Source organism: Nerophis lumbriciformis, linkage group LG02, assembly GCF_033978685.3.
Source record: "Nerophis lumbriciformis linkage group LG02, RoL_Nlum_v2.1, whole genome shotgun sequence".
Lineage (NCBI taxonomy): Eukaryota > Metazoa > Chordata > Actinopteri > Syngnathiformes > Syngnathidae > Nerophis > Nerophis lumbriciformis.
Genome location: NC_084549.2, coordinates 37,636,911 through 37,708,999, shown reverse-complemented (window position 1 = coordinate 37,708,999; position 72,089 = coordinate 37,636,911). Strand labels below are relative to the sequence as shown.

The 72,089-nt window shown below is 40.4% G+C and overlaps 1 protein-coding gene across 1 annotated transcript; it reads right to left on the bottom strand.

The window, feature by feature from the left end:
• Window positions 1-43,396: 43,396 nt before the first annotated feature.
• cdc42ep3 (CDC42 effector protein (Rho GTPase binding) 3) lies at window positions 43,397-59,002 on the bottom strand. Its single transcript, XM_061962289.1, has 2 exons — window positions 58,768-59,002; window positions 43,397-47,117 (listed from the first exon to the last, which is right to left on the bottom strand). The coding sequence occupies exon 2, from the start codon at window positions 46,942-46,944 to the stop codon at window positions 45,148-45,150; it is 1,797 nt and encodes a 598-aa protein (XP_061818273.1). The 5' UTR covers window positions 46,945-47,117; window positions 58,768-59,002; the 3' UTR covers window positions 43,397-45,147.
• Window positions 59,003-72,089: the final 13,087 nt, after the last annotated feature.

Genomic DNA, 72,089 nt, shown 5'->3' with positions numbered 1-72,089 from the left:
GTCCGGATGACATGATGTCGAATATTTCCAAAAAAAATTTGAAATGTGGACTCATCAGACCACAGAACACTTTTCCACTTTGCATGAGTCCATCTTAGATGATCTCGAGCCCAGAGAAGCCGGCGGCGTTTGTGGATGTTGTTGATAAATGGCTTTCGCTTTGCATAGTAGAGCTTTAACTTGCACTTACAGATGTAGCGACGTACTGTATTTAGTGACAGTGGTTTTCTGAAGTGTTCCTGAGTCCATGTGGTGATATCCTTTAGAGATTGATATCGGTTTTTGATACAGTGCCGTCTGAGAGATCGAAGGTCACGGTCATTCAATGTTGGTTTCCGGCCATGCCGCTTACGTGGAGTGATTTCTCCAGATTCTCTGAACCTTTTGATGATATTATTGACCGTAGATGTTGAAATCCCTAAAATTCTTGCAATTGCACTTTGAGAAACGTTGTTCTTAAACTGTTTGACTATTTGCTCACGCAGTTGTGGACAAAGGGGTGTACCTCGCCCCATCCTTTCTTGGGAAAGACTGAGCATTTTTTGGGATGCTGTTTTTATACCGAATCATGGCACCCACCTGTTCCCAATTAGCCTGCACACCTGTGGGATGTTCCAAATAAGCATTCCTCAACTTTATCAGTATTATTGCCACCTTTCCCAACTTCTTTGTTACTTGTTGCTGGCATCAAATTCTAAAGTTAATGATTATTTGCAAAAAAAATAATTTTTTTATCAGTTTGAACATCAAATATGTTGTCTTTGTAGCATATTCAACTGAATATGGGTTGAAAATTATTTGCAAATCATTGTATTCCGTTTCTATTTACATCTAACACAATTTCCCAACTCATATGGAAACGGGGTTTGTACTTGGGTCATATTACTCTAAAGCAATGGTTCTCACTTTGGGGTATATGTACGACTAGTGGTACGCAGGCTTCATCGAGTGATCCATCCATCCATCCATCCATTTCTACCGCTTGTCCCTTTAGAGGTCACGGGGGGTGCTGGAGCCTATCTCAGCTGCATCTAGTAATATGCCATACCATCACTTAATGAAATATTCAAACAGTGTTACTGTTCAAACTGTGTGTAATGTTACTGTGGTCCCAAATATTAAATATACTTCTTAAAAAAAACCTTCTGGCTTGTTTTTAATGAATGTTTAGGCCTACTATGCTACTGTATTTTAGTGTTGGTCATTATGGTGGTATTTGGAGAGTCAAGTGTTTTCTAGGGTTGTACTTGGTGAAAAAAGTTTGAGTGGTATGGAAAATTGCAAAATTACCTAAAGAATACACCTGTTTACCAGCCAAGTCCTTGAGTCCCGCGCCCAGTCTCCAACAGGACATGACGTCACATGCAACAAAGGTATCGGACATTGGTACTGTTTTAATTTGAATTGATACTGACCGAATTCAGTTGATACCTGATTAACTTCCCCCATGGGGCCGAAGCATGAAGTTACCTTATTGGTGCCTTTTTACTGTGCAGACTTTTTTCAGTTCACACCAAACCAAAGGGAACAAAGTCTTGGCAAACGATCGACAAAAAAGGAGTTCATTTGTATACTACTTTATACTATATGTACCAAACACACACACACACACACACACACACACACACACACACACACATTCTTGTATTTGTTACCTTCTTGAGACCTCCGAAAAATGCCTCCCTCTTTAGGACCAAATATATACATACTATGCAAATATAAAAAGTTGGACTTTAACAAGAAAAAGGTCACAATTTCACAAGAAAAACTTAGAATTTTGGCAGTATAATAATAAAAGTCGTAATTTTACTCAACGCAAGTCAAAAATTTACAAGAAAAACTGAACATTTGTGCAATATTATGACAAAGTTGGAAGTTTACTCAATAACAGTTGCAACTTTACAAGAAAAGCTTAACATTTTGGCAAATTAATGAAAAGAGTCGTAATTTTACTCGACAAAAGTCACAAATCTATAGGTAAAGTTAAACATTTTGGCAATATTATAATAATAATTGGAATTTTACTTGGCAAAATTATGACAAAAGTCATAATTTGAGTAAAAAAATGTCACTATTTTACAAGAACAACAAAAATGTTGGCAATATTGTGATAAAAGTTAGAATTTTTTATGACAAATGTCACCTTTTTGCATTAAAAAGTAATAATTTTACATAAAAAAGTAATAATTTTACATAAAAAAGTAATCATTTTACAAGGAAATATTGCAATTTTACAGAAACATAAAGAATATGAGAAATAGTTCCCAAATTTATAAGAAAAAAGTCGACACTGAGAAAAAGACTGCTTTTTGTTAATTTTTATTTTTTGTTTGTTTGTTTGTAATTGGTTTTTAATCTTCATTATTTTCTTCAAGTTATTGAATGTTATTGAATATGTCCCTATATACATATTTATTTTATTTTTTTAATTAATTTTGCGCATTTCAATTTCTTACGCACACTTGTTATTTCATATGTTTACCAGAGGAGGAGCACTTTTAAAACCAACACATCAATTTTAAAAATTCCTCCTTTTTGGGACCACCCTAATTTGGATAGATTTCACCACCAGACATTCTCTATTAGATGCAATGGTTTTCCATATTGGGACCATGATTTATCTCCTAACTTTTTCATATGGAAGGTACTTTTCCTTGTTGATGTCTCAAGATGGGTAGAAATACAAGAACACACACACACACACACACACACACACACACACACACACACACACACACACACACACACACACACACACACACACACACACACACACACACACACACACGTTTCCATATGAGTTGGGAAATTGTGTTAGATATAAATATAAACGGAATACAATGATTTGCAAATCCTTTTCAACCCATATTCATTTGAATATGCTACAAAGACAACATATTTGATGTTCAAACTGATAAAAGTTTTTTTTTTTTTTTGCAAATAATCATTAACTTTAGAATTTGATGCCAGCAACACGGGACAAAGAAGTTGGGAAAGGTGGCAATAAATACTGATAAAGTTGAGGAATGCTCATCAAACACTTATTTGGAACATCCCACAGGTGAACAGGCAAATTGGGAACAGGTGGGTGCCATGATTGGGTATAAAAGTAGATTCCATAAAATGCTCAGTCAATCACAAACAAGGATGGGGCGAGGGTCACCACTTTGTCAACAAATGCGTGAGCAAATTGTTGAACAGTTTAAGAAAACTTTTCTCAACCAGCTATTGCAAGGAATTTCACCATCTACGGTCCGTAATATCATCAAAGGGTTCAGAGAATCTGGAGAAATCACTGCACGTAAGCAGCTAAGCCTGTGACCTTTGATCCCTCAGGCTGTACTGCATCAACAAGTGACATCAGTGTGTAAAGGATATCACCACATGGGCTCAGGAACACTTCAGAAACCCACTGTCAGTAACTACAGTTGGTCTCTACATCTGTAAGTGCAAGTTAAAACTCTCATATGCAAGGCGAAAACCGTTTATCTACAACACCCAGAAACGCCGTCGGTTTCGCTGGGCCTGAGCTCATCTAAGATGGACTGATACAAAGTGGAAAAGTGTTCTGTGGTCTGACGAGTCCACATTTCAAATTGTTTTAGGAAACTGTGGATGTCGTGTCCTCTGGACCAAAGAGGAAAAGAACCATCCGGATTGTTATAGGCGCAAAGTTGAAAAGCCAGCATGTGTGATGGTATGGGGGTGTATTAGTGCCCAAGACATGGGTAACTTACACATCTGTGAAGGCACCATTAATGCTGAAAGGTACATACAGGATTTGGAGCAACATATTTTGCCATCTAAGCAACGTTACCATGGACGCCCCTGCTTATTTCAGCAAGACAATGCCAAGCCACGTGTTACATCAACGTGTCTTCATAGTAAAAGAGTGCGGGTACTAGACTGGCCTGCCTGTAGTCCAGACCTGTCTCCCATTGAAAATGTGTGGCGCATTATGAAGCCTAAAATACCACAACGGAGACCCCGGACTGTTGAACAACTTAAGCTGTACATCAAGCAAGAATGGGAAAGAATTCCACCTGAGAAGCTTAAAAAATGTGTCTCCTCAGTTCCCAAACGTTTACTGAGTGTTGTTAAAAGAAAAGGCCATGTAACACAGTGGTGAACATGCCCTTTCCCAACTACTTTGGCACGTGCTGCAGCCATGAAATTCTAAGTTAATTATTATTTGCAAAAAAAAATAAAGTTTATGAGTTTGAACATCAAATATCTTGTCTTTGTAGTGCATTCAATTAAATATGGGTTGAAAATGATTTGCAAATCATTGTGTTCCGTTTATATTTACATCTAACACAATTTCCCAACTCATATGGAAACAGGGTCTGTACATAGATATCGTCAAAATAAAGTTGCATGGTAGTTGGTTTGTCAAACAATGGAGAGTACATGAGAAAATTAACACATTATTCTATCGTAATCTCATTTTAGCAAATAACCTTATAACATAAAAACAAGGTAATTAATTTTAAATAGCAACCAGGTTAATGTTAAAAATAGAACAGCAGAGGGAGCTGCTCTCCCTTCTGATATTCTGTCCCACTTAAAGCTAAAGTACAGTTACAATATGTGAAACAGCAGCCAAAGCAAACATTTGCTTTATTGTACTGAAACTGAATTTTCTCAAAAGGAACCGGAAGATTCCAAAGAAACATGTGATTCCTAGTTCTTACAAAATAAAAAAAATAAAAAACTTGCTTTAGACAGTAAGGTTTATTGTCAGTTTAGTGCGACACATACTATTTTGTGCAAATAGAACCTCTGAGCCAGGGTCTGTAAACAATGCCGTATTCCTGCGTTAATGTAATATGCTGTAAGAAAGTGTCGTCCCTAACAATGGCTGGATGGATTCTGAATGCCACAATGCACAGAGCGAGTAGAGCAACACAGATGTGGTGTCAGAACAAGTAAAGAGCAAAACGTTGGATTTCATAGTTTTTTTGTTTTCTTAAACACAAACTTGCTGACAACATGAGTTCACAAAGTCTGGGTTTGTATTCGGGAATGAATGACTAAACGAGTCAAATGTGTCACCGAGCTTGTGATTTCTAAATGAACACTGTGACTCAAAAAGATGAAACCAACAGTTTTTAATACGATGAAACCTGGAAATCTGCAACACCTTTCTGTGGACGAAATGGTGCAACACAATTATAATGTCAATTCAAGTCTCATGCAGGCTATAGTGTAATGTGCTTCTGATTTTCAGTGGTAACATAGTCTAAGGCTCCAAGACCCCAGGAAAAGTTAGTGAGGGCCAACAGAAACAAGGTTATACAAAAATACATTCAAAGAGACATTTTTTTATACTTGTACTTTGGAATCACATTCTGCTTTGATCCTTGTTCCCACTGTGACCCTGTGGAAATATCTTTGAGCGAAATAGTCAAGCTGCTGCGTCATCAGTGGTGAAAAATGAGACGACGCTTTCAGTACCTTGAAGGTAGAAACAACACCTTTCTTTTCTTTCTTTCAAACAGGAATACGACATTTAAACACACTGTATAAGGTATGATGCGACTGAATTGTCAGTAAAAGACATGGAGAAGGAGTAATATTAAATACAAGCTTTACTCCATTCCTCTCCTTTTTAGACACGTTGACTTGTCTCGATAAATGTAGTAAGTGATTCAACTTGTGAAGCATGTCTGAAACAAATAAACCATACCATACCAGTGAAAGCCCATCTATTGTCTAAAGCAGTGGTGAGCCGTCAGGGCCAGCAAAGCCTTCTATGCTGGCCTAACGTAACCATTGATTGATTGAGACTTTTATTAGTAGATTGCACAGTACAGTACATATTCCGTACAATTGACCACTAAATGGTAGCACCCGAATAAGTTTTTCAACTTGTTTAAGTCGGGGTCCACGTTAATCAATTCATGGTAAAGAAATCATGAGTTTTAATTTACTTTCCCTAAATATCTACAAGTATCCATAGTCTCTTCATGTCATATTATGCTCCTTCCAGCGCTGGTGTTTTTAGGTTCTAGAGTTTTTATCCAATCAGAATTCAGCTAGCTTATGTTGCCATGCTGTACCAAATCTGCCAGAAGCCTTCAGAATCAACAATGCTGGCGTCTGTGCTCTGTAAGTGAACGGACACAAACATTTGACAGACACTTGCGATAGCCCATCAGATAGCGAGTTGTTGTCAGTAAGGCCTTCTAGATGGCCTAAGGCAGATATATATTGATGTTATGAGCTAGCTAACATAAGAATTCCATTACCCAGCATGCCACAGTAGTGAAGAACATGCGCAGTAGCCCCGTTTAGGTTGTTTAATGTAGACATGCCAGCAGCTTGATGTTATTGGTGAGCACGCTGTGGAGTAAACTTTAAGAAGTCAGTCAACACGCCTCGTCTGCATCTTTTGTGATTACACAAGACAACACATATATTTGCAAGGCCATTTTCAAGAAGGATATTTAAAGAGAAACTACATCTTGTCGGCCAACCCCGGAAGCTAGCTCAATCTCTTTCATTTTTTTTTTTTTTCATGTTTAATAAGTTTTTTGCCATTTTAATTTGGACAGTACCACATAAGATATGTTTTAATTGCTGATGCGGGTTTATTGATTTTTAAATGCGCCAGAAAATAACCCGTTTTGTACAATGTGAAGTGAAGTGAAGTGAATTATATTTTATATAGCGCTTTTTCTCTAGTGACTCAAAGCGCTTTACATAGTGAAACCGAATATCTAAGTTACATTTAAACCAGTGTGGGTGGCACTGGGAGCAGGTGGGTAAAGTGTCTTGCCCAAGGACACAACTTGCCCAGTAGTGCGTAAATGTGTTCCTGTATAGTATTTATCCAGCAATGGTCATGTGGTGACATCAATTATGGTATTTTGAAGTTGAACATCACTGGAGGCCTAGGTGGGAAACACACGGTCCGCCACTGGTCTAAAGCTGTACACATTCCCTACTGTCATGCTGTTTGACCGGTTGAAGTTGTCATTTTTTAAAACAAATTTAATTAAAATTAAAATAAGGTGGTACCTTTTGTTTTCGTATGCCCCACTTTTCTTATGATTTAATATTTGATGAAAAATGTTGCCTAATGTTAGCCCTGTTATCGTACAGCCAAACGTTGCACTTAACAAACTATTCCGTAGAGCGGTGCCTCAACTCAAGGGTTCCCAAACTTAAGAGTGTTTTAAGTTATGTGCTGTCTCTCGGCTAATTGTTATGCATCCCTGCCATTAGTTTGGCGTAGCAAATGTCTCAGTGAACCCCGTAAGCTCTGCCCCATTAAATTGACTCCAATTATTTTCACTGTGGGATGTTGATTTGAGATAAAAGATAAAAGTGTTCTGACAAACAAACTTAGCTCGTATCATTCTGCAGAATCGAGTGCCCAAACAAAAAAATATTAGACTTTGGTAACTCAGTCTGTGCTCTTTTAAACTGAGTACAACTGTCAAATAAGCCACCACGGGGCGAAAGAAACTTCTGATTACCAGCACTTTGATAAAGAATGTGAGAAATACTATTGCCCATCCATCCATCCATTTCTACCGCTTATCTCTTTCTACTGCTTTAAAAATAAGTATATTAAAGTAAGAAGGCAGCATTCATGTGGCGCTCCCCTCCATCCTTTCCGCTCATCGCCGTCTTTTCTAACAATGCTCAAGGTTCCTTTATTTGTCATTTTCAGAGCGTATAAATATACTCATGAGAGTAAAATGTTGTTCTCAACCACTGCTATAGTGCACAAAACATGACACAAATTAAAACATAAAACAGATACAATTTGAATAAAATAGATTAATAAATACTTCAAATAGCACATACAAAATATGCTAAGTTAAGAGTCTTTAATCAAGGTAAACTTATGTTACACATGTATGTACTACCCCTGGCAAAAACTATGGAAACACCAGGCTTGGAGGATGTTCATACAGTTGTTTAAATTTGTAGAAAACAATCAGATAAAAGACATGACAAAAAACTATAATCTTTTCAAATGCCAACTCTCTGGATTTCAGAAACAATAAAATACAATAAGTCAATACAAATTGTGGTAGTCATTTTAAATCAAGAACAGTGAAACAAATATGGAATCACTCAATTAGGATTGGTAAAAATTGAATCATGTACAACAAATAAAACAAACATTAGAAGACACCACTAGTACTTTGTTGCACCACCTCTGGCTTTTAAAACAGCTTGCAGTCTCTGAGGCATGGACTTAACGAGTAGCAAACAGTACTCTTCATCAATCCTGCGCCAACTTCAGATCAGCTTTACTGGTTGGAGTATTGTCAGGAAACATTTTTCTTCAATTTCCACCTCCTATATTCAATTGGATTGAGATCTGGACAATTTGCAGGCCATGACATTGACCTTATGCTCTATGGCAAAATGCATTATCATCTTGAAAAACAATGTCATCATCCCCAGACATCATTTTGATTGATGGAATAAGAAGTGTACAAAATATCAATGTGAACTTGTACATTGATTAAACATGTAATGACATCCATCTCTACAGTAGATGGCTGTCATTACACCGGTTGCCATTTTTTAAAACACTTCCCTCAAGGATTCCTACCAGGTGGTGATGACGTCATTGCGCAATGTGCGTAGTGATGCCAGACAGCGCAAAAAGCCAGCAAAAAAAAAAGCCATAATCATCACAATTATAATTCATAAAGGCTTGACATATCTCACTTTGCATGCAATGAGTTAATATCACGTGTTACTAAATGTTACATTCTTGTGTAATTTCCACATGTTTTATATTGTTAAATTCTATAGAAAAATATTTATTTTCTTAGTGTTGGCCCTGTGATGAGGTAGCGACTTGTCCAGGGTGTACCCCGCCTTCCGCCCAAATGCAGCTGAGATAGGCTCCAGCACCCCCTGTGACTCCAAAAAAGGGACAAGCGGTAGAAAATGGATGAATATTTATATATTATTTTCAAAAGTTTTTTTTTTTTCTATGCCACATATGAGCCTCTTGAGACTTCACTGTAGGTTTTACCTCTAAAATAAACAACATTAATGTTAATCCAACATTTTCCCCTTTTTAGCACAAATAACAATCGATAAGGGAACCATTAAGGAACCCAATCGTTAAGCAGAATTGAAAGTGGAGTCTTATCAATTCCCATCTCTACTACCCAGTGCATTACCTGACATGCAGCCCCATATTATCAATGACTGAGGAAACTTGTATGTTTTCTTCAGGCAGTCGTCTTTATAATCTCGTTGGAACAGCACCAAACGAAAGTTCCAGCATCATCACCTTGCCCAATGCAGATTCACGATTCATCACTAAATAAGTTTTTGTCATCCACGATTGCTTTTCCTTAACCCATTGAAACCTTGTTTTTTTCTTTCTTTTTGGGTGCAATGGCGGCATTCATTTAGTTTTTCTGTATTTAAATCCCATTTCCTTTAAAAAAAATTTTAAACAGTTTGGTCACAAACGGTGACTCCAGTTACCTTGCCCTTTTGTTCTTCATTTGTTTTTGCTTTGCATTTTCTGTTTTCAAGATATAATGCTTTAATTGTTTGTCTTGATGCTTTGATGTTTTCCTTAGTCTACTAGTATGCTTTCTTTTTAAAACCTTTCCATGTTGTTTGTACTTGGTGCAGACAGCTGACTGTGAACAAACAACATATTTTGCGTTAAATGTACATTCTTGAAGAAGTTTGATAATCCCCGCTTTTGTTTCGATTGACAGCTCTCGTGTTGGAGCCATGATTCATGTGAATCCACCTGGTGCAACAGCTGTCCAAGGTGTGACTTCTTTTTAACTGCAACAAATGAACAAATATAATCTCACCTTGTCGCCTCTCTCTCTGCCCCACGGACCTCACTTGGATCACGGACCCCTTTCGCCTAGCCCCCCTTTGGATTTGTCTGCTTCCTCATCCAACATCACGGTAACACACAACAGTTAATTACATACATAGTTTAACACCACACACACACTCTTGGATTTTGGTCACACACTCCATTCCTGAGTTTAAGTATGGTTAGTTAGTATTGTTTATTATTATTATATATATATATTGACGATATATATAATAAATCATTGAACATTACTGACCCCTGGTGTCTTTGCCAACATCTCCACTCTGTAACCCTAACAGTTGTCTATCTGTGTTGGCCCTGCGATGAGGTCGCGACTTGTCCAGGGTGTACGCCGCCTTCCGCCCAAGTGTAGTTGGATAGATCCCAGCACCCCTGCGACTCCGAGATGGACAAGCGGTTGATGCATAGATGATCCAAAAATGAAACTGTTACTGACTACCACAGTTTAGATTATTGATATAGTTTAATGTTCCTTAACGCCAGAAAGTTGCCATTTGAAATGATTATTGTTTTGTGTCATGTCTGCTATCGGCTTTTTTTCTACAAAATTAAACAAGTGAATGAACAACCCCAAGTCAGCTTATTCCATATTTTTTTCCAGGCATTGTATGTTAAGTAAAATGTGTTATTTTTATTGTGTTTTGGTGTCTTCATAGTCTACATTATTTTTAATAAGAACAACGTATTTGGTTTTTGTACAATTCGGTCACCTTTTGGACGGAACGAAAATGTAGGTACTACAGTATATAAATAGTCGGAATCCCAAACTGATTTCACTTTATTCATTAGATTATAATTAGAAATAATCCACAATCGTCTATTAGATCTTTTCATCAATTAGATTTTGGTTTGATTAATTCTGATGCAACAAACCAATGAGAAACCACTTAAGTACTACATAAATACCAAACCCAAAACCAGTAAAGTTGGCAAGTTGTGTAAATCATAAATAAAAACAAAATAAAATGATGTTCAATCTTTTTCAACCTATATTTAATTGAATACACTGCAAAGACAAGATACTTAACGTTCAAACTGTTATTTTTTGCAAATATTAGCTCATTTGAAATTTGATGCCTGCAACATGTTTCAAAAAAGCTGGCACAAGTGTCAAAAAAGACTGAAAAAATTGAGGAACGCTCATCAAACACTTATTTGGAAAATCCCACAGGTGAACAAGCTAATTGGGAACAGGTGGGTGCCAAGATTGGGTATAAAAGCAGCTTCCATGAAACGCTCAGTCATTCACAAACAAGGATGGGGTGAGGGTCACCACTTTGTGAACAAATGCCTGGGCAAATTGTTTAAGAACAACATTTCTCAACCAGCTATTGCAAGGAATTTAGGGATTTCACCATCTACGGTCCGTAATATCATTAAAACGTTCAGAGAATCTGGAGAAATCACTGCACATAAGCAGCAAGGCTGAAAATCAACATTGAATGCCTGTGACCTTCGATCCCTCAGGCGGTACTGCATCAAAAACCGACATCAGTGTGTAAAGGATATCACCACATGGGCTCAGGAACACTTCAGAAAACCACTGTCAGTAACTACAGTTTGTCTCTACATCTGTAAGTGCAAGTTAAAACTCTACTATGCAAAGCGAAAGCCATTTACCAACAACACCCAGAAACGCCGCCAGCTTCGCTGGGCCCGAGCTCATCTAAGATGGACTGATGCAAAGTGGAAAAATGTTCTGTGGTTTGACGAGTCCACATTTCAACAAGTTTTTGGAAACTGTGGACGTTGTGTCCTCCGGAACAAAGAGGAAAAGAACCATCCGGACTGTTATAGGCGCAAAGTTCAAAAGCCAGCATCTGTGATTGTATGGTGGTGTATTACCTACTCAGTGGCCTAGTGGTTAGAGTGTCCGTCCTGAGATCGGTAGGTTGGGAGTTCAAATTCCGGCCGAGTCATACCAAAGACTGTAAAAATGGGACCCATTACCTCCCTGCTTGGCACTCAGCATCAAGGGTTGGAATTGGGGGTTAAATCACCAAAATGATTCCCGGGTGCAGCCACCGCTGCTGCCCACTGCTCCCCTCACCTCCCAGGGGGTGATCAAGGGTGATGGGTCAAATGCAGAGAATAATTTCGCCACACCTAGTGTGTGTGTGACAATCATTGGTACTTTAACTTTTAACTTTATTAGTGATCAAGGCATGGGTAACTTACACATCTGTGAAGGTACCATTAATGCTGAAAGGTACATACAGGTTTTGGAACAACATATGTTGCCATCCAAACAATGTTATCATGGACGCCCCTGTTATTTCAGCAACAGCGTGGCTTCATAGTAAAAGAGTGCGGGTACTAAACTGGCCTACCTGTAGTCCAGACTTGTCTCCTGTTGAAAATGTGTGCCGCATTATGAAGCCTAAAATACCACAACTTAAGCTGCACATCAAGCATGAATGGGAAAGAATTCCACCTGAAAAGCTTCAAAAATTGCTCTCCTCAGTTCCCAAACGTTTACTGAGTATTGTTAAAAGGAAAGGCCATGTAACACAGTGGTAAACATGCCCCTGTGCCAACTTTTTTGCAATGTGTTGCTGCCATTAAATTCGAAGTTAATGATTATTTGCAAAAATAATTCTCAGTTCGAACATTAAATATCTTGTCTTTGCAGTCTATTCAATGGAATATAAATTCGAAAGGATTTGCAAATCATTGTATTCTGTTTTTATCTATGAATTAGACAATGTGCCAACTTCACTGGTTTTGGGTTTTGTATATGTATATATATATTTACTCTTACTACCAGCCATAATAGAGATGTAACCCTCAATAAAACAAAGTTTGACACGTGACTATTGCACATGTAGTTATAACAGTGTCTACTCTTCTGTTAATAATCCCTACCAAAATGTTCAAACTGTTCAGTTCTTTTAGCAAAACATTTGTAAGGTCAGGACAAACTGTTGGTTCTTGTTCTAGTTCTTGATTCTGTGCAGGTTCCCACCCACCCAACCATGTCCAACATGTATCATTAGGGTGAATAAGTAAATTCAGAGAGAAATAAGTGGTCTAATTCAACTCCAATGACATGTGTGGATGCTTTTGTCCTTAGTGTACTTACACAGCCTGTAACCATGAATGTCAAGCTATGGCCTGTGCTTTAGACTTGCATGTGTTTGACAAATTATCACCAGCCATTATTACCACACTGTGCAAGGACATGTTATCTGATGAGCTATCAATCAATTTGACAATTTATTTTCAAATCTGAGCAGACATACAGTACAGTATACCCCTGAAGGCCATGAGCACTCAGAGGTCATTAACTGATAGTTATTCGTCTCTAACTTAAGGTCCCTCTCCCCAAAATGTCATGTTACTCAAACTGTGGGCAGTCAAAGGTTTTGCATTTGGAAGACTTCATGGCTGCAATGTTCTGTCACCTTTTGACCTGTGATCCCCGAGGAAGGACACTTATGTAAGCGTTTATGTGGGTCATGTGGCACAAAGAAAACCTTTATGAAATGAGATTAAGACACTGTTTATATAGAGGACTCACTGATTTCATGTTTTTAGCATCAGTGAGGAACTGACTCAAGTACAGGTGGTCCTAGGGTTACTAACAAGTTCCAGTCCTAGTCATTAAACTGTACATAAAGTATACCTAAATTAGTGGGTAGAGTACCCAAATATTGTACTCAAGTAAGAGTACTGTTGCTTTAGAATAATATGATTCAAGTAAAGGTAAAAAGTAGTCATCAAAATAATTACTTGAGTAAGAAAGTATTCCATGAAAAATCTACTCAAGTATTGAGTAACCTGTGAGTAACTTCTGATTTATTTAGTAGCTATTTTTTAATGGTTGTTGAACTACAACCGTAGTTTGGTGTGTGTGCGTGCGTGTGTTTGTGTATAAAACACAAAAAACATCTACAATTTACTGCACCATGTTTTCTCCAGCTGGAAGCAGAATTTTTGTAGGCTGAAATTTGAACATATCTACTGACACAGATGACAGTGCATGATATTAATGTTATTTTTCCAAGTTTGTAAGTAATCATTGAAGATTTGTGCCGCTTTGTCTGATGTCATGTCACTTTTTACAGTCAGTATGTTTCTATGCACTAAATTAGTCTGTAACTTCTTATTTTTTAGTACCGTATTTTCCGCACCATAAGGCGCCCTGGGTTATAAGCCGCGCCTTCAATGAACGGCATATTTCAAAACTTTGTCCACCTATAAGCCGCCCCGTGTTGTAAGCCGCATCTAACTGTGCTAAAGGAATGTCAAAAAAACAGTCAGATAGGTCAGTCAAACTTTAATAATATATTAAAAACCAGCGTTCTAACAACTCTGTTCACTCCCAAAATGTACGCAAATGTGCAATCACAAACATAGTAAAATTCAAAATAGTGCAGAGCAATAGCAACATAATTTTGCTCGAATGTTAATGTCACAACACACAAAATAAACATAACGCTCACTTTCTGAAGTTATTCTTCATTCATAAATCCCTCGAATTATTCTCCTTCGGTGTCCGAATTGAAAAGTTGGGCGAATGTGGGATCCAAAATGGCCGGCTCCGTCTCGTCGAAGTAATCGGAGTCAGTGTTGCTATTGTTGTCCAGCAGTTCTGTGAATCCTGCCTTCCGGAAAGCTCGGACCACAGTTGTGACCGAAATATCTGCCCAGGCATTTACGATCCACTGGCAGATGTTGGCGTATGTCGTCCGGCGCTGTCTCCCTGTCTTGGTGAACGTCACGTGTGTTCGCCTTCTGTCATCCACTGTTCCCACGCAGTTAGCAGTCTAGCTTCGAATGCCCTGTTGACACCAATATCTAGCGGCTGGAGGTCTTTTGTCAATCCACCCGGAATGACGGCGAGTATTGAATTAAGCGCGTAAGCGTGTCTCTTAATGTGATGTTATGAGCTAGCAAATATAACAACTACACTACCCAGCATGCAACGATAGTGACGAGCATGCGCGGTAGCCCTGAGAAGCGTTGTTGTATGTGCTGGCAGTTAGAATGTGGTTATGAGCACGCTGTGAGTAAACGTTGAGAACTCAGTTAACACGCCTTGTCTGCATTATTTATAATTAGACAGACAACACACTTAATAGGAGCCATTTTGGGGTCTTTACATAAACACACAAATGGAAATGAAACGTCACATATCCCAGCATGCACCGCGCGCTTCTTCTACGGGGAAAAAAGATGGCGGCTGTTTACCGTAGTTGCGAGACCTAAACTTTATGAAAATTAATATTAATATTAACCCATATATAAGGCGCACCGGATTATAAGGCGCACTGTCAGCTTTTGAGAAAATTTGTGGTTTTTAGGTGCGCCTTATAGTGCGGAAAATACGGTAGCTATTTTTTTACTGGTTCTTAGGCTACAATTGTAGTTGATGTGAGTGTGCATGTGTAAAACATAAAAATCATATATCATTTGTTGCAACATCCATCCATCCATCCATTTTCTACTACTTATCCCTTTCGGAGTCACGGAGGGTGCTGGAGCCTATTTCAGCTACAACATGTTTTCTCTAATTAGAAGTTGAATTCATGAGGGCTGAAATGTGAACATTTATACTGACAGATTACAGCACATAATATAAATTGTTCTTTTAACTTGTTTGAAAGTAATCATTGAAGATGTGTGCTGCCTTGTCTGACGTCGTGTTAATTTTTACAGTCAGTACGTTTCTATGTCCTAAATTAGTCTGATTTGTCAAAAATTTCAATTAATTTAATTTCCCCAGCTACAAGTGAACTTCTAATTGTTATGATCTTATCTCTAATGAGACTGCTGGCCATACGTAGTGTGCCTCTTGTGCACTAGGGGGCGATTGTGGTCATTTCAGCGTGTTTAGCTATGTGGAAATGTAAATACAGTAGAAGCCGAGAATGCTACATGCTAATAAGTTAGCATTAGTAACTTTCAAGCTTCAAATCTAACAGATGACTACAACTTTCCACTGCTATTTGGTGTGGTTGGTAATGTTTTTATTAGGATTATTAGAGAAACACAAAAATATTGCTATTTTAGTTAAGTGTTGTAGAATGTTTTGGCTTGCCAGTTGTCTCCAACAGCCAGGAGGTGCTGGTGTCATGTCCATCCATCCATCCATTTTCTATATTGGGAACATTCTGACATTTATTAAAAAAGTAGTTTTTTTTTAATCAAACCATCGGCCAGTCTTAATTTTGATGGCGTTTTTTTATTTAGTTTTAGTCATAGTTTCTACAAAAACACATTTGAATTTTAGTCATATTTTAGTCATGTAAATTAATTTAGTCGATTAAATTCCTCAAACATTTTAGTTGACAAAAATTTGAGTACATTTTACTGACTAATATAGAAAATATAACAAGTAAGTACTTTTAATAATTATTTATTATTGCAGAGCAACTCAAAAACTAAATTCACAAGACCTGCATTCCATGAGTATTTCAATAAGTACATTCACACTAACATTTTGTGTGTTATTGTTTTAGCTGAAATCAAGCTTGTTTTTATTTCCAAATGTTGAATAATATATGACTAAAATGGTCACATGAAGAACCAAACTAGTTTTATTCTCGTTCGACAGGCAAGTACTACAAAAGTAGTTGAGTTGAGTTGAGCTGAGTTTGTGTTTATTTGGAACATGCATGCATACAACATGATACATCACAATTTCCAGTTTCTCTATTCAACATGTTCAAAAAGGAGTAGGAAGAAGTAGAGCTTATTTAATCCTACCCTTTTTCCTTTACATAACAGTTGCTAAAACTTTTGTTCACTTCCTGTTTGCAATTTATTCACAATATCCATAAGTAATAACAATAATAGTGAAGTAAGTTATATTTCATATGGTGAGGTAAGTAAGATTATCTAGGAAAAGAATGGATAGAAGAAATACATTCAGAATGTTTATCATGGTTCTTCTTCTTTGTACTTTGTAAACACTTTAACTTTGAAGAGTTTCTTGAAGTGGATTATATGAGTACATTGTTTGATTTCTTTGCTTAATCCATTCCATAATTTAATTAAACATACTGATATACTGAAGGTCTTGAGTGTTGTACGTGCGTACAAATGTTTTAAATTAAATTTTTCTCTAGGATTATATTCCTCCTCTTTTGTTGAAAATAATTGTTGTATATTCTTGGGTAGCAGATTGTAGTGTGGTGTAGTGGTTGAATAAGCAGCCTTGCTCCTTCTCTACTGTCTCGACTGTATGAGTCATTTGGAAATATTAGTTTGGGCCTCCTTACTGTTGCATAGATGTCCTGCAGCAGTGTTGGGACTAACGCGTTACTTTGTAACGCGTTACTGTAACGCCGTTAGTTTCGGCGGTAACTAGTAATATAACGCGTTATTTTTTTATATTCAGTAACTCAGTAACTCCGTTACCGTTACTACATGATGCGCTCTGTGTGGGTGTGTCTGAGTGTGAGTGTGTGGGGGGGGGGGGGGGGGGGGGGGGCGTGTCTGATCATGGCGGAGCCAGAAGTCGAGTTTGCTAACATGGAGATATTTTCACTACTTTTCTTTTGTCGAGCACAAAGAAAATAACATTTTAGTTAAATGTAAATTGTGCTTTGGATCAAAGATGCCATCTACTGCCCAAAACAGCAATTCAAATCTGCTGAAACAAGCTACATAGCAACATGCTTCGACGAAGCTAGTAAAGAGAGACAGAGACTCTGATGCCACTTCACCTCCACCATTTAAGGATTAACTCTGCCTCTTCTCATCATTCACCGCTGAAGGTACACACGCTGTCAATCAATGTTCCCTCTAATTGTTCATGTGTGAGCAAATGCAAAAAGTCCCTGAGCATTGAGAGGAGTCCATGTGAGCAACTTTAGACGTGGCACACTGTGGCTACACCAGCAGCACACCTGTCCCAAACCTCACTAAATAACAACTTACATCTCCATCCATCCATCAATTTATACCTCTTGTCCCTTTCGGGGTCGCTGGAGCCTATCTCAGCTGCATTCGGGCGGAAGGCAGGGTACACCCTGGACAAGTCCCCACCTCATCACAGGGCCAACACAGATAGACAGACAACATTCTCTTATTATTATAATGACAGCAGTCATTTCCATTTCTAATATAAGTGTTTAGGCCCACTTATAATGACAATAACAAAAAATATTGTTTTTCATGAACTGTGTACTTGTATTGTTTGTCTGGGTGGAGGTCTTGCTTTGGAAATAATTTGTACCCCTTTCAGACATTGCATTTAGTTCCCATTAAAACATTCACATGTTGCACAATGAGATGTAAGCAGGGGATCATGTGTACATTCCTGCAACTTCCTGTTTGTAAAAAATATATTTTAATTAGTATTTATTTAATATACTAACAGCATTTAATGATTAATATTTATAAATTAAGATTCCTAATAAATGACACTAGAATAAGCACACATTTGATTGGTAAATCATAGTGTAATGACCTGGAATGACACTTTATGTGTGGTGTTGGAGTTGTCCGACTTTTTGTGTGGCTGTAAACGCATCACTGGCTAAGTGCCATATGTGCAAGTGTTGGCGCACGTGAGAGAGCGAGCGGCTGCTGTTGATATAACAAAGTTGCTTTTGGTCTGGTTTGTACTGCAGAAAATGACCAGTTTTGCTAGATATCATTTTTTTTACTAATGTTTTGGTGATGTGTTTATGTGCCGACAGTAAAGAGTTTTGCTCTGTAAAGTGATGGATGGAATTCATGTCCTCAAAGCGTCTCGACAGACGTTACAATATTTGAACAATGATGACGAAAACGGTTTTCTCGGTCGTGTCCGTGTCGTGTCGAAAATTGTTATGCGCTTATTTTTTTATTTGATTTTGTGCATGGCATAGATTTGCCGTGCGCAAAGGACGCTTGAGCAGTGCGCAATTGCACATGCGCGCTCCTGAGAGGGAACGTTGCTGTCAATTCTCTTATATACTCTTTCATTCTAGACTTCTAGAGTGTTTGATTATCCCATCACTCTAAATGTATAGACTATGAAGTTCACAAACATAAAGAGGGATCCTAGTGGGCCAGGCCAATCTTTCCTTATCTCTAAACTAAAACTGGGGAAATGTGTAGTGTTTTGGGTTTCAGACATGATTTTGTATAAGAATTACTTGAGGAAGAAAATGCCTGGTTAGACTTTGTGTATGTAGTGTGTGCCTTTCTTGGTTTACATCTATGCTGTTATTATGCTGTTTGTTACTTATGTATGTTATGTTGCAGCTATTTAAAATAGTTTTGTCAATTTGTTCTGGCCAGAAACAAATTGGCCTTTGTAACATATCTTTGTCTTTGTGTGTTGTATGTAGACCACATGGCTTAGCAGAGTTGAGTGATGCAAATTCATGTCAAGTTGATCAACAGATTGTATTATTCTCCAGTGCAATAACAGTACTGAAATGAAGGCTAAAAGGGCATTAATTGGAGCTTTAAAAAAGAAAAGAAAAAAGAAGTAACTAAATAGTTACTTTTCACAGTAACACATTACTTTTTGGTGTAAGTAACTGAGTTAGTAACTGAGTTACTTTTGAAATGAAGTAACTAGTAACTGTAACTAGTTACTGCCTTTCAGTAACTAACCCAACACTGCTGATGATTAGCCTGCAGAAGACACTTCTGCCACAGAGTTTACAACGCATCTTGTTGTTTGCCGTTGCAGAAGTAAAATGTCTCCATATGTCTTCTCTGTCTTCCAGGTGTAGAAGACGTATTGAAATGATGTGTGTAACAATACAGTAGGGATGTAACGGTATAATAATTACATATCACGGTTATTGTGACCAAAATCATTGCGGTTATCATTATTATCGCAGTATTGAGGCATGTGCTCAAAAAGCTTTTGAAACATAACTAAAATGAATAGACACATTGTTACAAAAGCCACTATTGTGCATGTCTTGAGTTTCTTTTGTATCATTGAAGTGTTTTATTCTTGTATCTGTTTTAATAGCTAAACGTTTATTGAAGTATTGTAAATATTGGTTTGTACTGTAGCACTTTAAGATGTATTTAAATGAACAGGGCGTGATAAATAGAATGATGGTGAAGTATTAAACACACTCCGAAGAAATGTGTTGTCTTTTCACGAAAGCACTTTCATCTTAAAATAGTACATTAATTACGCAAAAGGAATAAAATGTCTACATTAATGTAGATACATATTTGTTTAGAAAAACAAACAGGTTTTTTGGTAACAACTATGTTAAAGGTGTTTCATGAACACAAAGTGTATTTATATTCCCTATATTCTTGACTTTCTTTGCTCATGCAAAAATGAACGATCAATGTTAAAAAAAATAATGATATCTAATTGGGATTAATCAACATTAATCCACAGCAACCCTACATTCAATACATTGACAGGTAACACTAGCTATCCAAATTGCTATTATTAGCTATAAACACCTAAAGCTAATGCACGTGCATGTGTTACATACGTACGTAATTACATCCTTAGGTACGAGTAGTCGTGAGAGGACGGCATATACTGTGTAAAATACTTTGGAAAGTTGGCGCCCTCTAAGTATCTGTGTGAATGTTGCAAACAGCCCCTTTAACTTTTCTGAGAAACTGCATTTTCACAACTGAAAGTAATCTCTGAAAGTAAAAGTTGAGAGAGACGGTGGACGTTCCCGCATAACCCTTTGCACTTAAAAATACTTGTTTGTAGTAGAGGGTTTGATTAGTACATTTTAGCATTATGTTTGTGTTCAATTACAATCAGCGTGTTTATCCTAAACATTCTTGCCACATTATTTTACACACTGTAAGATTTTTAAGTCTTTTTTGGAGGGGGGACATATACCACAATAATAATAATAATAATAATAATAATACTGTGGCCTTAATACCTTGATACGAACCTACTGCGAGATTTTGATATTGTTACATCCCTAGGACGCAGGAAATGTTTTCATAGGGATATACCAATAATATATCTGCTATATTAATAGGTCTTCCCAACGTGTCCTGGGTCTTCCCCGCGGCCTCCTACCGGTCGGACGTGCCCTAAACACCTCCCTAGGGAGGCGTTCGGGTGGCATCCTGACCAGATGCCCGAACCACCTCATCTGGCTCCTCTCGATGTGGAGGAGCAGCGGCTTTACTTTGAGCTGCTCCCGGATGGCAGAGCTTCTCACCCTATCTCTAAAGGAGAGCCCCGCCACCCGACGGAGGAAACTCATTTCGGCCGCTTGTACCCGTGATCTTGTCCTTTCGGTCATAACCCAAAGCTCATGACCATAGGTGAGGATGGGAACGTAGATCGACCGGTAAATTGAGAGCTTTGCCTTCCGGCTCAGCTCCTTTTTCACCACAACGGATCGATACAGCGTCCGCATCACTGAAGACGCCGCACCGATCCGCCTGTCGATCTCACGATCCACTCTTCCCTCACTCGTGAACAAGACTCCGAGGTACTTGAACTCCTCCACTTGGGGGAAGATCTCCTCCCCAACCCGGAGATGGCACTCCACCCTTTTCCGGGCGAGAACCATGGACTCGGACTTGGAGGTGCTGATTCTCATCCCAGTCGCTTCACACTCGGCTGCGAACCGATCCAGTGAGAGCTGAAGATCCTGGCCAGATGAAGCCATCAGGACCACATGATCTGCAAAAAACAGAGACCTAATCCTGCAGCCACCAAACCAGATCCCCTCAACGCCTTGACTGCGCCTAGAAATTCTGTCCATAAAAGTTATGAACAGAATCGGTGACAAAGAGCAGCCTTGGCGTAGTCCAACCCTCACTGGAAACGTGTCCGACTTACTACCGGCAATGCGGACCAAGCTCTGGCACTGATCATACAGGGAGCGGACTGCCACAATCAGACAGTCCGATACCCCATACTCTCTGAGCACTCCCCACAGGACTTCCCGAGGGACACGGTCGAATGCCTTCTCCAAGTCCACAAAACACATGTAGACTGGTTGGGCAAACTCCCATGCACCCTCAAGGACCCTGCCGAGAGTATAGAGCTGGTCCACAGTTCCACGACCAGGACGAAAACCACACTGTTCCTCCTGAATCCGAGGTTCGACTATCCGGCGTAGCCTCCTCTCCAGTACACCTGAATAGACCTTACCGGGAAGGCTGAGGAGTGTGATCCCACGATAGTTAGAACACACCCTCCGGTTCCCCTTCTTAAAGAGAGGAACCACCACCCCGGTCTGCCAATCCAGTGGTACCGCCCCCGATGTCCACGCGATGCTGCAGAGTCTTGTCAACCAAGACAGCCCCACAGCATCCAGAGCCTTAAGGAACTCCGGGCGGATCTCATCTACCCCCGGGGCCTTGCCACCGAGGAGCTTTTTAACTACCTCAGCAACCTCAGCCCCAGAAATAGGAGAGCCCACCACAGACTCCCCAGGCACTGCTTCCTCATAGGAAGACGTATTGGTGGGATTGAGGAGGTCTTCGAAGTATTCCCTCCACCGATCCACAACATCCGCAGTCGAGGTCAGCAGAACACCATCCTCGCCATACACGGTGTTGATAGTGCACTGCTTCCCCTTCCTGAGGCGGCGGATGGTGGTCCAGAATTGCTTCGAAGCCGTCCGGAAGTCGTTTTCCATGGCCTCCTTCCATGTCCGAGTTTTTGCCGCACACCGCTTGGCCTGTCGGTAGGAGGCCGCAGGGAAGACCCAGGACACGTTGGGAAGACCCAGGACACGTTGGGAAGACTATGTCTCCCGGCTGGCCTGGGAACGCCTCGGGGTCCCACAGGAAGAGCTGGACGAAGTGGCTGGGGAGAGGGAAGTCTGGGCTTCCCTGCTTAGGCTGCTGCCCCCGCGACCCGACCTCGGATAAGCGGAAGAAGATGGATGGATGGATGGATGGATGGATGGATGGATATTAATAGGTTTCCAACGATAAGAAGGAACACCATGAAAAACTCCAGCAGACGCCAGGAAGAATCAATTGCATTTGTTTTAATCAGTGATATCTGACTTCAATGATTACTTCTCAAAATACCATCATTTATGTCACCACATGACCATTGCTGGAGAAATACTATACAGGAACACATTTACGCACTGTGCATTGAACAAAATGGGTTATTTTATGGCACATTTAAAAATCAATAAACCCGCCTCTGCAATTAAGACATATCTTATGTGGCACTGTCAAAATTAAAATTGCAAAAAACATTTTAAATGTGAAAAAATAAAGAAATAAAATATCTGAACAACTGAGCTCACAAGATGTAGTTTCTCTTTAAATATCCTTCTTAAAAATGGCCATGCCAATATATGTGTTGACTTGTTTAATCATAAAAGATGCAGATGAGGCGTGTTGGCTAAGTTCTTAAAGTTTACTCCACAGCGTGCTCATCAAAAACACCGGCATGTCTACATTAAACAACTGAAACGCTACTACACATGCTCTTCACTACTGTGGCATGCTGGGTAATGGAGTTCTTATGTCACTTGGCTCATAACATCAATATATATCTCCCTTAGGCCATATAGAAGGCCTTATCGACAACAACTCGCAATCTGATTGGCTATTGCAACTGTCTGTCAAATGTTTGTGTCCGTTCACTTACAGTGCACAGACGTCCACATTGTTGATTCTGAAGGCCCTGGCAGATTTGGTACAGCATGGCAACATAAGATAGCTGAATTCTGATTGGATAAAACCTCTATAAGCTAAAAACAACAGCGTTGGAAGGAGCATAATATGACATGAAGAGAATATGAATATTTAGATATTTAGGGAAAGTAAATAAAAAAATTGCTTTGATCTTTAATTGTGATCATGATTTCTGGTTATGTTAGGCCAGCAGAGAAGGCCTTGCTGGCCATGACGGCACACCACTGGTTTTAATCAGTCCCTTAAGTCATCCAGCTGTTATACAATATTAAAATGGTATTGTTGGCTCGACAGTAGACAATGTGTCTAATATTTGTTTTAATTTCTGACCGTCCATTTATGACACTCACACAGATGGAGGATTCTCTCACAATCAGCTATCATTACAGTCATCACCTCCTCACAATGACACCATTTGTGCGTAACTGTTTGCACGTCCCTTCCAACTTGCTAAATAAAGACAGAACAGTTCGAGGCACATTGCAAAGGCTAAATGATCACATTTGCATCTCCTCCCCCCAATATTTTGGGCTAGTATTTAGCATGTGTTCTGCATATAAAGTTAAAAAGTTAAAGTACCAATGATTGTCACACACACACTAGGTGTGGCAAAATTATTCTCTGCATTTGACCCATCATTTTTGGTGATTTAACCCCCAATTCCAACCCTTGATGCTGAGTGCCAAGCAGGGAGGTAATGGGTCCCATTTTTTGTAGTATTTGGTATGACTCGGCCGGGGTTTGAACTCATAACCTACACAAAGACAGAACCACAAAATGGATTGTGTTCTCTATTTTCAGTGCACAAGTTTAGTAGGTCAGCTTCGTGCGCGCTATCATGTTTGCACATGTTTTCTTACACACAGACCTTTAATAGATCAGGTCCTATGTCCACAGAGAAATGTTGAATGAGATTCTGCTGCTCACATCCTGACATCCTTTCAGTAACGCTTTGTTCAGTGTTAACACTCTTGCTAGCTCTCATGTCGATCTTAACGCATGTTGGGCTTCCATCCAAGATATTGTTATTGCTGACAGTCATGTCTGCTCAGTCTTTATGTTGATTGACAGCGTGTAGGTGTAGCGCTTATATTGCCTTGCTCCCCACTGTGTCACGGAGAAATGAGATGGATTTCACAGACGCACTAACTTAGTGTGTTTCATGCAAAAGTGCAATGCACTGCAACGCCAGCCCAGACAGCGAGGGTTATAGGTCAAGGTGTTATGAGAACATCCTTGACATAGTACCGACATAAGTCTTTTTAGCTGTTGTCTGATGTTGAAATCTTCCTATGCAATGTGTGGCCATAATGCAACTGTGCAACACTCCTCCCAAAAACATGAATGTCCACCAGCTGCTGCTTTTTAGGCTTGCTACAGAAACAAAACCTTCCTTCTGATGATAGTTGGTGACAAAATATTAAAGGAGATTCCGGGGCACCCTGTGAGCCAGAGGGATCACATTTGCAGGGGGGGGATAAGGGAAACCAGGAGTGGGGTCTTACCTTAAAAGGCAGAATCCTGAGTTCTGTTAGGAATGTGGTCCTCTGCTCAGGGCTTGCATAAAGTCTGCTTTACTGCTGTGTTACAGCTGTAACATTTGCTGTATTAAATATGATCTAAATGTGTTGTATTAGAAAGTGTTTTTGTTTTATTATGCAAAACATGCAAGTGGAAGCAGATGGATTCAAAATGCAAGGAACATAAGGGGGATGTGAAAAAAAGTTTAGGATTCAGTTTAGGTTTCTTTGCATGTTTGCAAAGTTTTTAAGTTGTCTAAATCGACATCCTTTACATGGAGCTATGGAACAACTACCAAAATAAGTGGACCAGACAGGTACCACCAACATGTGCACCAGCTGCCAAAATCCTGATTCAAATGTTGATACAGCTAGAAGGGGAAACTGCCCTTTTTTGGAATCCTATCCTTCACAATCATTATGAAAGACATGACGGCAAATGTATTTTTTTTTTAATGCATTCTAAATATTAAATAAATGTAAGTAAAACTCTGCTTACAGGAAGCCATTGATAGGTCCTCTAGTTCATTCATAAACTCCAATAAATAACCATTTAAAAAGCGGCAACAACACTCAATTTACATTTACATGTCGCTTTTTGATGCAGTACCGCCTGAGGGATCCAAGGTCACAGGCATTGCCGCTTACGTGCAGTGATTTCTCCAGATTCTCTGAACCTTTTGATGATATTACGGACCGTAGATGGTGAAATCCCTGAATTCCTTGCAATAGCTCATTGAGAAATGTTGTTCTTAAACTGTTCGACAATTTGCTCATGCATTTGTTCACAAAGTGGTGACCCTCGCCCCATCCTTGTTTGTGAATGACTGAGCATTTCATGGAAGCTGCTTTTATACCCAATCATGGCACCCACCTGTTCCCAATTAGCCTGTTCACCTGTGGGATGTTCCAAATAAGTGTTTGATGAGCATTCCTCAACTTTCTCTGTCTTGTTTGCCAGTTGTGCCAGCTTTTTTGAAACATGTTGCAGGCATCAAATTTCAAATGAGCTGATATTTGCAAAGAATTACTTTTTCCAGTTGGAACGTTAAGTATTGTCATGTCTGTGTGATCATGTTTTGTTTTGGTTATGTTCGGTTTGGTTTTTGGACCCTTTGTGCACTCTTGTTTGTTTTGTTTCCATGACAACCCATTAGTTTTCGCCTGTCCTCATGTCACACACCTGTCTCACGTTTTGCACTTGCGCACCTGTCACTAATCATGTCACTGTTATTTAAGCCTGTCTTTTTCTGTTGATCATGCTGGTGACATTCTGTCAATACGTGGACTGTGAGGGTTTTGTTTTCGCAAGATGCAAGTAAAGCTGGATCGGACATGGCGTGAGGGTAAGGACATCTTTATTTTAACACTAACAAAAGGAATAAACAAAAAGCGCGCACAAGGGCGGAAGTACAAACTTGGCTAATGAAAACAAATCTAGCACAAAGGAAAAAACTATGAACATGAAACTAAAATCACTAACTGTGGCATTAATAACAAAAACTTACTTGACAGAGCAGGAATCTATGGCATGGAACACGTGATTAATGGCGTAACAGGGGTAGTATGGATAATGTCACCAGGACGATCAACAGAAAAAGACAGGCTTGAATAACAGTGACATGATTAGTGACAGGTGCGCGAGTGCAAAACGTGAGACAGGTGCGTGACATGAGGACAGGTGAAAACTAATGGAAACAAAACAAACAAGAGTGCACAAAGGGTCCAAAAACCAAACCGAACATAACCAAAACAAAACATGATCACACAGACATGACAAGTATCTTGTCTTTGCAGTCTATTCAATTGAATATAGGCTGAAAATGATTTGCAAATCATTGTATTCTGTTTTTTTTTTTACAATTTACACAACGTGCCAACTTCACTGATTTTAGGTCTTGTAAAAGTTACGTTTTTTTAGCATGTTCACCATCTTATTTAGCAGTGTAATAAGAAATGCATGTTTAATGTATCTTAAGATTTTTTTTGTTAAAATAGAGCCAATAATGCCATTTTTTGTGGTCCCTTTTATTTAGAAAAGTATTGAAATACATTTTAAGATAAATATTGGTATCAGGACAACCCTAGTACATACAGTACAATACACAAATAAGTATTTAAAAGCCCAATACAGTTAAGTGATGTGTGTTTGTGTGTTGGTATGTGTGTGTGTGTGTGGGGGGGGGTGAACGACGAACACGTATTCATTAATCAGGTTAATTAGAGACTCTAAATTATGTAGCTGTGACTTTGAATATCTGTCTGTTACCAAGAACCTGGAGGTGTGTTGCAAATAAGAAATGGCTGTCTCTGCCCCTTGGCAACAGTGATTAGAGTGCACAGGTTGCTGATTTAAAAATATGTTGGCGTAAATTAGGGGCGTCTAAAGTGCGGCCATGTGTGGCTGCGCGGCCTGTTTTATTGGCCTGTGGTACGTTCCAGAGGTAAAATTCAACGAAAACAAAAAACCCCAGCAGAAATGTGGAAAAAATAGACAATAAAGGCACAATGTAAGGTGAAAAAGATATGTAAAGGCTAGTTTGAAAAAATATTTAATGGATTTCAGCGCCTGAGACATACTGTATCGTATAAGTACAAGCGGAAAAAAAATCTCTCCAGACAATTTGCCTCATGACAAGAACGTGAGGTCCGATTACTACTGGTCAGCCTATCCCTTGTCAAGACATCTATACTGTACGTACAGCATGTGTCAGCCCTGTGATTGACTGTCTATCTGATCCCATGTTAGCAGGGTATAGCTCCAACTTCAAGCTATGCAGTCGAGTCGCCTGAGAAAATCTCACTTAGGAACATTTTAGCCTCTGTGTCAGTATTCAGATCCAATGAAAATAACACTGCTACATTTTGATTTATACAGTCAGACACACATTCATACAAGAAAAGTTCCAAGACTATAGAGAAAAAATATATATTTCAAATCTAAACTAGGCATATGGATTTTTCCCAGCCTTCTCTGCCACGCCTTCATGCAATCCCTGGATCTTCCTCAGCTATGTCATATCATGACGTCCACGTAAAAAAACCCCACCAAAAACTGGTCCCCTAATGACAACCTTGAGCTAATTGTGGTCAGTTCTGGTGAGTTTGCTCCAGCACGGCAATAATGTTCTCCACCAGGAACTGTCATGTCATGGGAAAGTAGTCACAAGTTGTCCTGCCACAACTCTCGCCTCTTTTTCTTCACTGTGGGCTCTATTCTCCCATTTGGCTTAGGTGTTTTACTACACACATTTATCTTATTCGTATTGTCCCATCCCATCCGGAATGAAGGCGGACTCATTAATAAATGAGGAGGACTTTGCCAAAACGCCTTTATTATTTGGCTGTTTGAAAATCACGCAACATGGAGTAGAATGTCACTGAAATCCATGAAAAAGATAACATTTTAGATGTAAAAAGGCCACGCTAGATGTATAGTATGTGTGTTGTCATGGCGATGTAGTGTGTATGCATGCTACAACAGCTTCTTCTTCCTGGCTGGATGTGAATAATTAATCTGTGAATTAACGTTAGTTTCACTAATTCATCAAAACCATGCTAATGTCATTTGTGATGTTAAGAATTCTGTTTAGTACAAATGTTTGTGCAGCTGTGACGCATCAGAGGCGCTTGCAAGGACAGCTCTCTGTCTCACATTCACTGTCAAAAAATCAATCAAAACAATTGGTTATTATGCTTGCTGAATTCTTGTTGCTTGTGTGTGTGTTCAATAAAGCGAATGTTGAGTATCTCTTCGTCCTTTTTCATAGCGTCTGAAAGATGCTATTTTTATTAAATAGTCACATAGTTCAATACAGCACATAGCCGAAATCGTATGCATTGAACATCCCAGGACGTCCAAATATGGCTGATATACACGTGGTCGCATTGTTGTGCCCTTCTTCTCTTCCACTTACGCATGCAGACTCAGCAGGTAAATGATATGCATATAGACTTTTGGACTGCAGTCCAGTTGCGATTGATTGAATGCCCAGGGATGACAATGACCTGGATGAATGAGAACCTTCATAGACATTTTCCAAATCGATCCATAATGTTTAAGAATCGTTAATAAAATCCATCCCCGCACTTACATTAGCAGTCAAAAGGAGCTTTCATACCAAATTATATATCCTGAGAATCTAGAAATCAATCAGTCAATCAATCAATGTTTATTTATATAGCCCTAAATCACAAGTGTCTCAAAGGGCTGCATAAGCCACAACGACATCCTCGGTACAAAGCCCACATAAGGGCAAGGAAAAACTCACCCCAGTGGGACGTCGATGTGAATGACTATGAGAAACCTTGGAGAGGACCGCATATGTGGGTAACCCCCCCCCCCCCCCTCTAGGGGAGACCGAATGCAATGGATGTCGAGTGGGTCTGACATAATATTGTGAGAGTCCAGTCCATAGTGGATCCAACATAATAGTAAGAGTCCAGTCCATAGTGGGGCCAGCAGGACACCATCCCGAGCAGAGACGGGTCAGCAGCGCAGAGATGTTCCCAGCCGATGCACAGGCGAGCGGTCCACCCCGGGTCCCGACTCTGGACAGCCAGCACTTCATCCATGGCCACCGGACCTGTGCCCCCCCCTCCACAAGGAAAAGGGGAGCAGAGGAGAAAAGAAAAGAAACGGCAGATCAACTGGTCTAAAAGGGGGGTCTATTTAAAGGCTAGAGTATACAAATGAGTTTTAAGATGGGACTTAAATGCTTCTACTGAGGTAGCATCTCTAACTGTTACCTGGAGGGCATTCCATAGTACTGGAGCCCGAATAGAAAACGCTCTATAGCCCGCAGACTTTTTTGGGGCTCTGGGAATCACTAATAAGCCGGAATTCTTTGAACGCAGTGAAATGAGTGTTTTGAGAATGGATTCTGAATCAAACCTTCACCTCAAGAATTGGAATAGAAATTGAACTGTGAGTTGTTGTTAGATTATCATCCCTAGTGCTTAATGTCCAATAAGTTGCGCTGTTTTCTTACAGGCATGCTTAAAAACAATATCTTAAACGACATAATATTGTTAAGTTGATTTTGTGTTTGATAGATTTTGATTCTGTTCCACAACCAGACACCATATTTTGCATCCCAGAAATGAAAAGATAATTTGATGTTAAAAGCATCAAGTAGACCAGTGGTTCTTAACCTGGGTTCGATCGAACCCTAGGGGTTTGGTGAGTTGGCCTCAGGGGTTCGGTGGAGCCTCCGCCTCGGAGGCCAAGACACACCCGACTCATCTTGTAAATAAAAACTTCTCCCTATCGGCGTACTGTGGATAACCCCAAACAATGTTCCCTCTAATTTTCCATCTGATTAGCAGGTGTGTAATTTGTTGTGAGTTCATGCACTGTGTTGGTTTTGTTCTTTGAACAAGGTGATGTTCCTGCACTGTTCATTTTGTGCACCAGTAAAAAAAAACTTTTAACTTTGTTGTGAATTTGAAAAAACAACAACATATTCTTTATCACTAAAGAAGGGTTCGGTGAATGCACATATGAAACTGGTGGGGTTCGGTACCTCCAACAAGGTTAAGAACCACTGAAGTAGACTAATTATAGGACATAGGCTTCAGGCATGGGTTTTTTAGATGGATGCCCCTCCCGTGCAGCCTCGATGACCTGACCGCATTATTGGCTCCAAGGAGGTGAAAGCGGTCAAGTCATCTCATTAGAGAGTGGTCGGGATGCTGTTATCGACTCACCAGATCAAAAGAAAGCAGATAATGTCACCTAGGATCCAAACGACAAGACACTCCCTGAGCTCGGAGCCACTCCTTCTGCATGGCATTAGAGGAATTCACAGGCGGCTGGCTGGTTGGAAGAAATATAACAAAAGTATAAATACTGCACCTCCTATTGGTGACTAAACAGAGCCTTTTAGGTCACCATGATGGATATTGTTGCTGCACTGGACTGGGGGCTTGTGGAATGACATAACAAAACTACATGATGTGGTTTTGTGTTAAGTGACTCTAAGTGATCCTAGAAGGCATGCATGCAGCAAAGAGCAGTTCTCTGTTGAGTATACTAGTATGACAATGAATAAAAATGCTCATTCCGTGACATATTCCAATAGAAACGCTTCCAAGTTTCTTCTTATGTCTGAATCTCCTTGCATGGCACTGTGGCTAAATGTGTCTGGGCTTTGTCACTGAGGTATTCTGGTGCCTCAGAGGTGACAGTGCTGTGTTTAGCCCTCACCCTCCTTTGAGTGCAGCCCTCACGTGCCGAAGATACAAACCGAATTCTCCATGGTTACTGTCTGACAAACACCAGTCAACAGTGCAATGAAGCCCAGCAATGCATACTGTAGCCCACCAGTCCAAACCACACACACTGTATGACTTAGTTGCATCTGCACTGCATCAACTCCTGCTCTTGCTCCTTTTGCACACCTCTGAGAAAGACCCCTCTGTTTCTCTCCCAATATAACCTTCTTGTCTTTTTAAGTACATTTCCAGACCTGCAGTGCTAATTCATCATGCATCCAGAAAACTTCGGTCCAAATTTCTTGCTTGGTTTCCTAAAGTAAATGTTTCCAAGGAAAGCCTTATCGTGGCGTTTGCATTTGAATGTGGAGCATACAGACTTCACAAATATGAATCTATTTGTTTGTATGTTTATTTATTTGGATCCCTATTAGCGTCTGCTCCAGCTTTAAATTATGTTAAAAACATTGCAATGTCAATCATACCTACAACACAGACTGGAATAAATTAAAGGATTGTCCCCTGGCCCGGGACGTTACCACATTGCGATGTCTTGCTCACATTCCACACGAAAAACTACAACAACATTGGGTTTAAGTTACCTTTTTGTATTTGGATAGCTCACCTCCACTTTGCATTTGTGTGGTTCAAACAAAAGAGTTCATGTTTAAATGTTTAGATAATTGCTTATTGTCATTATTTCTTGGTTAATTTGGTTGCGGCAAATATTGCCCTCTTCTAATATCTGCCATTTCAAAGTAAAATGATTGTATTTTTCCGACTGTAAGCCACCACTTTTCCTTTGAACGCTGCGGCTTATAGAAAGGTGTGGCTAATTTATAGATTTTTCTTTGTTAACGGCCATAATGTTTTGTATTCATCAAAGATTTTTCGACACTGACTTAGACACTGAAAAGGTGCGTTATTGTTTGTGCTATGGCACCATCTTTTGGAGGAGTTTGCTCAATGCAGGTGCTGCAGGTTGAAAATGTACTTCCTGTTTCGTGCCAATATATACCGTTTCATCTACTATTCGTCTTTAGCGTTTTTGCTCGAATGGATTCTTCATTCATCACTCCAAGCAACGTTTGTAAGCTTTAAAGAATAACTAAAACTATTATTTTAGTTAGATTTCTCTCCTACAGACATCACACCATGTGTTTTCATGCATAGTTGTACGTGCTATCGTATTTTAATCAAGCTAGTGTCATTAGCATTAGTGAATATGCACCTTTGCAAGTGTATGTGTTAGTATTATTAACTTAAAATGGCATTTTTTATATGTTTCAGTTTGCATAAATTCCCCAAAACGTCACTGTGGAGTTATTGAATCTGTTTAACTGATTGGAGAGCTAGCTTCCACAGCTAGTGGGTCCATGGATGATGACTTCTGTTTTGTTGGATCAGCCGTTTTACTGCTGTGTTACAGGCAAAGTTTGGAAACAATTAAAGTTAAAGTTAAAGTCCCAATGATTGTCACACACACTAGGTGTGGTGAAATGTGTCCTCTGCATTCGACCCAAATGGGAGGTGAGGGGAGCAGTGGGCAGCAGCAGTGCCGCGTCCGGGAATCATTTTTGGTGATTTAACCCCCAATTCCAACCCTTGATGCTGAGTGCCAAGCAGGGAGGTAATGGGTCCCATTTTTATAGTCTTTGGTATGACTCGGCCGGGGTTTGAACTCACAACCTACCGATCTCAGGGCGGACACTCTAACCACTAGGCCACTGAGTAGGTATATATATAAGTAAGGTATGTAAATAAATATTTACAAAATCTTCTGATCCGTGTTTATATGTGGCTTATGGTCCAGTGCGGTTAATATGTCAAAATATGTATTTCTTCTAAAACGTGGTGGTTGCAGCTTAAATACCCATGCGATTTATGGCCCAGATAGATTGGTAGACATTTTTTGTTCCTGTTATTGATCAAGGAACGTTTTGTAAAGTAGCAATCCTTGACAACACTTTTTTTTCTGACTGTGTTTATTGTATAAATAGTGTTACAAAGTCACATGTTAGCGTGACCCCAAGATGCAGAGAAGTTAGGGACTGTTCTGCTTGGCACTCAAACCTGTGCTAGGCGCCGAGATAAAAACCCAAGCTGTCACTACAGTGTTCAGCACTAGCTCTTACGGTTGTCAGGGATTGAGGTTTACAAACGTACACATGGCCCAGCCACACTGGCTGGACTCCATTACACAGGTAAGAAGGTCCTTTTCTTAAGGAAAATAAAGAAGCACCAGCCACAGCAAAGGTCCACAGATAAATCAAAACTTGGCAAACAGGCACACACCAACACAGGTAACATAGGGACGCAGAGTACTAATAAACAACAATGCTGGGCATAAGAAAGCTCCTGATTAGTGATCACCAACAGGTGATCCGCCTCAGTGCTAATCAGCCACATGTGTGGTGATCAGGAGTCAAGCCAAAGTTATGTGGCTGAGTATAAAGGCAGACAGGAAGTGAAAGGAAAAATAAGAGCATTGGATAAGAACTAACGACAAAACACAAGAACATAACCAAAGTCCAACCTAGAAAGTAGAGTAGTGAGAACAGGTGGCAAATGCCCCAGCTATTACGTTTTTTGGGCTACTAAGCTAATTGTTATGCTATAGGTTAAATAAATGATAAATGGGTTATACTTGTATAGCGCTTTTCTACCTTCAAGGTACTCAAAGCGCTTTGACAGTATTTCCACATTCACCCATTCACACACTGATGGTGGGAGCTGCCATGCAAGACACTAACCAGCAGCCATCAGGAGCGTCTTGCCCAAGGACACAACGGACGTGACTAGGATGGTAGAAGGTGGGGATTGAACCCCAGTAACCAGCAACCCTCCGATTGCTGGCACGGCCACTCTACCAACTTCGCCACACCGTCCAGGTTAAGGGCAAATATTTGAATTGCCTGCTTCCCCACCACTAGTTGTCGTAGCGAATGTCCCAGGGAACCCTGTAAAATTCAACAAAAACATTCTGTGTCTTACTTACTCCAACCGAGAGAACAAAGAAAGTGAGTGTGTAGGACAGTGCTGAGAAGTGAAACATGACCAAGGTGTGTATTTAGCTGACTTGGCAAAGCAGTAAGAGACTACTAGCAATGCACTTTACAATCTGCACCATTCTAAGGTAGAAGTCAATAATGCCAGCAAAATATTATTCATAAAAATATGGAGAAGCTGCTGATGTTGTGTTTGACGAAAAAAACAGCTGAAAGGAGCTAGCGTAGAAATGCATTCTTTAAAGTAAATGCTGTGCATTGTTGTTACAACTTTACACAACTAGTGTAATTGTTTGTAGTACATTTTATTCTATTGTTTTTATTCAATATTTGTGATCTGTAAGTTAATTGGTCTTATTTCAAAGTATGTTAAATATTAAAATTGGGGTGTCTTTTTTTAGAGCACAAAACAAGATAATGGAAAGTTAGTTCATTTCAATGAGGTGCATTGATTTGAGATTAAGTATTTTGGGTTACCGTCTCCATCACAGAACCAATACAACTTGTAAGCAGAGGGACTACTATACTGTACAAGAGAGGCTTTTTTTTGTTTTCTAATGTTTTCCTCTCATTCACCTTTCACAATGAAAGGCCATATTAAACTGCTTACTCCACTAACGTCTCTCCAATAAGTGAAGGACAGTGTACACATTATGCACCTCCATTCTGAAGCTTGGGTGGAAATATTTACTGGGTTTTTTTTGCTACTTAGCTATGCTTTCTTTGGCTTTGGTGGCAGTTAGCCTGCAGCTTGTGAGGTGACAACTTTACTTCAGACTGGAGCTCTGCTCTACTCAACACATGTGCATAAAATGTTCGTTATAGGTCTCAATGCTGGAACTAAAGGCATTTTTATTTAATTATTGATTATTTAAATTTTGTTTCTGGACCACAAAAAAATAGATGGTCATTTGAAAATATGCTATTTTAATCAGCAATATGTTTGTCCTGTGAAAAACAGAGATCTGCACTGTCATTAGAATTTGTCTATACCTTGTTTGCCTGAGCAAGTTAAAGGATGAGTAAATGGAAACATATTGTAAGTAGGTATGGGTACTATTCACATTTGACCCGATATGGTACCAATGTCTGGTACCTGGGAATTGATACTTTTGTGTGTGTTCATATGGCAATAAATGTTGCTTTGTTTATTTATTTATTTTTTAAACAGTGAGCTGTTACTGACATCTATGCTTTCCAGTTGTTATCTTGTATCTTATCTTGTTTTGTCACACTTCTAGTCTCATTTGCAAGCATGCATGCAGTTCAGTTGCTATAGCCAGAAAGTAGTCTTTGCCATTAGGCTGAATGTGCCAGTCTTTTCCTTTGTTGAGTCTTACACAGTGTGTGTTTATAATGTAGATCTTGTAGTTACTGTATTATACACCAGCTGTTTGATTGCAACGTGCATCTTAGTTGTATTTTAAATACCAAATTTGGAGGTGTTGAAATTGCCATGTAAAAGTGCTAATACTAATCAGTAGCATGTATTAGACATATCTACCGGTAATGTAAATTAGTATATATATATATATATATATATATATATATATATATATATATATATATATACTCTATATATAATGTACATACGTATATATAAACATATATATGTACAGTATGTGTATATATATACATATATGTGTGTATATATATATATATATATATATATATATATATATATATATATATATATATATATAAATATATATCTGTATACATACAGTCGCGATCAGAAGTTTACATACACTTGTAAAGAACATGATGTCATGGCTGTCTTGAGTTTCTAATATTTTCTACAACTCTTTTTTTTTGTGATAGAGTGATTGGAGCACATACTTGTTGGTCACAAAAAACATTCATGAAGTTTGGTTCTTTTATGAATTTATTATGGGTCTACTAAAAATGTGACCAAATCTGCTGGGTCAAAAGTATACATACAGCAATGTTAATATTTGGTTGCATGTACCTTGGCAAGTTTCAATGCAATAAGGCGCTTTTGGTAGCCATCCACAAGCTTCTGGCAAGCTTTTTTGACCACTCCTCTTGACAAAATTGGTGCAGTTATGCTAAATTTGTTGGTTGGTGTCCCTTGGCAAGTTTTCACTGCAATAATCAATTTTATGACAACACATAGATAAAGATAAGACCTTCTGGAGGAAAGTTATGTGCTCAGATGAAACAAAAATATAGCTGTTTGTCCACAATACCCAGCAATATGTTTGGAAGAGAAAAGGTGAGGCCTTTAATCCCAGGAACACCAAACCTACCGTCAAGCATGGTGGTGGTAGTATTATGCTCTGGGCCTGTTTTGCTGCCAATGGAACTGGTGATTTAAATGGAAGAATGAAAAAGGAGGATTACCTCCAAGTTCATCAGGACAACCTAAAATCATCAACCCGGAGGTTGGTCTAGGGCGCAGTTGGGTGTTCCAACAGGACAATGACCCCAAACACACATCAAAAGTGGTCCAGGAATGGCTAAATCAGGCTAGAATTAAGGTTTTAGAATGGCCTTCCCAAAGTCCTGACTTAAAGGCCTACTGAAATGCGATTTTCTTATTTAAACGGGGATAACAGGTCCATTCTATGTGTCATACTTGATTATTTCGCTATATTGCCATATTTTTGCTGAAAGGATTTAGTAGAGAACATCGACGATAAAGTTCACAACTTTTGGTCGCTGATAAAAAAGCCTTGCCTGTACCGGAAGTAGCAGACGATATGCGCGTGACGTCACAGGTTGTGGAGCTCCTCACATCTGCACATTGTTTACAGTCATGGCCACCAGCAACGAGAGCGATTCGGACCAAGAAAGCGACGATTTCCCCATTAATTTGAGCGAGGAAAGTGAGAGTGAAGGACTAGAGGGCAGTGGGAGCGATTCAGATAGGGAAGATGCTGTGAGAGGCGGGTGGGACCTGATATTCAGCTGGGAATGACTAAAACAGTAAATAAACACAAGACATATACAGGTAAAAGCCAGTAAATTAGAATATTTTGAAAAACTTGATTTATTTCAGTAATTGCATTCAAAAGGTGTAACTTGTACATTATATTTATTCATTGCACACAGACTGATGCATTCAAATGTTTATTTCATTTAATTTTGATGATTTGAAGTGGCAACAAATGAAAATCCAAAATTCCGTGTGTCACAAAATTAGAATATTACTTAAGGCTAATACAAAAAAGGGATTTTTAGAAATGTTGGCCAACTGAAAAGTATGAAAATGAAAAATATGAGCATGTACAATACTCAATACTTGGTTGGAGCTCCTTTTGCCTCAATTACTGCGTTAATGCGGCGTGGCATGGAGTCGATGAGTTTCTGGCACTGCTCAGGTGTTATGAGAGCCCAGGTTGCTCTGATAGTGGCCTTCAACTCTTCTGCGTTTTTGGGTCTGGCATTCTGCATCTTCCTTTTCACAATACCCCACAGATTTTCTATGGGGCTAAGGTCAGGGGAGTTGGCGGGCCAATTTAGAACAGAAATACCATGGTCCGTAAACCAGGCACGGGTAGATTTTGCGCTGTGTGCAGGCGCCAAGTCCTGTTGGAACTTGAAATCTCCATCTCCATAGAGCAGGTCAGCAGCAGGAAGCATGAAGTGCTCTAAAACTTGCTGGTAGACGGCTGCGTTGACCCTGGATCTCAGGAAACAGAGTGGACCGACACCAGCAGATGACATGGCACCCCAAACCATCACCCAACCATGCAAATTTTGCATTTCCTTTGGAAATCGAGGTCCCAGAGTCTGGAGGAAGACAGGAGAGGCACAGGATCCACGTTGCCTGAAGTCTAGTGTAAAGTTTCCACCATCAGTGATGGTTTGGGGTGCCATGTCATCTGCTGGTGTCGGTCCACTCTGTTTCCTGATATCCAGGGTCAACGCAGCCGTCTACTAGCAAGTTTTAGAGCACTTCATGCTTCCTGCTGCTGACCTGCTCTATGGAGATGGAGATTTCAAGTTCCAACAGGACTTGGCGCCTGCACACAGCGCAAAATCTACCCGTGCCTGGTTTACGGACCATGGTATTTCTGTTCTAAATTGGCCCGCCAACTCCCCTGACCTTAGCCCCATAGAAAATCTGTGGGGTATTGTGAAAAGGAAGATGCAGAATGCTAGACCCAAAAACGCAGAAGAGTTGAAGGCCACTATCAGAGCAACCTGGGCTCTCATAACACCTGAGCAGTGCCAGAAACTCATCGACTCCATGCCACGCCGCATTAACGCAGTAATTGAGGCAAAAGGAGCTCCAACCAAGTATTGAGTATTGTACATGCTCATATTTTTCATTTTCATACTTTTCAGTTGGCCAACATTTCTAAAAATCCCTTTTTTGTATTAGCCTTAAGTAATATTCTAATTTTGTGACACACGGAATTTTGGATTTTCATTTGTTGCCACTTCAAATCATCAAAATTAAATGAAATAAACATTTGAATGCATCAGTCTGTGTGCAATGAATACATATAATGTACAAGTTACACCTTTTGAATGCAATTACTGAAATAAATCAAGTTTTTCAAAATATTCTAATTTACTGGCTTTTACCTGTATATATACTCTATTAGCCACAACACAACCAGGCTTATATTTAATATGCCACAAATTAATACCGCATAACAAACACCTCCCCCCTCCCGTCCATATAACCCGCCAATACAATTCAAACACCTGTACAACACACTCAATCCAACAGCCCAAAGTACCGTTCACCTCCCCAAAGTTCATACAGCACATATATTTCGCCAAAGTTACGTATGTGACATGCATATAGCGGCACGCACGTACGGGCAAGCGATCAAATGTTTGGAAGCCGCAGCTGCATGCGTACTCACGGTACCGCGTCTGCGCATCCAACTCAAAGTCCTCCTGGTAAGAGTCTCTGTTGTCCCAGTTCTCCACAGGCCAATGGTAAAGCTTGACTGTCATCTTTCGGGTATGTAAACAATGAAACACCGGCTGTGTTATCCGGCACAACAGTCAGGGGGTGCATTCTACGACGGGGGTGCGTTATCCGGCACAACACTTGCCGCAATACACCGCTTCCCACCTACAGCTTTCTTCTTTGCTGTCTCCATTGTTCATTGAACAAATTGCAAAAGATTCACCAACACAGATGTCCAGAATACTGTGGAATTTTGCGATGAAAACAGACGACTTAATAGCTGGCCACCATGCTGTCCCAAAATGTCCTCTACAATCCGTGACGTCACGCGCAGGCGTCATCATACCGAGACGTATTGGCATGTGTTGCAATGTTAAGATTTCATCATTGATATATAAACTATCAGACTGCGTGGTCGGTAGTAGTGGGATTCAGTAGGCCTTTAAACGTGTGGACAATGCTGAAGAAACAAGTCCATGTCAGAAAACCAACAAATTTAGCATAACTGCACCAATTTTGTCAAGAGGAGTGGTCAAAAAAGATTGCCAGAAGCTTGTGGATGGCTACCAAAAGCGCCTTATTGCAGTGAAACTTGCCAAGGGACATGCAACCAAATATTAACATTGCTGTATGTATACTTTTTGACCCAGCCGATTTGGTCACATTTTCAGTAGACCCATAATAAATTCATAAAATAATCAAACTTCATGAATGTTTTTTGTGACCAACAAGTATGTGCTCCAATCACTCTATCACAAAAAATATAAGAGTTGTAGAAAGTATTGGAAACTCAAGACAGCCATGACATTATGTTCTTTACAAGTGTATGTAAACTTTTGATCGCGACTGTATATACACACATACTGTATGTGTGTGCATATATATGTGTATGTTTATATGTATATATATATATATATATATATATATATATATATATATATATATATACATATATATATATACAGGTAAAAGCCAGTAAATTAGAATATTTTGAAAAACTTGATTTATTTCAGTAATTGCATTCAAAAGGTGTAACTTGTACATTATATTTATTCATTGCACACAGACTGATGCATTCAAATGTTTATTTCATTTAATTTTGATGATTTGAAGTGGCAACAAATGAAAATCCAAAATTCCGTGTGTCACAAAATTAGAATATTGTGTAAGGCTAATACAAAAAAGGGATTTTTAGAAATGTTGGCCAACTGAAAAGTATGAAAATGAAAAATATGAGCATGTACAATACTCAATACTTGGTTGGAGCTCCTTTTGCCTCAATTACTGCGTTAATGCGGCGTGGCATGGAGTCGATGAGTTTCTGGCACTGCTCAGGTGTTATGAGAGCCCAGGTTGCTCTGATAGTGGCCTTCAACTCTTCTGCGTTTTTGGGTCTGGCATTCTGCATCTTCCTTTTCACAATACCCCACAGATTTTCTATGGGGCTAAGGTCAGGGGAGTTGGCGGGCCAATTTAGAACAGAAATACCATGGTCTGTAAACCAGGCACGGGTAGATTTTGCGCTGTGTGCAGGCGCCAAGTCCTGTTGGAACTTGAAATCTCCATCTCCATAGAGCAGGTCAGCAGCAGGAAACATGAAGTGCTCTAAAACTTGCTGGTAGACGGCTGCGTTGACCCTGGATCTCAGGAAACAGAGTGGACCGACACCAGCAGATGACATGGCACCCCAAACCATCACTGATGGTGGAAACTTTACACTAGACTTCAGGCAACGTAGATCCTGTGCCTCTCCTGTCTTCCTCCAGACTCTGGGACCTCGATTTCCAAAGGAAATGCAAAATTTGCTTTCGTCAGAAAACATGACTTTGGACCACTCAGCAGCAGTCCAGCTGGTGTCGGTCCACTCTGTTTCCTGAGATCCAGGGTCAACGCAGCCGTCTACCAGCAAGTTTTAGAGCACTTCATGCTTCCTGCTGCTGACCTGCTCTATGGAGATGGAGATTTCAAGTTCCAACAGGACTTGGCGCCTGCACACAGCGCAAAATCTACCCGTGCCTGGTTTACGGACAATGGTATTTCTGTTCTAAATTGGCCCGCTAACTCCCCTGACCTTAGCCCCATAGAAAATCTGTGGGGTATTGTGAAAAGGAAGATGCAGAATGCCAGACCCAAAAACGCAGAAGAGTTGAAGGCCACTATCAGAGCAACCTGGGCTCTCATAACACCTGAGCAGTGCCAGAAACTCATCGACTCCATGCCACGCCGCATTCACGCAGTAATTGAGGCAAAAGGAGCTCCAACCAAGTATTGAGTATTGTACATGCTCATATTTTTCATTTTCATACTTTTCAGTTGGCCAACATTTCTAAAAATCCTTTTTTTGTATTAGCCTTACACAATATTCTAATTTTGTGACACACGGAATTTTGGATTTTCATTTGTTGCCACTTCAAATCATCAAAATTAAATGAAATAAACATTTGAATGCATCAGTCTGTGTGCAATGAATAAATATAATGTACAAGTTACACCTTTTGAATGCAATTACTGAAATAAATCAAGTTTTTCAAAATATTCTAATTTACTGGCTTTTACCTGTGTGTGTGTATATATATATATATATATATATATATATATATATATATATATATATATATATACACACACACACAAACTGTATGACAGCACATGCTCCTTGACCTTGGGTTGACATACAATTTGTGATAAAGTCAGTGCAAATATGAGTGAGGAGACTCCAATTTCAAATTAAACCCTGATTGGACTTCAGAAAACTGTACAAAGGTTTTGAGCAAATAAATGGCGTACATTCAAATAAAACATTTTAATAATTTGTTCCTGTATGACATTCTGACAAGATAATTGCATTAATGTCAAATACTGTTTTTTTTTTGTTTAAAATATACAACAAAGTAATAATCTGTGATTAATCAGGATCAATCCAAATTCAAAAGTGTGATTAATTAGATTTTTTTTAATTAGCATTTGCTGTTTGGTACGTTCCTATTGATGAATATATTGTAAATGTAAATCCAATTGCATTTTTTATTTTTTTCCATGGAAAGTAATGGTTGGAAAATTCCAGGGTTGTGACAAAATCCAGTCACGAGCTGCTTTCGCTGACATTAAGTAATTATGTTTAGCATTAATGTCTAAATGAGCTCTTTATTGACTCCAGTGAACCACACTGGAATGATTGTGTTGCCGTACAAACATTTAGTCACAGTTTCCTCTACTCTGTTGAAACGTGAAAATAGTTCCTCAGTGTTGGATACACAGCCATGTAACAGGGACGCAGTGTTCCGAGTCAAATATATGTCAAATATTTGCACTGGATTCCATAAAACATTGGTATTTCCTCATATTTTTGTGTGCAAAGATATCTGGCATCCCTACAACAATGTTTCTGAAATGTTACACAAGCACCGTCTTTGTTTGAAACCTAAGGGATCTTGCTTGGGGTCCACAGGAGGAAGGCTGTCATCAAGCCAGCAATGTACCTCTGAAGGTGTAAGAACAGTAATTACCTTGACAGCTTAGGTTTTCATTACTCAAGTATGCCTTTTCAAACTTTTTGTACACCAAAGCTGGGATTTTCCAATAGGGGGTTAGGGGGGTGGGGACTGTCATTAGTGATGACATTAGTTGTCTTGCATTTACTCAAACATCTGGTTTCATGGCTGCTGCAAATGCCTTGAATGAGCTGCTTGTGGTTGTTTATGAATATCTAGAGCCACATTGGCCCGGTCAATGACTGAATAGGAATTTAATCCGGTTAGTTAATATATCTTCCCATGACAATCGTAAAGAACCATACTCCTTCTCCACAAGCGTGTAGCAGCACATGTGCAGACAGATCATGAAAAATAGGACTGGTGGGTTGAATAGCCTACAACTTGCTGCTTTTCTCTTCCTGGCCGGAGGTCAACATGTCTTTATTGCGCCTGCACTGAAGGAAAGGATGCTTCAAACCAAAGTTTGCTTTTAGGTTGTAAGTGGGTGGTTTACGACCCCCATGGCTCTGTATGTTCTAACTGATGGATACTGTGACTACACCAAAGACCCTGCCTCACTCCCTCACTTGAAACAGCTGATTTATGTCCGGTCTAGGACACTTGTGCTCCGCGGCTGGTATGCGGAGAATGTCAAAGACCCCTCCTCTGCAAAGTCCCCTCCACACGCAAACAAATGGTGCAGGCGCCTGGTGAAGACCCACCGGTGCTCCCACTGCAGGGTGAGGAGGCAGAATGTAAGGAATGTCAGAGGACAGAAAATAAATCCAATCTGTCCTTCCTGTCAATCTCTACTTTCTAATTTCCCTCGGGAATGTCTTTGTTTTTCAAAAAAACAAGCATAATCGGACAAAAACATTTTATTCGTGTTACATTTCCAAAACACATTTATGCATTGTGTTCTGTCATAGAAAATTCCAAGTCAATGAAGAGACAAAACCCAAACAGTGCTTTGTATAACACACAAAAAAACAAACACAAACCGTGTCTGCCACTCAAATGTGTGTAGAAAATTAATATTGCATGGAAGTCCTTGAAAGAGGACGTATAAAGCGGCGTTCACACATTGCCGGTTCAAATGGTGGTTTGGCAATTTGCCGTGCTCAACCAAACACCATGTTAACACCACACACAAACCCTGGTCATCCGTCACTCATTAGTCATGAACCCTGAGAACCTTTGGGGGCCGACAAAAACTTTAACTATGTTCAATTTTTTGTAGCAGTCTTGGGGGTTTGAAATGGACCATGATCAAAATGCCTTGTTTTTTGCCAAGTAAAGAACAGCAAGATCCGTGTTTGCACCATAAGATCTGGGATAATATCGTGTTAACACAGACACGCAGGACAGGCCCTAGGCTTTGTGTAGTGGTATTACTTATTTATCATTATTATTAGACTCCTGAAGGGTTACCACCCCACCCTAAACCTAATGTCACCGCCCTACATACGCACACTCAGTTTGTTTACATGCACAACAAAACAAATTATTGACTTACTTTTGGGCTCCTACCCTAAACCTAAAGTTACCGTCCTACATACGCACACTCTGAATGTGTACATGCACAACAAAACAATTCATTGACTTATTTTTAATAAAACAGTGCTGACAAATGTACTAAAAAGTAGGCAAAATGTGTCCATTATTCACTTGCATTTGATTACAAATCTGTCAAGTTTCCTTTTACTTCATAGTGTAGAGATTAGCTGATTCATGTACGATTACCGTTAGTGGATAATAATAATCATAATACATTATTATATTATCATTAGTGCGTCTATTGGAGGTTAATTCTTTCCTGTCTTTAAAAACAAGCTCTGTTTCGAACTTTTAGAATAGTTTTTTTTTTAATGCCATTGTTTGAGAACGGGTTCACAAACTAGGAATTTTTCTTGGTGCAATCGTACAACATAAAACACATAACACAGAATAGGAATAAAAATGAGCTGTAACTGAGCTATCAGATCTTGTTATTGTTCATGAGTCTGATGGCCGAGGGGAAAAATATGTTCAGGGTTCCTGGAACGCACCACAATTATGAGCAATGAGATGCAAAACTGAAACACATAACTTTGTCAGATGCTGCCACAAATAGTTATTACATTTCTATGTTTCTCTCATGTTATAGCGCGGTAGCACTGTTGTTGATGCGGAGTAGAGGGTAGAGGACTCTGCCCCATTTTATGAAAAATCTGCGTTTCTACCGCACCAATCCGTGTTTGTGCCATGTTGAGAAAGGAGAGCCTTTCTCATCGTTGGGACGTGTGGTTCGCGGTGGTTTGAGAAATGCCATGAAACGGTGATGTGTGAACGCCTCTTAAGGATAATATTTACAACAATATGATAATTAAAGGCACATTAGAGTAACTACAGTGCATGCATATGAACATGCCGGCATGGCCAAAAGTAAACAAGCACAAGAACACTCCATAGAAACCAGAATAGTTATATGTTTTGATAATAAAAACATAGAGAGCGCTAACATCTCTCATTTAAATGCTGTATCCTGATTCTGCCATCTTCCCATTTTGAGTCATTTCTCTCCTGATGCCTGAAGTTTGATAACGTGATCACTCCCTTTACTCCTCAGTGCTGCTCAAGGCCTGCTCTTCACTGCGGGTTTATCCATTATGTTGAGCACATCATCCATGATGGATGGACCCAGATCAAGTTCAAGGGAGAGCAGTGAGCCTGTGATCCGAGTGAGCGACTCCTGTGATGTGCTCTTCTCTTTGGAAAAGTCCAAGTCAAAATCACAGATGCGTCCCTCCTCCACGCCGCTGTCTCTGTCCACCCAGTCTCCATTGCACTTGGAGAGCGCCTGCGCCTTCAACTCCAAGTTAATGTCATTGGTAAAATGTCCAAAAACTTTGCTCCTGTTATGGAGATAAACTTTGTCATGGTAGATTTTGGTCTTATCGTCCTCTTTTGTATAAAAACTTTCAAAGCTATCGCTGCTTGCATTGCTGTGAAGACTTCCGTTAGCTATGTAGTTAGTGTTACTGTGACCGTGGATGTAATAGCAAGATGGCTTCTCAATCCTACTTACTCGTTTGTTCGCGATGTTAGCTTTGGTGACTGAGTTGAGTTTAGAGTTGGGCTTTGTCGTCTTCTGCAGGCGGTCTAGAAGGACGTCAGGTTTCAGGGGAACACGTGGAGCCTTGCTGCTGAAGTTGTCAGTAGGATGCAACAAAGTGTCCATCTGCACAATCTCCACGTCCTCAACACTTCCAGTTTTCTGGGGCAGTGTAGACCCCATTGTAGACCACGTTGCAGAGCCAGGTTTCGGTGGAACACGTGGAGCCTTGCTGCTGAAGTTGTCAGTAGGATGCAACAAAGTGTCAATCTGCACAATCTCCACGTCCTCAAAACTGTCAGTTTTCTGGGGCTGTGTAGACCCCGTTGTAGACCACGTTGCAGAGCCAGGTTTTCGTGGAACACGTGGAGCCTTGCTGCTGAAGTTGTCAGTAGCATGCAACAAAGTGTCAATTTGCACAATCTCCACATCCTCAACACTGTCAGTTTTCTGGGGCAGTGTAGATCCCGTTGTAGACCGCGTTGCAGAGCGAGGTTTCCGTGGAACACGTGGAGCCTTGCTGCTGAAGTTGTCAGTAGGATGCAACAAAGTGTCAATCTGCACAATCTCCACGTTCTCAACACTGTCGGTTTTCTGGGGAAGTGTAGATCCCGTTGTAGACCACGTTGCAGAGCGAGGTTTCCGTGGAACACGTGGAGCCTTGCTGCTGAAGTTGTCAGTAGGATGCAACAAAGTGTCAATCTGCACAATCTCCACGTCCTCAACACTGTCGGTTTTCTGGGGCAGTGTAGACCCCGTTGTAGACCACGTTGCAGAGCCAGGTTTCCGTGGAACACGTGGAGCCTTGCTGCTGAAGTTGTCAGTAGGATGCAACAGAGTGTCAATCTGCACAATCTCCACGTCCTCAACACTGTCAGTTTTCTGGGACAGTGTAGAGCCCGTTGTAGAGCCCGTTATGTCCCCCAGCGGCTCAGGAGGTATTGAGAAGACAGCGGAGGAAATGAGTGGGAGGGTCAGTGCCTGACAGCCACCGATGGTTGGGAGGGAGATGGCGTTTTTGAGGACAGGAGATGGGGTATCCACATATAAAGCATCACCTGTACTGTTTGCTCGCAGGAACTCACTTTGGACGCCATACTGAGGTTCCCCCTTCCCTGGTAAGAGTTCATATTTCCCCTGGAGGAAGGACATGTCCCCAAAGGTATCTCTCTGTCCCCCTCTACCTATGTGAATAGTGTGTCGAAAATCGCCAAGTGGCGGACTGATCAGGTCCGGTGACAAAATGTCTCGAAGGCGACATTTCTTCCCCTTCTTAGTGTTGGTGGGTTTCAGGTAAATTGGAGCTTTCGCTGGCATGGCTGTGACTGCAGGACTCCGACAAAAGCTGAAGTTGCTCTAGAACTTGTGGATGTTTGAGATCCCCGAGGAGAGGCTGGAGTTACATTCTCAATATCCCGTCGGCCATGCAGGTATCACACATGCTTCTCAACAGCTGCAGCCAGGATTGAGCGGAGGATTCTAGTCGATGTCTGAAATAAAAGACAGGCACAAAAAATGTCAGCATTTTTACTCATACAGGAACAATTTTGAATGAATGCGTTAGATATTACAGTCATGGTTGAGCCTTGTTTTTTGTAATACAGTGATACACAACTTAAGAGAGTTTCCTTCAGTTCAGTTCAGTTTCAGTTTATTTCGAACATGCATGCAATTCAATGTAATGCATCACATATTTCCAGTTGTTTCATTACCGCACGTCCGAAAAGGAGTAGGAAGAAGCTGAGCTTACTTAATCGTACCCCTTTTCATACCATAACAATTTTATCCTATTTTCTTGTTTTCTGTAACATAACAGCGAACAAACAAATAATAGACCATAGTAAGCAAACAAATATTAAATACATAAATAATCTTTGTCTAAATAAAAAAAATGTATTTAAAAAAAAAGAAAGACAAAAAAAAAAGGTTTAAGATGTTTATCATAATTAGAGTTATGTGTACTTTGTGAACACTTGTAGTTCGAACAGTCTCTTAAAGTGAATCATATTGGTGCTTTGTTTGATTTATTTGGTTAATCCATTCCATAATTGAATTCCACATACTGATATGCCAAAGGATTTAAGTGTTGTATGAGCATACAAATGTTTTAAATTAGATTTTCCTCTAAAGTTATATTTCTCCTCTTTTGTTGAGAAGAATTGTTGTACATGCTTGGGTAGCAGGTTATAGCTTTCTTTGTACATCATTTTAGCTGTTTGCAAATGCACCAAATTGTTGAATTTCAATATTTGTGATTCAACAAATGAAGGGTTTGTATGTTCTCTATATCCAACATGATGTATTATTTTAATTGACTTTTTTTGTAACACAGTTAGTGAATGAAGCATACATTTGTAATTGTTTCCCCATATTTCTGCACGATAACTCAGATATGGTAACAATAGTGAGAGTAAAGCATATGAAGTGATTTTTGTTCCAGAACATATTTTGCTTTATTCATTATTGACGTGTTTCTTGCTACTTTATGTTGTATATTTTTTACATGAGATTTCCAATTCATTTTATCATTTATTATTACACCCAAAAATGTGTTTTCTTTTACCCTTACAATGTCTACAAGTTGCAAGCAAAAATATGAGTTTCAAGCATCCCTGCCATAATTTGGCCCCGTAAGAGCCGCCCAAAATATCCGACCTTCCAAGTACTCTACATTGGGTTGAGAACGCGTTCGTTCGCTTGTCACTGTCAAATTTGCGTGACACAGCTACTGTACAGTAGAATGTGTGATCAACATGCATTGTCACGATAAAGCTACAATTATTGTCTATAAAATGTGTTTTGTGTTAATATTGTTGATTGTCGGATTAAGGATTAATTATAATATCGGAAATAAAACTTTGATGTATTTGATCGGCATTTTCTTGGAAACCGTAGGTAATACTGTACATCCCACAATAACAATAATTTCATGTTGTTGCTGCTTTTGGACTTGAATTATGTCCTTAGTGTGTGTCCTGTCTGACTTCATGTTCCTGTTGACGCTCTGTCTCGGGGCAAGACATTGTAATGTGCCACGTGGGTGAATAATGGAAAAATAAATATTGGCCTGTGGGGAAGTTAGGATTGAGACCTCCTGGTCTCAATTGGTCTGTCTAGCAAGAACAGGTCAGACCATGAGGAACAAAGTGAACAAATCTTTTAAAAGACGCTACAAAAGGAATACACTTGGGGTCTTGCAAGAGAGATTAAAAACATTAGGCTGATCTAAGCAGGATGAGGCTGCTGTTCTTTTCACGTGAACCTCCTTTGGTCCACAAGGCTGTGGATGTGTTAATGTAGAACAGCTGGCAAGCACATTAGGAGAAGGGGCGGAAAAGGGGTTTTTAATTAGACGAGTGGAGGGCACCCTGCTACCGCACGAGCATCACAAGAGCGAATGGAAAGGGTTAAAGGATTTAAGCAATATAATCAGAGCAAGTGGATTTTAAGAAAGAAGGTGATGCAGATTGTGAAGTGATTTGGCTTTGACCAACACAAGATTAACTTTTAATGAAAAAGCTGCGAGATAGCGCAAAAACCCATTACATCGAGTCAACATCAGTGAGGGAATTTGATGACGATTCTTGATTGCCCGCTACCTTCTCTCCGCCTTTTCCATTACAAACAAAACAGAGGAAGTCACTACATGCTAAAGTCTGGGATGGACTCTGTAAAACGGCAGATATAGTGAGAGATTGTTAAGACAAAGAGAAAACACTTGCAGACTCTCTGTGTGTATGGTATGTGTGTGTACGTGTGTGGCAATAGCCAAGAGAGAGCGTGCCCATTTATAGACATTTACTTTTGAAGTCTGTCAGAAGTGACCATCTGACTGCACACCACTGAAAAACAGTCCACTCTAAAAAAAAAAAAACCTAACACACTTGTGAAATAAAAGGACCCTCCACACTGCATCAGCCTTATCAAAAAACATTTTAAGTAGGCTGTGTTTATTCCACTGACCAGCACTTACTGATACGCTGATGTCCATTTTAACATAAATTTTAGCATTTTCATACTGTATACAAGGGGAAATACTTTCACTATAGTAAAGGCCATTTGGACACAAGTGCTATCTATACTGACGTTAGCAACACTCAATAGTTCCTGTGTATCAGTGTGTTACTGCACTAATGATAGCAGTTTTGAATGTGTAAGAGGTGTCCACACTAACATCCATATTTTAAAGGCATATTTTTCCAAGCATTTTGGAAACCTGAGCTTTTTGGTTTGCATCATAAATAATTTACAAAATGTTTTAAACCTTCCTTAAAAATACAGAACGCGAGTACCATAACTGTTTTTCACACGCTTTAAACTTGTGCTTTACACAATGCTGCAGCTAATGTTTGGATTTTTCCTGGTTCAGAAGCTTCACTTGCTGCCAATAAATTTTGCCATGCCACATCAGACCAATGAAATTGCAGAACGGGTCACATTTAATCAAACGCACTCACACTATCCGGCTGAACTCACCCTCGTCATGAAGAAAACCAAAAAATGCACAAGACGCAGCCTCAAAGCCAAAGATGATTGACCCGGCCGTTGAAATTGGACAAAGACATTGCTTTCCGGTAGGCTACTTCCTGTATGCGGAATTACAGGTGCTGCTTTTTGTTAAATTTGTGAATGAACACAATCGCCTGTAAATATTTCATGTTTCAATGTGTACACCTGCTGCTTATAGGCTTGTGCAGCCAATATATATATACAAAATAAAAAGTGTCAAAAAATTAGGTAGGTGCGGCTGATACATTAATGAAGTAATTTACTTTCTGGTGCTGGTTTCCATTTGTACACGTAATTGTACATATAATGCAGCACTTTAATAAAGAACAGATGCGTTTTAATGCGTGGCCAAGTCAACTGTGGCGGCTTTTTCAGATTTCTGACTCTACAAAAAGCATGGCAGAGCATATGAAAGCGCTTTCATGAGGAGAGAGATTTTGTTTGGTAAAAACTCCACTGGTGTTTTTTTTCTATACACCAAAGTGGGCTAAATGTGCATTTTTTAAACTATCCGTGTTTGTGTAGACATGGCATTACTTTGCTAAACCTTATAAATAAAATAAATCAGAAAGGACAAGAGAAAGACTGCAGTGTCTATTAAAGCATAATTAATCACTTGTTTAAGTTCATGCTTTCTACCCAAGTTTACTGTATGTAGAAGTGGAAAAGTCTTATGTTGTCAAGGAAACTTTGGTACTACGCTTGTTTTGGTTGCATGTGTATTTTATTTTCTGCCTCGCATGAAGTAGCGACACAATAATGCAACATAAGCATGCAACATACAAGAATGGGAGTAATTATGTTGATCTGCATTCTAAAGACCCCGCCTGCCGCCCGAATGCAGCTGAGATAGGCTCCAGCACTCCCCGCGACCCCAAAAAGAGACAAGCGGTAGAAAATGGATGGATGGATGCATTCTCAAGTTGCTTTTCATTTTTGAAATCTATCAAACTATTTTTTTTATCAAAGGAAAAAAAAAAAAGGGAACTGCACTTTTGGAATTTTGCCTGTATTATGAGAGACAAGAACACATATGTCTTTTTGGGGGGATTTTAAAGATGATAAAAAAATGCTTGGTAGATGTGGCAAAAGGGAGTCATCGTAGTAGCCTTCAAAGCCCTCTAAAAAACTTTAAAACCCTCCATCAATGTTTTATACACACACTGCAAGACTACTATATATATAATGTAGTAACAGACACATTCATAACAATATGTAATATGTACAATATTCACCGTATTTTCTTTAGTTTGATCAATGCGGGAACTAATTCTTTGGTGCAATTATTTCTGTTTCCATAGCAGCGCACAACTGACTTCTGGAAACAACTCCTTCCGGATACAAACATGCGAGTGAGTTCTAATCATGGCAGATTTGGTAACAAACAACGGAGATGACTATTTTTGGACAAATGAGGATTCACAACCTTATCTTTTTGAATTTGAATTTATGGAGCATGAACTGCTGGTTATAGAAGCGAGCTCGAAGGAAGAGTGAGATGTTGGAGCAGACGGAAGCCAAGAGAGAGAAGTGAAAGTGAATCGAAGCTGCAAAATGTGGAACATGAAGCCAAGCTATTTTGGCATAAATGGTGTGCTTACCCAAATAAACCAGGAAAAATGTCTTTGGCCAGCTGGACCAAACAGACAACTGTCCATGGAGTGAGTCACACTTTATTTTGATCATGATACACGCAGCACGTCATGCGTGTTATTACAACTATAGTACATACGCTCTCTGGCTAGCTGTGTACAAACAAAACATGAAATGTGGGCTAATACTTTACAGACACTGTAGTATGATTGTTCATATTTTTCAGTCAGTACAGATTTGTGTTCAATTGCTTTGTGTTGTGCATTACAAACTCAAACGTGTTTCATGCTGACGTAGAAAGTATCTTATCTCTTGCCGTAGTTAGCTTCTACGGCTAATACCGAAGCACGCCGATGTGTTATAATGATAAATGGGTTGTACTTGTATAGCGCTTTTCTACCTTAAAGGTACTCAAAGCGCTTTGACACTACTTCCACATTTACCCATTCACACACACATTCACACACTGATGGAGGGAGCTGCCATGCAAGGCGCTAACCAGCACCCATCAGGAGCAAGGGTGAAGTGTCTTGCTCAGGACACAACGGACATGACGAGGTTGGTACTAGGTGGGGATTGAACCAGGGACCCTCGGGTCGCGCACGGCCATTAGAAGAATTGTTCCTTAGTGTTTGCTTTTACGATAACAATGTCACTACAGTTTGGTTATTATACGGGTTACGGAACGTAAATGAAGTATTGTTGACGGTTTTTGAATGCATTTTTAAAGTGATTTAGTGGCAGAATTGATTGCTCTTATCTGCTACATTGCTAGCCACCTAGAACGTTGTTATATATTAGACACCGAGAAAAACAAAAACGTTTTGTCTTCTTGTCTCTCATATTGATTGTGAACGATTGGCAAAATTCCCAAAAAAATGTGCACTTCCCCTTTAAGAACAGCAGAGCGCTCCTGTAACTGTGACACAATAGATAGACCAAAATCAATGATCCACTGTATAGGGCACTGGTTCTACGGAATATACACAATAAGTCAAATAGTGAAGGAAAAAATCCAGCCTCCAAGTCTTTAGCTTTCTGGAAATGTGGCCCCCCAAAAGAATTTAGTTGAATATCTCTATTGTATCGCATACTTAGGGCTTAAACGCCCTGGCCTGCATGGACCTGACTTGGTACTCTCACAGGGAGAGCATCACCCTGCACGTCTCAGCCAAGGTCAATATTAGTCAGCTGGCGTGGCGAAAGCCTGATGGTCTGACCCTCCTCACATTAGACATCCTGTAGAAGGCTCATTTGTAGCAAACATGAGAGGAATTCCAGCAGTTCCCGCAAAAGTATGAGGAAAACAATCATGCCGGTTTTGGCTTCTGCTGCCAACACACATAACACACCTGCATGAGGCGTGGTAAGGCGAAACCAAATTCTCTTGAGGATGATCACGAGAGAATCTCAAGAATCATAGAAATGCTAGTCGAGCTTGTTCTGAGTTAACAACAACAGTTCAAGGTCTTCAGAACAAGTAAACATTTGCAGATCAAATGAATATATTTAAGTCAACACTGGCTCTTAATAGTGTTTTCTGCAGAGGCTCAGATTTGCACCCTGCGTTTGGGACTTGTCCAAACAAGGGTACTGTGGCACGTGTTGACCAGTCTGAACCCAGCAGTGCCGCCACAAGAGAATGCACTCGTGGTTTTCATTTACACCTCCCCGGAAGTGGGAATATGATAGCACCGTCCCCCCCACCCCCCACCTTTAAATATACTTGACTGAGCATCCATCCAGCAAGATAAACCACAGAGTCATTGGGTCAGCAGCAGCTATCTGTGTGGGCATGAAGTGACCTGGAGCTGCTCCAGCCTCTTAAATACTGACTGAGCTTTGCCTCATCAGAGGCTTAGTTATTAGTGTGGGGGCGGCATAAGGCGCAAGGTGATGAAAGATTTTGCTGTCTGGCAGTTCAACTTGTGGCTCGGGATTTGTGTGGGCATTCGGGGACGAAGTCACGTGCGATACAACTGGGTCAGTATATTATTAGTGGAGTAACCCAATGACAGCATTGCAGTTTCGCTGTGGCTCCACACTGAGCTCGAATGGCAGCTGTTACTCATGACCTGCATGTGACTCTGCGATTTGTCTCAAATAGAAATGATGCATCCTCTAAATATTTCCTCTGAAGATGGAATTACGCTTGTTGAAAATAGCGCTAACATGTTTGATAATTATAGTTAGTTAGGGGGACGGCGTGGCGAAGTTGGGAGAGTGGCCGTGCCAGCAATCTGAGGGTTACTGGTTCAATCCCTACCTTCTACCATCCTAGTCACGTCCGTTGTGTCCTTGAGCAAGACACTTCACCCTTGCTCCTGATGGGCCTGGTTAGCGCCTTGCATGGCAGCTCCCGCCATCAGTGTGTGAATGTGTGAATGTGTGAATGTGTGTGTGTGAATGGGTGAATGTGGAAAATAGTGTCAAAGCGCTTTGAGTTCCTTAAAAAGGTAGAAAAGCGCTATACAAATACGACCCATTTATAGGTGCAGTTTACAGCCGTTACACTGTTGCTTTTAGGGCTTGGATATTGCACTAATTTGTTCTGGGGGACACATTTCTAGAAAGCTGCTCCCTTCACTATTAGTCTTGGTTAGCATATTCTGGACAACCAGCATCCTCTACAGAAGACATTTGAGTTTGATCTATTTATTTTGTCAAAGTTACAGGAGCGCTCTGCTGTTTTTAAAGACATTCTGCAAAAAAGCTAGTCGAAGATCATCTCTATGACAGTACCCTTGTGTTTTTAAGAATCTGCTGCAAAACTTTGAAACTCTCAAGTTTTTTAACTAAACTTGCGGGCTACCAGTTGAATAGCCCAAAAGATGAAAAAGAGAGCATCTAAAATGGAACCTTCAGGAACTCTACTAGTGTAACTAAAAAAGTTTAATAAATCACTACTGACTGTATCTGAAGTAAACAAGCTACAGCAACACCTCAGTTACATAAATCCCATTACAAAAAAACATGTAACTGACAAAAAGGAAAGGACTTAAAGGGGTGCCTTGAGGACCGCCTCAATTAGGTAAAGCACAAGTTTGGACATTGTTTTTTTATGTTTGCTTTCAAAGTTAAAATGTAATGCAAGGATTCGCCAATGTGTTTACAGGGGTTCAAGTTCCTCTTTAGAACAGGAATATTGTGAATTACATTTATATAGCGCTTTTTCTCAAGTGACTCAAAGCGCTTTACATTGAGATACCCAATATCTAAGTTACATTTTTAAACCAGTGTGGGTGGCACTGGGAGCAGGTGAGTAAAGTGTCTTGCCCAAGGACACAATGACAGTAACCAGGATGGCGGAAGCGGGGATCGAACCTGGAACCCTCAAGTTGCTGGCACGGCCGCTCTACCAACCGAGCTATACCGCCCCAATATATTCTAGTGGTTTTTTTTAGAAAATTGCAGCAACAATGTTTGTCTCCCAAGTTTTGAACTGAACTCAGGAGTCCGTTTGGTGTCACACCGTCATAGCCTCTGCCTGTTCTGAGATTGTAAATTTGGGCCAAAGTAAACAAAATCCAAGACAAAGAAAGATCAAAAACTGAAAAAAATTGAAACTCTGAAAAATATGATTTAAATCTCCATCCATCCATCCATCCATCTTCTTCCGCTTATCCGAGGTCGGGTCGCGGGGGCAGCAGCCTAAGCAGGGAAGCCCAGACTTCCCTCTCCCCAGCCACTTCGTCCAGCTCTTCCTGTGGGACCCCGAGGCGTTCCCAGGCCAGCCGAGAGACATAGTCTTCCCAACGTGTCCTGGGTCTTCCCCGCGGCCTCCTACCGGTCGGACGTGCCCTAAACACCTCCCTAGGGAGGCGTTCGGGTGGCATCCTAACCAGATGCCCGAACCACCTCATCTGGCTCCTCTCGATGTGGAGGAGCAGCGGCTTTACTTTGAGCTCCTCCCGGATGGCAGAGCTTCTCACCCTATCTCTAAGGGAGAGCCCCGCCACCGGGCGGAGGAAACTCATTTCGGCTGCTTGTACCCGTGATCTTGTCCTTTCGGTCATAACCCAAAGCTCATGACCATAGGTGAGGATGGGAACGTAGATCAACCGGTAAATTGAGAGCTTTGCCTTCCGGCTCAGCTCCTTCTTCACCACAACGGATCGATACAGCGTCCGCATTACTGAAGACGCCGCACCGATCCGCCTGTCGATCTCACGATCCACTCTTCCCTCACTCGTGAACAAGACTCCGAGGTACTTGAACTCCTCCACTTGGGGAGGAGATGATTTAAATCTGAAAAATGTAAATATATGAAAGTGAAAAATGAAAAAAAAAAATATTGGTTTGAAAGATTTACCTGAGTGAATCATAATTGTATTCCACCTGAAAAAAAACGTTTTTAAAATTTTGAACACACTGATGTATTTTTAAAAATTTAACATCAAAACTTGATTTTTCAGTTACTTTGTTTTTTTTTATAAATGTTTATTTTTTATTTTTTATTGAGACAAAGATAATTTATGTATTTAATATTTGTTTACTTAGTATGGTATATTATTTGTTTGGTATTTATTTGTTCACTGTTATGTTACAGAGAACAAGAAAATAGGATACAATTGCTTTGGTATGAAAAGGGGTAGGATTAAATAAGCTCAGCTTCTTCCAACTCCTTTTCGGACGTGCTGTAATGAAAGAACTGAAAATATATTGTATTGTATGCATGTTCGAAATAAACTGAGACGAAAGTAACATTTTGTCAAACACCAAACTTTTTTGGCACTAACTGGTCAATATAAATGTACTATACTAGCTGTTGTGTTGTCAGACGTAAAAACATACAATATAAAGGATGCAATGTCAGCAGAAGCAGGGTGAAATTAATTATACTTGTTGTCACCTAATGACAAATAACAATTTTGGCAAAGGTTAGCTAGCAATGTTAACTCTTTTTGAATGTTTAGCCTATTTGAAAAAACAGCAAATAAAGCTGATTTGCATTTTGTAGTTATTTCCCCATACTTCTACACAACTCGGATACACTAGCAAGCTGTAGAGAATATGGAGTGATTGTTGGTCCGAACATATTTTGCTTTTATTCATTATTGAAATATGTATTGTTACCTTATGTTGTATACTTTTATATGAACATTTCCAGTTAATTGTATTATCTATTATTGCGCATAGGCATTGGAGTTATTTTACCCTTTCAATGTATACTCTATCTTTTTGCATTTGTGTTCGACTTTCATTGCTACTGTTTCTGAATAACATTATTTTAGTTTTACTGATATTCAAGGATAGTCTGATTTTGTCAAACCATCTCTTTAATTTAACAATGTTTTCTGTTATTATTTGTATTAGCTTCTGTGTTCTCTCCTGAACAAAATGTGGTCATATTGTTTGCAAATAGTACTAACTTTCAAGTCCTTTGTAATTCTACTAATGTCATTTATATAGAAATTTAACAATCTTGTTCCCATTATTGATCTGTGTGGGGGACACCGCAAGATATATTTAGAGCTGCAGACATATGTTCACCTTGCGTCACGTATTACTTCCTGTTGGCTAAGTAGCTTCTTACTTTTCATAGCTACCATGGTTCCAACAACACATCTTGACAATCTTTCCACTGCTCAAAAGCAACGCCAATATTTACTCTCGTTTTATTTCTCTCTTTGTCGTTTTTCGCTGTCGTTGTTGACATAATGAATCCAAGAAATGCGGAAATGTACCATATTTTTCGGAGTATAAGTCGCACCGGAGTATAAGTCGCACCTGCCGAAAATGCTTAATTAATAAGGATAAAAACCTATATAAATCGTACTGGAGTCCGGCCAAACTAAGAAAAAAACTGCGACTTACAGTCCGAAAAATACGGTAATTGCGCATTAAAGAAATCTTACTCGTGAGTACATTTGTTACACTAAATAATGCAATTTTTTTCATTTTGTCATTTATTATACATGTTTTATTCTAGTATTTAATGATCAAATGTTATAATTCATTAGGTTTTTTGCTTCTCAACATTTTCACATTAAACCTTCACATAATAAATTCTACATTAGGTCGATTGTAGTGTGAGACACGTTTATTAAATGAAAAAAATAAATTACATAGTGTTATTTAGTGTAACGATTGCACTCATGTGAAAGATGCCTTCAATGCATGATTACATTTCCGCATTCCTTTGATTCATACATGTGCACAGATGCAGGGGCTGCATGAGTACCAATGGGGAGCATGTCTCGCCAGAACACTGTTATTGACAGCCATGAGAGCATGTTTTATTCAAAGTCGAACAGCACTGGTTAAAAAGTTGAATTGTGACAAAAGTAGACATGCATTTGTTAAACCTGTTCAGGCCACACTTATTAACATGCTGGCCATTGGTGGTGTTCTTGTATTATTTAGCCCGCTGCAAACTGCACCTCTAATTATCCTCAAATAGGTGACAAATTCTTCCACTGGGTGTAATTCACAGTACGACTTTAAAGGCGGTTTTCTACATAGCATTCAACCACGGCGTTGACTTCTATAATGCTTCAGAAAGGTTGAAAGCACCCGTTTATTTCAAGTGCAACTAGTAGCCCTGGAATAGACTTAATGAAAAACACAACTCAATTATAGGCAAAGGCTCTACTTGTGAGGGGCCTGGTGGCGGTGTGAATAGCAGGGTGGAGCATTTGTTCTGTCTATCTTGCTCCCCTTTTTACCACCCGCAAGCATGGCTAGCCCAGGCCAGCATTATCCTTGGCGTGAGATGAGTGCCTAAGAACCCGAATCGAAGCACATGAAAAGAATTCCCCCAGTCTCAAGTCATTTTTCTGTTTTGTCTGTTGAAATTCACCCAACTCCAATCTGTTCCACTTGGGGAGGGAAACGCGACGGCAGTTCTGATATTGACATGAGCATGCCTTACAGTTGATGTGCACTTCTCCTTCGAGGAGCCATATTTCTTAAGTCTTGAGAGTATCTTCTGGACTTCTTCAACCTGCTTTACGCTACACGTGTCTTCAAAAAGCAGCTGGTTTAAAAAGAACCGCCTGGGTAGTAAAATGACTTACATTACAAATGGAAACTCACCTTTTGATGTGGATAATCTTTCACGGTGGTGCCTCAGCTCCTGATCCCTGCACTCTGTGCTGTGTGCCGTGTGTGTGTGTGTGCCGTGTGTGTGTGTGTGTTCAGTGGCTTGTCTTTAAGGCGCGTTGACACCGTCCTGCCTCCTGTCTCTGCCTCAGGGCTGCACTTCAGTTGACTGCGACGTCTGCCGGACAGCTGTTTTTCAATTGCTGCTCTGCTCCTATTCCTGTCTGAAATCTCCCAAGTCTCCTCCTATACCTCCCTCACACCCCTCCTTTTTCTCTCTCTCGCTTATTTTCATTCCCTTCCACCCTCTCTCTCTCTTTCTTTAGTGGCACCTGTGTGTTCTCTTTTCAATAAAGACATAGAAGAGTTGCCTTAATGTGTCCTGGGACACGTAGGACTGCGATCATCTCAAAGTTAAGATTCAGTGGAACGTTTTTTGGCATATGTTGTCCTAGTTTGACCACTCTTTTGACAAAACCCCCCTCCCATACCCTATTAGAATATTTTGACGAGTGGCCTTGCACAGAACCCTTATCCTTGTAGTTGCAGCAGGCTGATGCGACAATGTGAGTGGACGTAATTACTGCAGAGCATTGCAGCAATGCAGCATCTGCAGAGAACATGCACTGCAAGGTCCAAGGACAGCACGCCGATAAATGCAGCCAAAAAATAGTCAACCATGCTGCTTTCTTCTGACATACTGTATATTCCTATAAATGGCCTACAGACATTGTTTTTGAATAATTTTTAAGAATCTCATCACCGTGGTAACCGGTGAAGCAAATGAGTGCTGTGCTGAGTCTCCCAGTGAGGCTGATGTAGGCAGAACATTGATGATTTGATCATGAAAGTGTTTTAACAAGGCAAAGGTTACTTGATGTGATATATCAATCAATTAGATAGATAGCTAGATAGTACTTTATTGATTCCTTCAGGAGAGTTCCCTCAGGAAAATTTTAATTCCAGCAGCAGTGTACAGAATTGAGATCGAATTTAAAAACTAAGTAAAAAGTAAATAAAGGGGGTATAAATGGAAATAAAATAGAACATATTACAATAAGAATAAAAATAAAAAGCAACAGTAAGAATACAAATATAACAGTAAAAATAAGAATATAACAAGAGAAACTAGGCAGTAGTTAATGTTATGAAAATGTATTCATTGTTATTTTTTGTTGCAGTTTATTTCAAAATATGTTATTGTTTTGCATCCCCTGTCATCCTAGTACAACCCCCCCACCCCCCAGAGAGGAGTTGTACAGTCTGATGGCGTGTGGGACAAAGTAGTTTTTTTAGTCTATTAGTCTATCATTCAAAGATTATTTATATAGGCCTTATTCGCAAATGTCTCAAAGGGCTGCACAAGCCACAACAACATCCTCGGCTCAGATCCCACATCAGGGCAAGAAAAACTCAACCCAATGGGAACGACGTGAAACCCTGGAAGGGACCGCATATGTCCCTCTTGGGTGACCCGAGCAATGGATGCCTGGTGGATAGGGTTAATAATGTGAGAGTTCAGTTCATAGTGGGGCCAGCAGGGGAACATTTTGAATTGAGACAAGTCAGCAGCGCAGAGACGTCATCGACTGATGCAAAGAGGAGTGGTCTATCCCGGGTGCCGACTTGGAACAGCTAGCGCGTCCTCCGTAGAATCTGATCCGTGGCCACCTGATAACCTCTCCGTGCAGGAGAGGGGGGCAGAGCAGTAGAGAGAAACGGCAGATCAACTAGTCGAAAAAGGAGTCAAAGTCTAGGGTAAATAAATGAATTTTAAGATGGGACTTAACTGCTTCTACTGAGGTAGCATCTCTAACTGTTACCAGTAGGGCATTCCAGAGTATTGGAGCCTGAATAGAAAACTGCAGTTTTTTAAGCGGCTTTCTTTTGGTCATTTTAGTCAATGTGAACTAGTGACGTGCAGTGAGGTTCATGGCTGGCGAGGCACAGATTTATTTGTTTTAAATTTTTGTGCTTGAATCAATGTTAGTACAGGTGGCCCAGGGAGAGAATAATTAATTTAGGTAATTTTTTTTTTTTTTTTTTTTTTTTACAAACTCAACCCTTTATGGGTTTATCTTTTATTTGTATACCAAAGTCCCTGAGCCTGTCTGTTGTGTAACTGTCAGTAAACCAATGATGATGTCTTAAAGGAGGGACAGAGGAGGAATAAGCACGTTGTGGAAAAAGAGACGTTAAAAATACTCATGCAGTTAATCAAAAACACGACACTCTTCTTCTCCAGGAATAGCTCCTTTACTTTATTGTTAAAGTCCACTTTGGATTTTTTAGCTATACTTTACCTCTCTGTAGAAAGACAGCAGCGTCAAGCCCTTGCTGTACCTTGATGAGTTCATAGCCCACCTCACTTTAAATTACATTCATCTGCAGTTAGCAAGAATAATGATGATACATTACACTGGTTGTAGAAAGGCATGGTGTATTATAGATGTTTCTGCAAACATTTTATTGACAAACAAAAAGTTATGTGCCATCCAACCCAGTTTATGAAAAATTACGTACTCAGAGTTTCTGCCCTATATTTTCAGAAAATGTACTGATGCGGCTATATTTACTTAAGAAAATGTGAACAATTGGAATTATACAGAAAATAGGTCAAATAAGTAAATCTATGTTTTATATTATCTTATTTTTTACATAATGACAGACATCTTATTAGGTACACCTGTCTGATTATATTGATTGACACAGTTGTATCTTGCCAAGTATCTCAGTATAACAACACTGGTGCACTATGATTGCAATATTATTAACTAAATTAATATTTCTGTAACAGTAGTAGCTAATGTTGTAATGGTGAGTTCATCAAGTCAGAGATTTTTTAAGCCAGGATTGCATAAAAAAAAAATCAAAAATCTTGAAGGAGGCTGGTCAGGGCTACTTTGATAATGCTAAGCTATTTGAAGTAAATGTTGACATCTTAGATTTGTGTTTTAGGCATTAAATCAAATAGAGTGCTTCTGTTGTAGAGAGGAACTTAGACTACTGTAAACACATTGGAAGATCCTTGCATTGATATTTAAACTTGCCAGCAAACATATAACACAGAGGTCCAAACTTGTGATTTACATAACTGAGGCGTTCCTCAAGGCACCCCTTTATGTCCTCTCCTTTTTGGCACTTACAATTTTTGTTGTAATGTAATTTATGTAACTAAGGTATTGAGATAGCTTTTTTTTACTTCAGATGGCGTCAGTAGTGATCTGTTCAAGTTATTTAGTTGTAATTGTTGTGTTCCTCAAGATTCAATTTTCAGTCCTTTCTTTTACGTCATTTGGGCTATTCAACTAGTGGCCCGCGAGTTCAGTTAAAACAAACTTGTGAGAGACCAACGTTTTTTCATTAGGTCCTTAAAAACAGCACTGTTACTGTGACAAAAGAAATAGACCGACATCAAATGTCTACGTTACAGGACGCTAGTTTGGTTTTTTTTCCGTTTTTTTTTCTTTTTTTTTTTTTTTTTGTGTGTCCTGTCCAGCTTCTCAGGCAAATCATATAGTTGATGTAGATGCCCATGTCGGCTGTTCAGATTTACTTTACAAAAGAGAAGTGTAGGATACTTCTCTTGTTGCCTTATTTGTATTTGACTTTATTAAATGTATTTATATTATCATTTAGTGCAGCCGGGCCGGAGCAGGAGGGGATAGAAAGAGAAAAAAAAAGAAGACAGAGGGGGAAATTGTGGGGACAAGAGGGGGATTAGACAGAGAGACAAAAACAACAACAGCAAACAACAACAACAACAACAATAGAGCAACATCAGCAAATATGACATGTACAAATATGATGGTAAAAGTAATAGCAAATAAGCAGTTAGCGAAAAATAAAAAATAATACAGAAATGACAATGAGCATTATTACACTACAAATGGATCAATACAAATACCAATAGAAATAGCGCTATTGATAATGAACAATACCAATAATTTACCTTTATTATCAACAATACAGTTGTTTAAATGCAACAATAAATATACGTAATGATAACTTGAGATACGAAAGAATGCAGAAAAATGGAGGGGGAGAAAGAGAAGCAACCTACATTAACCTTGTAGATTGTTATAGTCACAATAGGTTAAGCTTTGTCAGTGTGCCATGTGTTACACCCAGTTTACCCTAGGGCAACAACGTTAATATATGTTTGATGAAACGTGATTATGTGCATGAGTGTAAGTATGCATATGTACTTGTATATGTACAGAATGTGTATATGTGTTTGTACAATGAATGTATATGTACAGAATGTGTATATGTGTTTGTACAGAGAATGTATATGTACAGTATGTGTATGTGTATGTTTGTATATTGAATGTGCGTGTGGATGTACGAACATTAGGTAGGTAAATATGTACTGTATTTGTGTATGTATGTGGGAGCGTAGGTACCTATGTACGTATGTGAGCATATGTGAATTTGCATGTACAATACATTCGACTCCCAGAGTGCGTGGGAGCCAGAGCACGGCCCCATCACCCCCGAGAGCCCAACCCATAAACAGTAGGTGTGGTGCCCAGGGAACCAGGGACCACCGCCCCCACGCAGCCAAGCCGGCCAGCGACAGGAACCCCAGAGCCCGGCCCACCGTACCGCCCACAAGGGCCAGCAGCAGGCCGCAGACAGACGCACCCGGCAGAGGACAGGGCACGAGAAAAGCAGGGGACAGCCAGACCCCAAGCCAGCGAGAGACCACACCCCACACGGGCAGAAAGGCGAGACGCCCCGCCCGAGGGACCCAGAGACTCCCCGCAACCGGACGGGAAGACCGCCCCCGCCTCACCGGCAACCGGGCCCCCACGAGCCCACCCCCCACCCCCGGAGAGCGCGGCGAGGCCAGCCCCCGGCCACCCCACCCAAATCGGCCGCCGCAGGACCACCCAGGCACAGGGCCACGGGAACCACCCACCCCACCCGCAGGGACCCCAACGATGGAGATGGAACAACCAGCAACCACCCCGCCGAGCCCCCCCTCTGAGAGAGGGGAAAAATTAAAAAATAATATTAATAAAATATTTTTTTTTTTTTTAAATAAATAAAAAAATGAAAAAATAAATAAAATTAAAAAAAAGAATTAACAGAAGATCACAGACATGCTGACAAACAAGGTCACTACCCCAGCAACTGGCCGACTCGCAGCACCTCGGAATACCTTGCAGCACCAAGCTACCACAATAGACGCAGGGACTAGGCCCAACAGGCCCCAACCAAGACGGGCACCCGGAAGGGATGGACAGCGGGACCCAGGAGCTCCAGACACGCAGTTCGGATGCAGTAGCCTGAGGCGTCGACCCCCGTCTGACAGGCAGGCCCAGAGCGTACCCCCAGAAATATACATACATACATACATATATACATACACATACACACATACATGTATACATACCCACACATACACATATATACATATACATACACATATGTACACATACACATATATATACATACATACATACACACACATATACATACATATACACAGTTCGTCAGCCCCGACAGCCATCACGCGCACGCGCTGCCACCAGTCACAACATCAGCCACACCCTTGCACCAGACCCATCAGCCACGGGCGCCCACACCACAAACAAACGGCAGCAGAAACAGCAGCCGCAATAACCCCAGACAGCCAGCACCAGCCAATCAAATCAAAGCGATAAAAAAAAACTGCGACCAGCAACCACACGCCACCAGGACCACGGAGACCAGCCGGCGCCAGCCCGCCAGTCAGCCCGAACGCCAACACGCAAACAAGAGACACCAACACCCCCCCCCCCCCCACACCAAAAGGCCCCCCACTCCAACCCAAACCCGCACAAACACACCACCGCCCAAACAACCGAGACACAGCATCCAGACCAGACACGGGGGCTGCGCCGCCACCACATCAAGTCACCAACAGAGACCCCACAGCGCAAGGTCGGGCCACACGGGCACGGACCCCACCCAACAGGAAGTGAGACCCGCGCGACGCCACACACAAATAAATAATAAGATTTAAAAAAAAATAATAATTTAAAAAATAAAATAAAATAAAAATAAGTAAATAATAAAAATAAAAATAATAAATACATAAAAAAAATATATATATATAACAATAATAAATGAATAAAAGCCTGGCAGGCCACCAGACCGCAGTCCCCGCCGGCCGACGAGGCAATGAGGGGTGCGCCGAACCCCAATGCCCCCATGCATGTGTACAAGGCCCCCAGAGTGTCTACTGTGTAGTTAAAATTAGGAGGTCAGCCGTTACAGCCGACCTCCAGTCCCTATTGATGTGTGTACTGTAGCGTGAGTGAGATATGTATGCTTGTGGGAACTAATAATGCGATTAAAATTGGGGGACATCAAGGTCATGGTGGGTCCCAACCAAGCCAAGCCCCCCAAATCCTAAGTGTCTAATATGCAGCTAAGATTGAGGGATGGACGAGCAGGGGACAAGACAGGAGGACTGGAGCCCCATTGGAGGCATCCTCAACCCCCCGCCATGCCTCCCCGCAGGACAATCCCCAAAGTCCTATATATGTGTGACTGTGTGCGCTATAAGTAGGAGGAGTAGAGGGCCCGGACATCCCCCCAGTCCACGCGGCCGACAACCAGGAACTACGGCCAGGAGGCCGCCACCCCCCGCCACAGCCCGTGACCCACACCAGACCACTTTAACGTGACGCCGCGCGAGCCCTCCTCCCGCCAAACAAAGCCAGCCCCCACCCGCCCCAACCCAACCCTGCAGAGCCCATACCGGCAACCAAACGCAGAAAAACTGCACAGCCCCCACACCCAATGCAAACACCGCATCCCGGCCATCCACACAGCAACGTGCCTATACGAGTCCCGGCCAGGGGAAGGAACCCCCAACGGACGCTAGTTTTAGACTTAGACTTAGATTTAGACTTAGACAAACTTTATTGATCCACAAGAGAAATTATTCAACACAGCAGCTCAGTTACAAAGGATGGAAAGGATAAGGACGGAAAGTATAATGCAGGTATAAAGTACACTAAAAATGTACCACAGTAGCAATATAAAATGTAACATATATGTAATATTTACAAATTATATATACAGTATATAACGAATACTGACATATTATATTATTATATTATATTATAATTTTATATAATATATACAATATATAACACATTCCAATTACCATGTACAATATTACAGTATATGTAACAGCTGCAGCAAAAAAAAAAGGGCAGCATAAAATAGAGAGTAGACCCAGCAGAAAATATACATTATAAACAAAGAGAGGTAGCTAAAATAGAAGCAGTCAGGTAAAAGACAGATATCATGTATTGCTGTATGGCGAGTGATTATACAGCTGGATGGAGTTTTCGAGTTTTACGAAATATACAAAATGAGACTAATTATTAACTCTAACCCTAACCCCAAATTTAACCTTAACCCCAAACCTAACCCTAACCCGAACCCTCTAACCCTAACCCCAACCCTAACCCACTAACCCCCTAACCCTAACCCCTAACCCTCTAACCCTAACCCTAACCCTAACCCTCTAACCCTAACCCTTGCGTGCGGTTTGGGCGCCATCCTGGCTTACCATAGGCGGACAGTGCATTTTACCCTAACCACTTACCCCCATCCTCTAACCCTAACCCTAACCACAACCCTAGCCTTAACGCTAAACCTAACCCCAAACCCTAACTCTAACCCTAACCCCCCCAATCCTTAGCTCCCTTGCCAAATGTGGATTTAGCCAAACATCCTTGCTGTAGATGTACTGCACTCATATGTGATGAGTGGCTGTGATGTTAGCTTCTGTCATGAATTTGAGTTTGTGTGAGTTTGTGTACATCGAACAAAGCACCCTGTGTTTAACTTGCACTGCCGCTATTTACCGCTAGTTTGACAGCAGTTGTGAATGAAGCCCTTGAAGCGCCGAGTTATGCGGCCCCCGAATGATGTCATCGTAGTGCTCATGACCAGTAGGTGGAACACACAACTCTGTCTTCTCATTTACAGGATTGTACAGTACTATCACAATTCTGCTAAATTTTCTCTCTTCAGAAGTATTGTCAATGTGCCTTGTGACAGGACATGAGAAAGTGTCATTCTACAAAAAAGTGTTTCCTTTTGAGGAACAGTGAATTATTACAAAACAGAAGGAAACTGGTTAGATTGTGTAACTGCATAACTGTGTGATCTTACTTATATTGTGGGCTGTCTTTGACTAAGGGTTATCATAGTCAAATCTCATTCGTAGGCCGTTTTTTTGTATGATAACCTTTATAGGTTATCATACAAAATCCCAATTTGTGCAATTGGGATTTGCACAAATAGAACAGTTCCCAGTTGCAACTTTTTCCAACTTAGAAAATTTAAAACACTCAGATAAACAAGTAAACACCACATAGATTGGATACTTAAGTGAGGAACAGCTCTGTTGGAGCGCCAAAAAAACTACCAAAACTTGACTGTCTAAAGAACTTACACATGGTAACAAGGTTTTTGTAGCTGGATTATTACCATTGGGAGGTTCTCTGTCGAGTAACAACAAGAAGGAGGAAATTGCTGTTTATGTACCACGTCGACGTATATAAGTGACCGACAAAAGAGGTCAAAGTTGACAAAAAGCTAAAAGTGTGTAGGTGTACCAAAGGTAATGGTCAACCATCCAATTTGTTGAGTCAGGACTAGACAGAACAAACTGAAACACATCAAACAGTATCAGCAGCTTCTCAATATTTTTGCTGAAAAATGTTTGTCGGTTGGATGTGCCACAGGGGCTGGCTGCAGATAGCGTAATGTTGACAGCCACTGCGGCGGTGCTGACTTGCCAGGTAGGCTGCTAATTACTGTAGGTCATCAGCTTCTTCTTTTATGCGCTCTCTGTTGCACTAACTTTCTCAGCTCTGGTGGTTGGAGGGCAGGATTGTGTCGTTCTCTAAGCCGTGCTTATATGTGCATGTCAAATGCCTATTCAAAACGTATGTTTGTATCTTGTGTACACAAAGCAGGAACAGCATTGTGTAACAATATCAACTCTTTATTGCGCGAACTACACAACCCTCTCACAAATACCACTTCAACCAGAGGCAGAGTGTGCTTGCAGTCTTGTTCGGAACCAGCTCCCAGTTTATCAATTCCTTCTAATTGTTTGCCAATATTTTTAAATGATTCCCTTACCGTTTCCTGCAGGTGGGAAAGAAGTCACAATTCACCTTGCGTAGTGATGTCATCAGCCAGAATCATGGTGCCCAGGCGACTGAAATGCTTCAAAATGTGGCTCTATTTTACAAAAAAAAAGATTGCAACAGTGCTACTTGCAATAATTACAAAGTTGCTATTTCATCTAAAGGAAGAAATATGAGCAATATGCTGAACTGTTTGAACACACACAATGCAATAGATGAATGTCGCGTTTTTGAACCGCTGCGATCTGATCCCAGCAGCAGTAACGCTAACAAGTCATCTGCCCTAAATGCAACAGATACTAACACGGCCAATCATTTTATTTATTTATTTGACAGGGACAGTACAGCTAAACATGGCTACCCATAAGTAACCAAAACTCAAAGTACATAAAGCTTCTAGCCACACCCTCATCCCTGGTTAGGCTTTTTAAAGGAAAGTGAAGAACTTTTATTTTATACACAAAAGACATATTCCTCTCAAATATTGTTCACAAATGTTTCTAAATCTGGGTTTGTGAGCACTTCTTTGCCAAGATAATCATCCCACCTCACAGGTGTGTCATATCAAGATGCTGATTAAACAGCATGAATATTGCACAGGTGTTCCTGAGGCTCCCCACAATAAAACGTCGCTATGAATTGTGCAGTTTTGCTTTAATGGGGTTATGGGGGGGTCAGAAAAGCAGTCAGTATCTGGTGTGACCACCATTTGCCTCACGCAGTGCAACACAATGTTATCCCGATTTGTTGTGTAGCTAGCTTAGCCTTTTAATGTAGGACAACTGCGTCACCATCCTGCAGCAAAATAAGAATAATTTTCCTAAAAACTAGTTTTAATTTGATCAGTGTCTACTGTGTTTGGCAATGTAATCCCTTATTACATTTGAAATGTCGCACGTAGCGGAGATGATAGCCTTTAGCCTCTATTGTTTACAACTCAAAGCAGCCGAGCAGTGGAGATATTTACATGATATAGAATAGTAAAGCCTTTTATTGTCAATAATTGCCAGGGTCTAGCAATAGAAAGTTACAGACTTGGTAGAAGTTTAACCTTAGTCAGCGTATAGTTCCAGACATGTACTGTAGCCTGGCTTCATTCTTTGCTTTCTTCCATCCGCATCGCCTCCTTTCTTGTTGTCGACAACAAAACACGGTGAGCCGCTGGTCTTGCTATATCATCTGGGATGTTGTGTTGTGGTAAAAGTCACTCAAAACAGATGGCTGGTGGCGGTCACCGATGTCCATAGTGCACAATAAAAGCAAGAATGTTAAACTATAAAACATTCAGGAGTGAATGCTTACTGAGCGTGAGAGGGCGTGATGAGGAGAGGTTCACTTGCATCTAACAAATTGACCAATTTTAAAAGAGATAAAAAATGGCTTGAAAATAGGTCCGTAAAATATTATCTATGCACATTTTTCACCAAAGAACCACCATTACATGTTATGTAGACCCACAAGCAGGTGTTTTAAATGTAGAAAAACAATCATGATATTTAAGAGCAGCAAACAAGCAGAAACAGGGTGAAGTATATTTTAGCAGCTAATGCCATATTATACAGTATGGGCCTGATCTACTAAAGGTTTGCATGTATTAAAACAGGTGTAAACTTGATAGCACATGCACAGCGGATGTACTAATTGCGGAATGCGTCTCTTTCGTGAGCAGAATAAGGAGTGCAATCCATTTAGCGTGTTTGTCTTTATGAATATGCAAAATATATGCTAATCATCAGAACACCCACCAACTGCGACCACCAGTTTGCGTCTTTATTTAGCACGTCTGACAAGTATGTGCAAATTGACACGGTTACACTTACCCTGTGAGAAAAAGGGGGTTGCGCTGCAGCTCCATCCTACACTGCAAAAAGTCAGTGTTCGAAAACAAGAAAAAAAAATACAAAAATTAGGGGTATTTTATTTGAACTAAGCAAAATTATCTGCCAATAGAACAAGAAAATTTGGCTTGCCAAGACTTTCCAAAACAAATAAAATTAGCTAACCTCAATGAACCCTAAAATACCTTAAAATAAGTATATTCTCACTAATAACAAGTGCACTTTTCTTGGTAGAAAAAAAAAGAGACATTTTTGCTCAATATGTTGAAAAATATTCTTAAATTAAGTAAAAGCTAGTGCCATTATCTTGACATAATGATATGCGCTAGGCATTAAATTTCTTGAAACCAGCAAACTTACACTAAAAACTAATTTGTTGTTCTTAATGGAAAGGCAACAAGGCAACCGCTTGTTACTCTTGGGGTCTCCAAGCCGCTCAGGCAAATCATATGGTCTAAAAATGCATTTTTCCATCGATAACATGACATCATCGCGCCAAGTGCGTGCTCTTTCAGTCAATTAGTGCGCATATATACCGTATTTTCCGCACTATAAGGCGCACCTAAAAACCACAATTTTTCTCAAAAGCTGACAGTGCGCCTAATAACCCGGTGCGCTTTATTACGATTCATTTTCATAAAGTTTCGGTCTCGCAACTTCGGTAAACAGCCGCCATCTTTTTTCCCGGTAGAACAGGAAGCGCTTCTTCTTCTACGCAAGCAACCGCCAAGGAAAGCACCCGCCCCCATAGAACAGGAAGCGCTTCACCCGCCCCCATAGAACAGGAAGCGCTTCACCCGCCCCCGGAAGAAGAAGAAAAAACGCGCGGATATCACCGTACGTTTCATTTCCTGTTTACATCTGTAAAGACCACAAAATGGCTCCTACTAAACGATCCGGTTCATAAAAAGACGCAATCTCTCCATCCGCACACGGATTACTACCGTATTTCACAGCAACTGAACCGCACTGTGGAACGGGAGCACGTACGGTGAATATTCGCTCCACAGGGAATGAGAAGTCATCCTTCACTGTGGTTCTAGCTTGCCATGCTAACTTCCACTCATGGTGATATTCAAAAGGAAGACCTTGCCAAAAGAGACCTTTCCAGCCGGCGTCATCATAAAAGCTAACTCGAAGGGATGGATGGATGAAGAAAAGATGAGCGAGTGGTTAAGGGAAGTTTACGCGAAGAGGCCGGGTGGCTTTTTTCACACAGCTCCGAAGGCGAACACACCTTCACTAAGACGGGCAGACAGCCTCGGACGACATACGCCAACATTTGCCAGTGGATCGTAAATGCTTGGGCAGATATTTCGGTCACAACTGTGGTCCGAGCTTTCCGGAAGGCAGGATTCACAGAACAACAGCGACACTGACTCCCGATGACTTCTACGAGACGGAACCGGCCATTTTGGATCCCACGCTTGCGCAACTTTTCAATTCGGACACCGAAGACGAAGAATTCGAAGGATTTACGAATGAAGAATAACTTCAGAAGGTGAGCGCTATGTTTATTTTGTGTGTTGTGACATTAACGTTCGAGCAACATTATGTTACTATTGCTCTACACCATTTTGAATTTTACTATGTTTGTGATTGCACATTTGCGTACATTTTGGGACAGAGTTGTTAGAACGCTGGTTTTCAATATATTATTAAAGTTTGACTGAACTATCTGACTGTTTTTTTGACATTCACTTTAGCGCAGCGTTTTTTTGACATTCACTTTAGCGCAGCGTAGGCGCGGCTTTTAGTCCGGGGCGGCTTATTGGTGGACAAAATTATGAAATATGTAATTCATAGAAGGTGCGGCTAATAATCCGGTGCGCCTTATAGTGCGGAAAATACGGTACAGCCCGGCCCCCGGCCAAATTTCTGTGCCAACTGTACTACTATATGAGTACGTGTTTTCTATTGTTTCATTGAAAATAAAACTGTCATGTCTGTGTAATCATGTTTTGTTTTAGTCATGTTTTGTTTTGTTTAGTTATTGGACTCTTTAGTTTCTGGCTTTTCACTCCCTTGTCTTGTTTCCATAGTTACCCATTAGTTTCACCTGTTCCACGTTTGGACTCATTGTGCACTCTTGTTTGTCACCATAGCAACCCATTAGTTTTCACCTGTCACGTCACGCACCTGTTTCACATTTTGAGTCACGCACCTGTTTTCACCAATCATGTCACTGTTATTTAAGCCTACCTTTGTTCATCACTCGTTCTGCCTGCATTGTCTTTATGCCACACCGGTTCATGTCTCTTTCTGACCAAGTTTCCTAGTCCATGCCATAGCTTCTGATCTATTTCGC

Excerpts from the sequence above, each read along its gene's own strand:
- cdc42ep3 (XM_061962289.1), bottom strand. The coding sequence starts at position 46,944 with ATGCCAGCGAAAGCTCCAATTTACCTGAAACCCACCAACACTAAGAAG.